General features: G+C 39.6%; 4 protein-coding genes and 1 long non-coding RNA gene across 44 annotated transcripts; 1 reads left to right on the top strand and 4 right to left on the bottom strand.

Annotated features, from left to right (window-relative positions):
* Positions 1-33,807: 33,807 nt before the first annotated feature.
* LOC110931677 lies at positions 33,808-34,650 on the bottom strand. Its single transcript, XM_022175061.1, has one exon. The coding sequence runs from the start codon at positions 34,648-34,650 to the stop codon at positions 33,808-33,810; it is 843 nt and encodes a 280-aa protein (XP_022030753.1).
* Positions 34,651-37,603: 2,953 nt separating this feature from the next.
* LOC110931675 (uncharacterized mitochondrial protein AtMg00810-like) lies at positions 37,604-38,878 on the bottom strand. The gene has a single exon (XM_022175060.1). The coding sequence runs from the start codon at positions 38,876-38,878 to the stop codon at positions 37,604-37,606; it is 1,275 nt and encodes a 424-aa protein (XP_022030752.1).
* Positions 38,879-41,057: 2,179 nt separating this feature from the next.
* LOC110929242 lies at positions 41,058-44,144 on the bottom strand. 3 transcript variants are annotated; one of them, XR_002586947.2, is made up of 5 exons: positions 43,893-44,144; positions 42,970-43,146; positions 42,690-42,885; positions 41,612-42,587; positions 41,058-41,414 (listed from the first exon to the last, which is right to left on the bottom strand). It is a non-coding gene; the product is annotated as an uncharacterized LOC110929242 (long non-coding RNA). The 3 variants fall into 3 exon arrangements; XR_002586946.2 differs by lacking the exon at positions 42,970-43,146 and having other exon boundaries at positions 43,893-44,141; XR_002586948.2 differs by lacking the exons at positions 42,690-42,885; positions 42,970-43,146 and having other exon boundaries at positions 41,061-41,414; positions 43,893-44,141.
* A 2,401-nt stretch (positions 44,145-46,545) lies between these two features.
* On the bottom strand, positions 46,546-49,879 carry LOC110929240 (putative beta-galactosidase). 18 transcript variants are annotated; one of them, XR_002586944.2, is made up of 8 exons: positions 49,320-49,867; positions 49,016-49,153; positions 48,857-48,937; positions 48,586-48,688; positions 48,421-48,487; positions 48,173-48,229; positions 47,368-47,567; positions 46,546-47,086 (listed from the first exon to the last, which is right to left on the bottom strand). XR_002586944.2 is itself a non-coding variant. In XM_022172380.2 (8 exons), the coding sequence occupies exons 1-6, from the start codon at positions 49,693-49,695 to the stop codon at positions 47,460-47,462; spliced, it is 459 nt and encodes a 152-aa protein (XP_022028072.1). In that variant the 5' UTR covers positions 49,696-49,878; the 3' UTR covers positions 46,548-47,086; positions 47,175-47,273; positions 47,368-47,459. The 18 variants fall into 18 exon arrangements, 5 of the variants coding, with proteins under 5 accessions (XP_022028073.1, XP_022028071.1, XP_022028075.1 ...); XR_002586940.2 differs by having other exon boundaries at positions 48,857-48,941; positions 49,320-49,866; XR_004888464.1 differs by lacking the exon at positions 48,586-48,688 and having other exon boundaries at positions 48,857-48,941; positions 49,016-49,091; positions 49,320-49,427; positions 49,626-49,866.
* A 2,541-nt stretch (positions 49,880-52,420) lies between these two features.
* Positions 52,421-61,650, top strand: LOC110929239. Of its 21 annotated transcripts, none has more exons than XM_035987513.1 (9): positions 52,421-52,675; positions 53,179-53,314; positions 53,452-58,289; positions 58,378-58,633; positions 58,707-59,961; positions 60,192-60,239; positions 60,331-60,394; positions 60,616-61,056; positions 61,233-61,650. In XM_035987513.1, exon 3 carries the CDS (start codon positions 55,082-55,084, stop codon positions 55,757-55,759), a length of 678 nt encoding a protein of 225 aa, XP_035843406.1. In that variant the 5' UTR covers positions 52,421-52,675; positions 53,179-53,314; positions 53,452-55,081; the 3' UTR covers positions 55,760-58,289; positions 58,378-58,633; positions 58,707-59,961; positions 60,192-60,239; positions 60,331-60,394; positions 60,616-61,056; positions 61,233-61,650. The 21 variants fall into 21 exon arrangements, 16 of the variants coding, with proteins under 16 accessions (XP_035843406.1, XP_035843403.1, XP_035843401.1 ...); XM_035987510.1 differs by having other exon boundaries at positions 53,452-57,809; positions 58,002-58,073; positions 58,262-58,289; ... (1 more) ...; positions 60,192-61,056; positions 61,233-61,546; XM_035987508.1 differs by having other exon boundaries at positions 53,452-57,809; positions 58,002-58,073; positions 58,262-58,289; positions 60,192-61,056; positions 61,233-61,546.
* The last annotated feature ends 9,984 nt before the right edge of the window (positions 61,651-71,634 follow it).

Raw genomic sequence — 71,634 nt, 5'->3', positions numbered from 1 at the left:
TTGCTTTTGAAGATCTTTGACGATATGCTGTAGATACCTGAACTATCATAACTCAAATGGTTCGTGAGAGGAGGATGAAGGATACAGGATCCTTATCCTTTGGTAAAAAGTAAGGAAATGTAATAGTTTTAAGATAAGGACATTACCAGAGTAAGGATCACTGATATCACTAGGATCCTATGAGGATACTTCAATGTAAGGATCACATGCTTGAAGGATCACGTTCACATAAAGTATTTCTTTAAGTGAACAGCATTCCAGGCTCTTGGTAACAAGTTTCCTTCCATGGTTAGCAATCTGTATGCCCCCTTTCCTGCTTCAGCCTCAATCAAGTAAGGGCCTTCCCACTTTGGTGCTAACTTCCCGTCAGCAGGATTAATAGTGTTTTGGAATGTTTTTCTCAACACCATATCTCCGACTTGGAACTTCCTTATCCTAACATTTTTGTTGTAAGCACCAGCCATTCTTTGTTGGTAGCTTGCCATCCTTATCCTAGCCAGATCCCTGATTTCCTCAATAGTATCCAGATCCTGAGCCAGGATTGTAGCATTCTCTTCAGGATCACGAGCACTTGTTCTAGCAGTTGGGATCACCATCTCTGTTGGGATCACTGCTTCTGCCCCAAATACTAAAGAAAAAGGTGTTTGACCAGTGGCATTCTTGGGAGTTGTCCTGTCAGCCCATAGCACATAAGGTAACTCCTCTGCCCATTTTCCCTTCTTGGATCCTAGCTTCTTCTTCAGATTGTTGATGATGATCTTGTTGGATGATTCTGCTTGGCCATTGGCTTGTGGATGAACTGGTGTTGAAGTTATCATCTTAATTCCCCAACTGTCATAAAAGTTAGTGGTTCTGCTTCCAATGAATTGGGAACCATTATCACATACAATTTCAGAGGGGATGCCAAATCTAGTTATAATGTTTCTTTTGATAAAGGATATAACTTCTTTTTCTCTGACTTGAGCAAAAGCTTCAACTTCTATCCACTTAGAGAAGTAGTCAGTCATGGCAAGCATAAATACTTTTCCACCAGGTGCTTTAGGGAGCTTGCCAACTATATCCATTCCCCATCTCATGAATGGCCAAGAGGATGGTATGGGGTGTAGCAATTCAGCTGGTTGATGAAGGATATTGCTGTGTCTTTGACAAGGATCACATTTCCTAGCATATTCTACAGCATCCCTTTTCATGGTTGGCCAGTAGTATCCTGTTCTAAGGATCCTTGAGAACAATGCCCTGCCCCAAGTGTGGTTTCCACAATCTCCTTCATGGAAGTCTCTCAACACTTCTTCAATTTCAGGATCCTCGATACATCTTAAATATGGTCCTGCAAGAGATCGTTTATATAGCACATTATTTAAGATTGTAAATTGAGATACCTTAATCCTGAAAGCTCTAGGATTTTCTCCCATCGGAATCTCCCCGTTTTGCAAGTATCTCATGATTGGTGAGATCCATGATCCTGCATGAGATTGATCTTCTTCACTAGGGATTACTGCAGTATCCTCTTCTATTTCCATGGACACCTGATTTTCAATAGTAGGAGCCAGGATATGGATGATAGGGATACTTATATCTTCTGGAATCTTTAAGGATGATCCTAGGTTGGCCAATGCATCAGCTTCCGTGTTATCCTCCCTTGGTACCTGTGTTAAGCTGAAAGAAACAAAAGAAAGTGCCAATTCTTTGACTATCTCTAAATATTTGGTTAGTTTTTCACCTTTAACAGCATAGGATCCATTAAAGTGATTGGTGATCAATAATGAGTCTACATATACTTTAAGATATTTCACCCCCATATCCTTAGCAATTTGCAAGTCAGCAATTAAGGCTTCATATTCAGCCTCATTGTTAGTTGCTTGGAACTCACAGGCTATGGAGTGGGGTATTATGTCCCCCTGTGGCGATTTTAGTAGCATCCCGAGCCCTGTGCCCTTGACATTTGAGGATCCATCGGTGTGTAGTATCCAAGGATCCTTGGTCTCATCCAGCTGCTGGACTTCCAATTCTGCTTCTTTTTGTAGATCACTACTGAAATCAGCCACAAAGTCAGCTAATGCTTGGGATTTAATGGCTGTTCTTGGCTCATATCTTATATCATGGGCACTAAGCTTTACTGCCCACTTAGCCATTCTTCCTGACATCTCTGGTTTCCTGAGGACATTCTTAATTGGAAAGTTAGTTCTAACAACAATAGTATGGGTTTCAAAATAATGCCTTAACTTCGTTGATGCCATGATTAATGCAAGAATAAGTTTTTCGAGGTGTGAGTACCTGGATTCGGCATCAAGTAAACTCTTACTTACATAGTAGATAGGATATTGTGTACCTTCATGATCCTTAACAAGGACAGCACTTACAGCGGTTGAGGATACCGCCAAATATAAGGATAACACATCTCCTTTTTCAGGCTTTGTTAATGCTGGTGCTGAGGACATATATTCTTTAAGGGCTTGTAAAGCATTCTCATGTTTCTCAGTCCATTCAAACTTCTTGTTCTTCCTTAGGATATCGTAAAATTCTTTACATTTTTCTGAGGATTTTGATATGAACCTGTTCAGAGCTGCTATCCTGCCTGTTAGCCTTTGCACATCCTTAGCGTTGGCAGGGGACTTGATGTTCACTAGTGCTTTAATTTGCTCCGGACTTGCTTCAATACCTCTCTGAGTTACCATATATCCTAGGAATTTGCCTGCCTTAACGCCAAAGTGGCATTTTGAAGGATTAAGCTTCATGTTATAATTATCAAGGATATCAAATGCTTCTTCCAGATCCCTTAGGTGATCCTCAGCTTTCTTTGATTTGACTACCATATCATCTATGTATACTTCCATAGTTTGTCCAATTTGATCTTTGAACATCATATTCACCAGCCTTTGATATGTTGCACCTGCATTTCTTAATCCAAAGGGCATGGCAATATAACAATACAAACCTGTTGGGGTCATAAAGGCTGTATCCTCTTGGTCAGATGGTTCCATCTGAATTTGTTGGAATCCAGATGATGCATCCATAAAGGTTAACAGTTCATGCCCCACTGTTGCATCCACCATGGAGTCAATGTGAGGTAATGGGAAAGGATCCTTGGGACATGCCTTATTCAGATCAGTGAAATCGACACATACCCTCCACTTTCCGTTTTTCTTTTGGACAACGACCACATTGGCTAACCATTTTGGATACTTTACCTCTCTGATCATACCTGCTCGAAGTAGTCTTTCTACTTCTTCTTGGATAATGGCATTCCTTTCTGGTGCAAACTTCCTCCTTTTTTGATGGATTGGTTTGATAGACCTGTCAATGCCGAGTTTGTGAGTAATAATATCCTTAGATATACCTGTCATATCTTCATGTTTCCAAGCAAAGGTAGATTTTCTTCTTTTGAGGAAGGATATTAAGTCTTCTTTCATCTTGCCAAGGATCCCTGATCCGATATAGATTTTTGATTCAGGATCACTAGGATCCGAGAGGATTTCGTCCACATCTTGTTCCCTTGCCTCCAAGATATTCCTCGGAGGATACTGTAATTGCTATTGCTCCCTTGGCTTCGAGGTTGGCTTCATGGATGAGGTATAAAAATCCTTAGCCTCCTGCTGATCACTGTCGATCTTGATTATTCCCCATGGGCTAGGGAGCTTCACACATTGATGGTAGGTGGATGGGACTGCTTTCATATCATGTATCCAAGGCCTGCCAAGGATAACATTGCAACAAGATAGACAGTCAATAACACAAAATTTCTGATAATTATGTAATCCTTCCACGTAGATTGGGAGTTTGATGTCCCCCAGAGTTTTCTTCGTTTCTCCACTGAATCCTACAAGCACGGAGGATCTTGGTGTGATGTCTGATTCTGGAATACCCATTTTCTTCAGAACATCAAGCTGGATAATGTTCACTGAGCTTCCTCCATTGATAAGGATCCTGCAGACAAAATGGTTAGAGATAAAGAGAGTAATAACCAAACTATCATGATGAGGATCCTGAATGTTAATGCGATCATCCTCATCAAACGTTATCATCTTCCCTTCTGAGACACTTGATGTTCTAATAGGTCTTTCTCCATTATCCATTTTTGACTCCTTTGCATGCCTTTTGGCCGCCGAGAAGGATGTACCACAGATGTCTGATCCTCCGGAAATAAAGTTGATCACTTGTGCATTTGCCGGAGGTGCTGGAGCCTTCTCAGGGATCCTTTCAGGATCCTGAGTCCTTTGCTTTTTTCTTCCCAATAATTCTTTTAGGTGCCCCTTGCTTAACAGATATCCAATCTCTTTTCTTAAAGCTATGCATTTTTCAGTTAGATGCCCGAAATCTTCATGATATGCACACCATTTTGATTTGTCTTTAGTCCCGGATGGTTTATCATTCTTCCTGGGCCACCTAGCTTTTTCTCCTAGATTCTGCATTGCAAGGATTAGTTCATGATTATCAACAGAAAAACAATATTCTGAGATTGGAGGATAATCTTCATCACCCTCTTCTTGGTCAACAGCATGCACATTCTGGTTGTCGTTTCTATGGTAGGATTTGAACTTATTGCTCTTGAAGGAGGATCCTTGCTTCTCCTATTTTGAGGATCCTACTTGTCTCTCCTGGATCCTCTTGTCATCCTCTAGCCGGATGAACCTGAGTGCCCGAGTTCTTACTTCATCTAGATTCCTGCATGGTGTCATAACAAGATCATCATAGAATAATGAATCCTTAAGCAGTCCCATTTTGAAGGCTTCAACAGCCGTAGCCATATCCAAGTTGGGAATGTCCAAGGATTCTTTACTAAATTTAGTTATATAATCCCTTAATGATTCATTATGACCTTGAGTTACCCTATATAAATCACTGGTTAATCTTTCAAATTTTCTACTACAAGAGAATTGGTTATTGAATAAATTAACTAAATTAGCAAATGAAGTAATAGAGTAAGGGGGAAGACTTAGCAGCCACTTAAGAGCTGATCCAGTAAGAGTAGATCCAAATCCTTTACATAGGCATGCTTCCTTCAACTTTTCTGGGATAGGATTGATCTCCATCCTCTCCCTGTATTGTGCTATGTGCTCCTCTGGATCCGTTGTACCATCATACAGCTTCATAGTAGGGATATGGAACCTTTTGGGTACCTCTGCATCACAAATTGGTGGTGCAAAGCGAGATACCTTGTGGCTTCCATCTGCAATCTCTGGGATAGGCTTGACTACCCCTGGAACACTTGAGATCATATCTTTTAGCTTCTGCAATTCCCTGGCCATAGCATGATTGACACCTGTATCCTGCATGAATCCATGGTTAGTGGTAAGATAATTATTTAAAGTGTTACCTCCCATTGAGTTCAAGTTAGTGAATCCATATTGCTGGGATTCGGGGATAACGGAGGGACCAGTGGAAGCAATGGTCTGCATTGGAATGAAGTCCCCTTGATGGACATCTAGACTTCCTGTTTGCAAACTTTTTAGGGATCCTGGCATCTGGAAGGATCCTGGTATCTGGGATGATCCTGGAACGAAGGAGGATCCTTGAACCTGGGATGATCCTGGAACAAAGGAGGATCCTTGACCCTGGGATGATCCTGGAACAAAGTAGGATCCTTGAAACTGCTGTGCTCCCGGATAGGCTCCCGAATTCATGAAGGATCCCATATGCTGGGGGTAGGATCCTGCCGGCTGAAAGTGTGAGCCTAATGCCTGAGTCATTGCTGTCGATCTGTGGTGCAATCCTCTTGATTCTCCCATAATTTGCACGTCTGGAATTCCCGATGGCTGAGAAGTGATCATTGGAGTATCAAAGCTCAAGGATTTGGGCATCAGTGGGGAATGATCCTCTGTCGTTTTCTTTTGTCTTTTGAGATCTCCAATTTCCCTGAGGATCCTTTCATTAGTTTCATCTTGCCGCTGCATACGATCCTTCATCTGCAAAATCAAAGTAAATACGTCACTAGTACTGGGAATATAAGAATTCATAGCAGAAGGAGATGGAGTTTTGGAGTTAGTAGAAGTTGGTCTCTTCTCAGCATTCTTCTGGGATCCTGCCGGTGGAGGAGGCAGAGTGTTCTGAGACGAGGTGACTGCAGACATCGCCGTGGACATGTTTTTCAATGATGAAGCCATGTAATTCTTTGAAATGATTTCGAACAGAAAGTTTTCTTATGAATGAAGCACCAATTGCCCCACGGTGGGCGCCAAACTGTTTTGGTCAAAAATCACACAAGGATAATGCAACCAAACTTTATGTAAATGGGGTATGATGCTTGGTTTGTAGAAAAAGTAAAGGATCACTTCAATGTGAAATATGCAAAGACACAATGATTTATACGAGGAAAAAGCCCTTGATCAATGTATGATCTCCGGCATAAAAAACCTCGGGTGATGGCAACTACCGATCACCAAACTTCAATATAAGAAAAATAGTTACAACTTTGGATGATAATGAGCTGAGTACAAGGATCGCTATGGTTTCGAGTGTCTAAGCGTGTGAGAGTTGTGTTGTGTGTTCTTCCGAATGAGGAAGAGTGTTATATATACAAGTGTAGGTGACCTATTTTAGGTAAAAAGACTAATAATCAGCTCATTACCCCTTTAGAAATAAAAGTAAATCTAGCCTAAATTATCGCCCTTAAATCATGCCATGTTTCCATATCCTTCACAACGTCCATCTCCGATTAAGCACATGCCATAGTTGTAAAGACGTGTCCTTTAATTGTGATGCTTAAGAGCGGATCCCGCTAGATGTCCTGCAAAACAACATTAAATTCAACGAAAGCAACTGTTAGCATGAGGATCCTATGATGGTCCGTGATCCTGATCCTGGAACTCTGCTGAGAATCACTATCTGTCAAAGAAACAAGGATCACTGGTTAGGATCACATGTGAGGATCATGTATTGTAAAAATCCAGCCCTAACAGTGTGCTAGTAATACTTTGTGAAAAATATGTTGGTTTGTTAGTTTGCAAAAACAGTTTCAGGATATAGTCCGAGGATATCAGACTATATCAATAATCAAACAATGAGCAAAAATGTAAAGGTTGACACGTGATGTACGAGGAAAGCCCTTGATCAATCTAGATCTCCGGCATAAAACCTCGGGAGCTGACAATCGTCGGCTGCCTTGTTCTTCTTATTGCTTGAATAACAGGATACAGTGCAGGATATGATACGGATCAACTAAGTGTTACAATGCGATTCGAGTACAAGTGTGAGTGTTTGTGAGTGGTTACAGGTGGTAGAAAGCAAGAGTGTACGAGAAATTGTGTGTGTCCTATTTGATCCGATCATTCCTTTATATAGTAAAAGAAATAACTAACTATGCTAAAAATCCGGGATATTATGCTAAAAATCCGGGATACTGAGATTATTTCCTTTCTGAACGTTGCAAGGCTGTTTCAACTCATTTTCCACGCGCATACCAACTATAACTCTGGGATTTAAGCTCTTATAACCGTTACAACATTAATAGCATTGACCAATCATCCATAACTCCCATAAAATACGCCTTTCTTCAATGCTGACCGTTACAAGAGCTATTCTTCCTCCATCAACGTCCTTATCCTGACCAATTTGAGCGGGTCTTCAGGATGACTTGGTCCTCATGAACGTTAGTCCCTTGTAACCAACGTTTACAAGCAAATTGTTAGTAAGAGTCAGGATACTGCCTCAGGATGTTACCAATATCCTGGTTCGGTATCCTGATCGTAATCAGCTATCATAAAATCAAGATATAGTATCAGGATATAGGCTCAGAATTTCACCCATAACAACAAGCATGAACACTTTTCCTCCTGGTGCTTTGGGAAGTTTGCCGACTATATCCATTCCCCATATCATGAATGGCCAAGAAGAGGATATAGGATGCAGGAGCTCTGCTGGTTGATGAAGGATATTGCTGTGTCTCTAACAAGCATCACATGTCTTGGCATAATCCACAGCATCCTTCTTCATAGTAGGCCAATAGTATCCTGTCCTAAGGATCCTTGAGAACAGTGCTCTGCCCCCAGTGTGGTTTCCACAATCTCCTTCATGAAAATCCTTTAGGACTTCTTGAATTTCAGCATCTTCAATGCACCTTAGATATGGACCTGCAAGAGATCGTTTATATAAGATGTTATTTAATATTGTAATTGAGATACCTTGACTTTGAAAGCTCTGGGGTTTTCTCCTGTAGGAATATCTCTATGTTGTATATATCTCATGATTGGAAGGATCCATGATCCTGAATGAGATTGTGCATCATCACTAGGTATGATTGCAGAATCCTCTCCTATCTCCATAGCTACGTGATCCTCAATAGCAGGAGCCAAGATATGGAAAATGGGAATTTTAATATCCTCTGGGATCTTCAAGGATGATCCAAGGTTGGCCAATGCGTCAGCTTCTGCATATTCTTCTCTGGGTACCTATGTCAAACTAAAGGAAACAAAAGAGAGTGCCAATTCCTTGACTATCTCTAAATATTTGATTAGTCTTTCACCTTTAACGGCATAAGATCCATTAAAGTGATTAGTAATTAACAATGAATCTACATGCACCTCAAGATACCTGATCCTCATGTGCTTGGCAATTTGTAAACCAGCTATCAAGGCTTCATACTCAGCCTCATTATTAGTAGTTTGAAACTCACAAGCTATTGAGTGGGGTATTATGTCCCCCTGTGGCAATTTTAGTAGTATTCCAAGTCCACTTCCCTTGACATTAGAGGCTCCATCTGTGAAGAGTATCCAAGGATCCTTGTTCTCTTCAAGCTGCTGAACTTCTAACTCAGCTTCCCTTTGTGGATCACGACTGAAATCTGCCACAAAGTCAGCCAAGGCTTGGGATTTAATGGCAGTTCTTGGTTCATATCTTATATCATAAGCACTAAGATTCACTGCCCATTTGGCCATCCTTCCTGACATTTCAGGTTTCCTGAGAACATTCTTAATTGGAAAGTTAGTCTTAACAATGATAGCATGAGTTTCAAAATAATGACGTAATTTAGTAGATGCCATAATTAAAGCAAGGATAAGTTTTTCTAAATGTGAATAACTGGATTCAGCATCAAGCAAACTTTTACTTACATAATATACAGGATGTTGTGTACCTTCGTGATCCTTAACAAGGACTGCACTTACTGCTTTAGAAGAGACTGCCAAATATAAGGATAATATATCTCCTTTCTCTGGTTTCATTAAGGCAGGAGCTGAGGATAGGTAATCCTTAAGGGCTTTGAGAGCATTCTCATGCTTTTTAGTCCATTCAAATTTCTTGTTCTTTCTCAGAATGTCATAAAATTCCTTGCACTTTTTTGATGACTTTGATATGAACCTGTTCAAGGCTGCGATCATCCCTATCAACCTCTGCACATCCTTGGCATTGGCAGGAGATTTAATATTCACAATTGCCTTAATTTGCTCTGTACTTGCCTCGATGCCTCTTTTTGTCACCATGTAGCCTAGGAACTTGCCTGCTTTAACACCAAAATGACACTTGGAAGGATTCAATTTCATATTGAATTTATCAAGGATATCAAATGCTTCCTCCAAGTCCGTATGGTGATCCTCAGCTCTCTTAGATTTAACCACCATGTCATCTATATAGACTTCCATAGTGTGTCCAATTTGTTCCTTAAACATCATATTGACTAGCCTTTGATAAGTAGTGTTTTGGTCAAAAATCACACAAGGATAATGCAACCAAACTTTAAGTAAACGGGGTATGATGCTTGGTTTGTAGAAAAAGTAAAGGATCACTTCAATGTGAAATATGCAAAGACACAATGATTTATACGAGGAAAAAGCCCTTGATCAATGTATGATCTCCGGCATAAAAAACCTCGGGTGATGGCAACTACCGATCACCAACTTCAATATCACAAAAATATGATTACAACTTTGGATGATAATGAGCTGAGTACAAGGATCACTGAGTGTCTAAGTGTTCGAGAGTTGTGTCGTATGTCGTGTGTGTTCTTCCGAATGAAGAAGAGTGGTACTTATACATGTGTGGGTGACCTATTTTAGGTAAAATGACTAGATATCAGCTCATTACCCCTTTAGAAATAAAGATAATCTAGCCTAAATCGCTGCCCATGAATTAAGCCATGTTTCCATATCCTGTGCAACGTCTATCTCTGATTTAGCTCTTGCCATATTTGTGAAGACGCGTCCTTGGATCATGATCTTTAGAGCATATCCTGCTAGATGTTCCTGCAAAACAATATTGTAGTAAGCGAAGGTGACCGTTAGTATAAGGATCACCATAACGTCCCATGATCCTGATCTTGAAGTCCGGCTGAGGATCACTGCCTGCCAAAGAAACAAGGATCACTGGTTAGGATCACGTATAAGGATCACTTATAGTAAAAATCCAGCCCTAACAATTGCCCCCAAAATATAAGGAGTTAATTGTAAATAGACGAGTTATATTTTGTTATGATCTTATCTCTAACGGGCAACTCCAAGAAACTAGCCGTTATGCTCGGACTAGCCGTTATGATCATTACGTCACAGATGTGACAATCCCTGCAAATCATCATTATAAATAGGAGATAGGGTCAGGATCAGTTTGTGTTTAAATTCAAGATACACTCTCCTTATATTCTGCACCGAAGGTTGTCCAGGTATCCTCTTCTTCTCTCTTTCCCTTCTTTCTTTTCTTTACTCTGTTTTTTCTACTCCGTCTCTGTTTCTATTCCGTCACAAAACATGTTGCTCCGGAATTCTCCACATAAGGATTCCAAGAAGGATAGTCCCTTAAAGAGTCAGGGGATTATCAAGGATTCTCTTACGGAGAGGTGTTGCTTTAGTGATGCTCACGTAGACAAGATTCGTCATTGCTTTCCGGCGAATGTTGTTTTTAAATCCTTTGATCCTACTGCTTTGAGCGACTTTGTCTCAGATGTCTGGGTAGCTTTTCCTGCTACTCCGTTTGCTATAGGTTACTCATATCCTTTTCCAGACTTTACCCAGTCTTTCTTTTCCTTAACCGGCATCTCTTACATCCAAGCTATGCCGATGATCTGGAGGGTTCTTTATACCTTCGAGAGGATCATTGAGCAGGAAGGAATTGATCTGGGGATGGCGGAGCTAGCTGAGCTCTATGATCTTACTACGTTTGGATCACATCGGTATCTGCTGAAATGGAAAGCTGGGGAGGATCACCCTATCTTGAAAGTTACCAAGAATGATACAAACTGGAAACGTCGGTTTTTCTTTGTTAAGAGGGATTCCATCCCGGATGGGAAGGATCTGCCCAAGGAATGGGCCACTCATGGTAGGGTAGAGGATCCTCGAAGGATCACTATCAGTCCTGTTCTCATATGATGAGGATCACTGATGTCTTTTTTCTTTTGTCTTTTTTTTATGCAGCTATCTCCGTTGCTCACTTAAAGTTGACCCCTGCTGCCAGAGAAAGAGTGTTGGCTTTTAAAAAGCTTGATCCTGAAGTCAGAAGCTTCCAAGTCACCATCCAAGATTCTCAAGAAGTATCCTCTGCATCTGCCACTATGTCAAGTAAGTATCCTTACAGAAAATAAATTATATGTAGGATTGTTTGATTAATAAAGCAACTTATCTTGTTTTTTTTTTTTTTTTTTGATTGTGTAGGTGCTGGAAAATCTGCCAGGTCCGTTAAATCAGCCTCCAAATTTGGGATCAGTGATCTTGCCAATGTCACGTCTTCAAAGAAGAAGGCTCCTGCTGCCAGTCCTTCAGTCTCAGCTCCCAAAGCGTCTATCCGCGGCAAGGGGAAGAAGAGGAAGACTACTGAAGATCTACAAGGATTTCCCCTCTTCCGTCAGCAATTCCTTGACTACGTGAATGAGGTAAGGATCACTGCCCCTGTAGGTTATCCGCCTATCATATCCTGTTTGTGTATCCTGCTTTACTTGAGGATCACCTGAGTCTGAGCTTGTCTTTATTCTCTTGTTTGCAGAAACTTGCTGAGATTGAAACTTATCTTGGCAATGTTGAGGACCAGGAGAGCCAGATTGCTGACCTTCAACAAATGGGCGTGCTTAAGGATCTCAAGATAGGAGATCTTGAGAAGGAACTCCGGGTCATGAAGGCTGAGGCTGCTCAGAGGTTGATTGATATGGATAACGAGAAGCAGGAGATCACCCAAGATGCTAAGGTCTCCGCGGCAATTGCTATGTATAAGATTCAACTTCAGATGGCCGAGGAGGCTCAGGATCCTACCTTTGACAAAGGCTCGTGGGATGTTGAAGGTTGGAAGGCAAGGCTGGCAGACCTGGAGGACGAGGATGAGGCTGAGGAGATCCCCATGCTGGAAGGTGGTGATGCTGAGAAGGATCAAGGTGGAGATGCTGGTGGTGATGAAGCAGCGAAGGTGTAGGCTGCATGATTGGGCGATGATGGATATTTCGAGACTAGGCCGGAGCCCAATTTTTTAGGATTGGTAGTGGTTTTTCGTGGTAGTGGTGTTTGTGAACAATTATGGTTTGTAATTTCTGAACAATAGTTTCTTAGGGTTAAGGATCCTGGATCCTTTGAACAATGGGTAGGATTGCAAAAGGTGGAGGGATCCTCTGTTTTGGGGATGAAACCTCTGTGATCCTGCCGCTTTTATTTTCTGCAAAATGCTAAGACCGCATAGACAATGGACACCCTTTGCCAACCCATGTGGACGGGCCACGTTTTGCTGGTAGAAATGTGGGTTGGCAATTTTGACAATCTTTTGGAAGGGTTAATGATCCTTTTGTTTAATAATATAACTTAACTTTTCTGGCTTATCTTGTGTTGTTATCCTTCAATGATCCTCTTATTTCTTAATTGTATTTGTTAAAATAACTTTTAGTTGAAAAAGTGTTTAATAAACTTAGGATATGATCCTAGATCAAATATCCTCATATTGAAAATTCTCAAAGTGTTTTAGTTCAAGGATCATAGGTTCGGTTGTCAAAGTATAAGGGTTGGTTAGGATAAAGAGTATAATCAAAAATAGTCAAGGATCATACCTGAGGATCCACGTTAGGATCCTAACCTTTAATCAAGACAATCATAGATAAGACTTTGATAGTTAATAAGGATTAAGGATCCTTAATTGTTTAACTTCGAAAACCTGAGAAAATGGAACATAACCTGGGACTAAGCCAATATAAAAGATAAGTTAGTAACTGGGGACAAGCCCAAAGGATATCTGAGAATGATCCCAGAGGATCACTGGGGACAAGCCCAAAGGATAACTGGGGACGATCCCGGAGGATCACTGGGGACAAGCCCATAGGATAACTGGGGACAAGCCCAAAGGATCGTATGTAAACTGGAGTATGGCCCTTTCTGGCAACTATCCAAACTTAGTGACATGAAAATGTCAAAACCTTAGCTAACGTGAAAACGTTAGAAACCTTAGGAACGGATGTATGGTGCGTCCACCATTATACGTAGGATCCCTAATATAGCCAGTACGATGAGGTTGTCAGCCCCGAAAGTGGGTACTGGTCCCAAAGACGTGAACTATACCAGGATCATCGTGCGCTGCTGGCGGAAACTGGGGATAATCCCAAGGATAACTGGGGTTGTACCCAAGGATCTTTGGTGCTTTTGGAGATCTTTGATGATTTGCTGAAGATACCTGAACTATCATAACTCAAATGGTTTGTGAGTAGAGGATGAAGGATACGTGATCCTTATCCTTTAGGCAAAAAGTAAGAAAATGCAATAGTTTTAGGATAAGCATATTACCAGAGTAAGGATCACCGATATCTCCAGGATCCTTCAAGGATACTTCAGTGTAAGGATCACATGCAGGAAGGATCATGTTCACATGAAATATTTTTTTAAGTGAACAGCATTCCAGGCTCTTGGTAACAAGTTCCCTTCCATGGTTAGCAACCTGTATGCCCCCTTTCCTGCTTCAGCTTCAATCAAGTAGGGACCTTCCCATTTTGGTGCTAGCTTCCCGTCAGCAGGATTGATAGTATTTTGAAATGCTTTTCTCAACACCATATCTCCGACTTGGAACTTCCTTATCCTGACATTCTTGTTGTAGGCACCAGCCATCTTTTGTTGGTAGCTTGCCATCCTTATCCTGGCTAGATCCCTGTTTTCCTCAATAGTATCTAAATCCTGAGCCAGGATTGTAGCATTTTCTTCAGGATCACGAGCACTTGTTCTAGCAGTTGGGATCACCATCTCTGTTGGGATCACTGCTTCTGCCCCAAATACTAAAGAGAAGGGTGTCTGACCGGTGGCATTCTTGGGGGTTGTCCTATCAGCCCATAGCACATAAGGTAACTCTTCTGCCCATTTCCCTTTCTTGGATCCTAGCTTCTTCTTCAGATTGTTGATGATGATCTTGTTGGATGATTCTGCTTGACCATTGGCTTGTGGGTGAACTGGTGTTGATGTGATCATCTTGATTCCCCAACTGTCACAAAAGTTAGTGGTTCTGCTTCCAATGAATTGGGAGCCATTATCACATACAATTTCAGAGGGAATGCCAAATCTAGTTATAATGTTTCTTTTAATGAAGGATATGACTTCCTTTTCTCTGACTTGAGCGAAGGCTTCAGCTTCTATCCACTTGGAAAAATAGTCAGTCATGGCAAGCATAAATACTTTTCCACCAGGTGCTTTAGGGAGCTTGCCAACTATATCCATTCCCCATCTCATGAATGGCCAAGAGGATGGTATGGGGTGTAGTAATTCAGCTGGTTGGTGAAGGATATTGCTATGTCTTTGGCAAGGATCACATCTCTTAGCATACTCTATGGCATCCCTTTTCATGGTTGGCCAGTAGTATCCTGTTCTAAGGATCCTTGAGAATAATGCCCTGCCCCCAGTGTGGTTTCCACAATCTCCTTCATGGAAGTCTCTCAACACTTCTTCAATTTCAGGATCCTCAATACATCTTAAATATGGTCCTGCAAGGGATCGTTTATATAGCATATTATTTAAGATTGTAAATTGAGATACCTTGATCCTGAAAGCTCTAGGATTTTCTCCCATTGGGATCTCTCCGTTTTGCAAGTATTTCATGATTGGTGAGATCCATGATCCTGAATAAGATTGGGCTTCTTCACTAGGGATCATTGCAGTATCCTCTTCTATTTCCATGGCCACCTGATTTTCAATAGCAGGAGCCAGGATATGGATGATAGGGATACTTATATCTTCTGGAATCTTCAAGGATGATCCTAGGTTGGCCAATGCATCAGCTTCCGTGTTATCCTCCCTTGGTACCTGTGTTAAGCTAAAAGAAACAAAAGAGAGTGCCAATTCTTTGACTATCTCTAAATATTTTGTTAGTTTTTCACCTTTAACAGCATAGGATCCGTTAAAGTGATTAGTGATCAATAATGAATCTACATATACTTTGAGATACTTTACCCCCATATCCTTAGCAATTTGTAAGCCAGCAATTAAGGCTTCATACTCAGCCTCATTGTTAGTTGCTTGGAACTCACAGGCTATGGAGTGGGGTATTATGTCCCCCTGTGGCGATTTTAGTAGGATCCCTAGCCCTGTGCCTTTGATATTTGAGGATCCGTCAGTGTGCAGGATCCAAGGATCCTTGGTCTCATCCAGCTGCTGGACCTCCAATTCTGCTTCCTTTTGTAGATCACTACTGAAATCAGCCACAAAATCTGCTAGTGCTTGAGATTTAATGGCTGTTCTCGGTTCGTATCTTATATCATGGGCACTAAGCTTCACTGCCCACTTAGCCATTCTCCCTGACATATCCGGTTTCCTGAGGACATTCTTGATTGGAAAATTAGTTTTAACAACAATAGTATGGGTTTCAAAATAATGCCTTAACTTAGTGGATGCCATGATTAATGCAAGGATGAGTTTTTCGAGGTGTGAGTACCTGGATTCGGCATCAAGTAGACTTTTACTTACATAGTAGATAGGATATTGTGTACCTTCGTGATCCTTAACAAGGACAGCACTTACAGCGGTTGAGGATACCGCCAGATATAAGGATAACACATCTCCTATTTCCGGTTTTGCTAATGCTGGTGCTGAGGACATATACTCTTTTAGGGCTTGTAAAGCATTCTCATGCTTCTCAGTCCATTCGAACTTCTTATTCTTCCTTAGGATATCGTAGAATTCTTTGCACTTTTCTGAGGATTTCGATATGAACCTGTTCAAAGCTGCTATCCTGCCTGTTAGTCTTTGAACATCCTTGGCATTGGCAGGAGATTTGATATTTATTAATGCTTTGATTTGTTCCGGGCTTGCTTCGATGCCCCTCTGGGTTACCATGTATCCTAAGAACTTTCCTGCCTTAACACCAAAATGGCATTTCGAAGGATTTAGTTTCATGTTGTAACTATCAAGGATATCGAATGCTTCTTCCAAGTCCCTTAGGTGATCCTCAGCTTTCTTTGACTTGACCACCATATCATCTATGTACACTTCCATAGTTTTTCCAATTTGATCTTTGAACATCATATTTACCAGCCTTTGATATGTTGCACCTGCATTTCTTAGTCCAAAAGGCATGGCGATATAACAATATAAACCGGTTGGGGTCATAAAGGCTGTATCCTCTTGGTCAGATGGTTCCATCTGGATTTGTTGGAATCCAGATGATGCATCCATAAAGGTTAACAGTTCATGCCCCGCTGTTGCATCCACCATGGAGTCAATGTGGGGTAATGGGAAAGGATCCTTGGGACATGCCTTATTCAAATCAGTGAAATCGACACATACCCTCCACTTTCCGTTTTTCTTTTGGACAACAACCACATTGGCTAACCATTTTGGATACTTTACCTCTCTGATCATACCTGCTCGAAGTAGTCTCTCTACTTCTTCTTGGATAATGGCATTCCTTTCTGGTGCAAACTTCCTCCTTTTTTGATGGATTGGCTTGATAGACCTGTCAATGCCAAGTTTGTGAGTAATAATATCCTTGGATATACCTGTCATATCTTCATGTTTCCATGCAAAGGTAGATTTTCTTCTTTTGAGGAAGGATATCATGTCTTCTTTCATCTTGCCAAGGATCCCTGATCCGATATAGATTTTTGATTCAGGATCACTAGGATCCAAGAGGATTTCATCTACATCTTGTTCCCTTGCCTCCAAGACATTCCTCGGAGGATACTGTAATTGCTATTGCTCCCTTGGCTTCGAGGTCGGCTTCATGGATGAGGTATAGCAATCCTTAGCCTCTTGCTGATCACTGTCGATCTTGATTATCCCCCATGGGCTAGGGAGCTTCACACATTGATGGTAGGTAGATGGAACTGCTTTCATGTCATGTATCCAAGGCCTGCCAAGGATAACGTTGCAACAAGATAAACAGTCAATAACACAAAATTTTTGGTAATTATGTAATCCTTCCACGTAGATTGGGAGTTTGATGTCCCGCAGAGTTTTCTTCGTTTCCCCACTGAATCCTACAAGCACGGAGGATCTTGGTGTGATGTCTGATTCTGGGATTCCCATCTTCTTCAAGACATCAAGCTGGATAATGTTCACTGAGCTCCCTCCGTCAATAAGGATCCTGCGGACAAAATGGTTAGAGATAAAGAGAGTGATAACTAAGCTATCATGGTGAGGATCCTGAACATTGACGCGATCATCCTCATCAAATGTTATCATCTTCCCTTCTAAGACACTTGAGGTTCTAATAGGCCTTTCTCCATTATCCATTTTTGATTCTTTTGTATGTCTTTTGGCCGCTGAGAAGGATGTACCACAAATGTCTGATCCTCCGGATATGAAGTTAATCACTTGTGCGTTTGCCGGAGGTGCTGGAGCCTTTTCAGGGATCCTTTCAGGATCCTGGGTCCTTTGCTTTTTTCTCCCAACAATTCTTTTAGATGCCCCTTGCTTAGCAGGTATCCGATTTCTTTTCGTAAGGCTATGCAATCTTCAGTTAGGTGCCCGAAATCCTCATGGTATGCACACCATTTGGACTTGTCTTTAGTCCCGGATGGTTTATCATTCTTCCTGGGCCACCTAGCCTTTTCACCTAGATTCTGCATTGCAAGGATTAGTTCATGATTATCAACGGAAAAACAATATTCTGAGATGGGAGGATATTCTTCATCATCCTCTTCTTGGTCGACAGCATGCACATTCTTGTTCTCGTTTCTATGGTAGGATTTGAACTTGTTGTTTTTGAAGGAGGATCCTTGCTTATCCTGTTTTGAGGATCCTACTTGTCTCTCCTGGATCCTTTTGTCATCCTCTAGCCGGATAAACCTGAGTGCTCGAGTTCTTACTTCATCTAAATTCCTGCATGGTGTCATAACAAGATCATCATAGAATAATGAATCCTTAAGCAGTCCCATTTTGAAGGCTTCAACAGCCGTAGCCATATCCAAGTTGGGAATGTCCAAGGATTCTTTACTAAATTTAGTTATATAATCCCTTAATGATTCATTATTATTTTGAGTTATCCTGTACAAATCACTAGTTAATTTTTCAAATTTTCTACTACAAGAGAATTGGTTATTGAATAAATTAACTAAATTAGCAAATGAAGTAATAGAGTAAGGGGGAAGACTTAGCAGCCACTTAAGAGCTGATCCAGTTAGAGTGGATCCAAATCCTTTACATAGGCATGCTTCCTTCAACTTTTCTGGGATAGGATTGATTTCCATCCTTTCCCTGTATTGTGCTATATGCTCCTCTGGATCCGTTGTGCCATCATACAGCTTCATGGTAGGGATATGGAACCTTTTGGGCACCTCTGCATCACAAATTGGTGGTGCAAAGCGAGATACCTTGTGGCTTCCATCTGCAATCTCTGGGATAGGCTTGACTACCCCTGGAACACTTGAGATCATGTCCTTTAGTTTCTGTAATTCCCTGGCCATAGCGTGATTGGTACCTGTATCCTGCATGAATCCATGGTTAGTGGTAGGATAATTATTTAAAGTGTTACCTCCCATTGGGTTCAAGTTAGGGAATCCATATTGCTGGGATTCTGGAACAACGGAGGGACCAGTGGAAGCAATGGTCTGCATTGGAATGAAGTCCCCTTGATGGACATCTAGACCCCCTGTTTGCAAACTTTTTAGGGATCCTGGCATCTGTAAGGATCCTGGTATCTGGGATGATCCTGGAACGAAGGAGGATCCTTGAACCTGGGATGATCCTGGAACAAAGGAGGATCCTTGGCCCTGGAATGATCCTGGAATAAAGTAGGATCCTTGAAACTGCTGTGCCCCCGGATAGGCTCCCGGATTCATGAAGGATCCCATGTACTGAGGATAGGATCCTATTGGCTGAAAATGTGAATCTGATGTCTGAGTCATTGCTGCCGAGTTGAGACGTGATCCTCTTGACTCCCCTATGATTTGCACGTCCGGGATCCCTGATGGCTGGGAAGTGATTATTGGAGTATCGAAGCTCAAGGATTTGGGCATCAGTGGAGAGTGATCCTCTGCTGCTTTCTTTTGTTTTTTGAGATCTCCAATTTCCCTGAGGATCCTTTCGTTAGTTTCATCTTGCCGCTGCATACGATCCTTCATCTGCAAAATTAAAGCAAATACATCACTAGTACTGGGAATAGAGGAATTCATAGCAGAAGAAGATAGAGGTTTAGAGAAAGTGGGAGTTGATCTCTTCTCAGTATTTTTCTGAGATCCTGCCGGTGGAGGAGGCAAGGTGATCTGTGATGAGGTGACCGCAGACATCGCCGTGGACGTGTTCTTCAATGATGAAGCCATGTAACTCTTTGAAATGATTTCGAACAAAAGATTTTCTTTACGAATGAAGCACCAATTGCCCCACGGTGGGCGCCAAACTGTTTTGGTCAAAAATCACACAAGGATAATGCAACCAAACTTTAAGTAAACGGGGTATGATGCTTGGTTTGTAGAAAAAGTAAAGGATCACTTCAATGTGAAATATGCAAAGACACAATGATTTATACGAGGAAAAAGCCCTTGATCAATGTATGATCTCCGGCATAAAAAACCTCGGGTGATGGCAACTACCGATCACCAACTTCAATATCACAAAAATATGATTACAACTTTGGATGATAATGAGCTGAGTACAAGGATCACTGAGTGTCTAAGTGTTCGAGAGTTGTGTCGTATGTCGTGTGTGTTCTTCCGAATGAAGAAGAGTGGTACTTATACATGTGTGGGTGACCTATTTTAGGTAAAATGACTAGATATCAGCTCATTACCCCTTTAGAAATAAAGATAATCTAGCCTAAATCGCTGCCCATGAATTAAGCCATGTTTCCATATCCTGTGCAACGTCTATCTCTGATTTAGCTCTTGCCATATTTGTGAAGACGCGTCCTTGGATCATGATCTTTAGAGCATATCCTGCTAGATGTTCCTGCAAAACAATATTGTAGTAAGCGAAGGTGACCGTTAGTATAAGGATCACCATAACGTCCCATGATCCTGATCTTGAAGTCCGGCTGAGGATCACTGCCTGCCAAAGAAACAAGGATCACTGGTTAGGATCACGTATAAGGATCACTTATAGTAAAAATCCAGCCCTAACAAGTAGCACCTGCATTTCTTAGTCCAAATGGCATAGCAATATAACAATAGATACCAGTTGAGGTCATAAAGGCTGTATCCTCTTGATCAGATGGTTCCATCTGAATTTGCTGAAATCTAGATGAAGCATCCATAAAAGTCAACAACTCATGACCCGCGGTAGCATCCACCATGGAGTCAATGTGGGGTAATGGGAAAGGATCCTTGGGACATGCCTTGTTTAAATCATTAAAATCGACACATACCTTCCACTTTCCGTTTTTCTTTTGAACAACAACCAGATTGGCTAGCCATCTTGGATACTTAACCTCTCTAATCATACCTGCTCTGAGCAGCTTGTCTACCTCCTCCTGGATAATGGCATTACTTTCAGGTGCAAACTTTCCCCTCTTTTGATGTATGGGTTTGAATGACCTGTCAATGCCAAGCTTATGAGTAATTATATCTTTAGAAATACCTGTCATGTCTTCATGCTTCCAGGAAAAGGTGGTTTTTCTCTTCTTGAGGAAGGATACTAAATCCTGTTCGATGTTGCTGAGGATCCCGGATCCTATGAAGACTTTGGATTCAGGATCCTGAGGATCCATAAGGATATCTTTCACATCTTGTTCTCTTGCCTCCAGGACATCTCTTGGAGGATGCTTTAATTGCTATTGCTCCCTGGGTCTTGAGGCTGGTTTCATCGATGAAGTGTAGCAATTCTTAGCTTCTTGTTGATCGCTCTCAATCTTCACCACACCCCACGGACTGGGAAGCTTCACACATTGATGATATGTAGATGGAACTGCTTTCATGTCATGTATCCATGGCCTGCCAAGGATAACATTGCAACAGGATAAGCAATCTATAATACAAAATTTCTGAAAAGAATTAAGTCCCTCTATGTAAATGGGAAGCTTAATGTCCCCCAATGTGTTCTTGGTTTCCCCACTGAATCCAACAAGAACCGAAGATCTTGGGATAATTTCTGATTCAGGGATGTTTATCTTCTTGAGGACATCAAGCTGAATGATGTTCATTGAGCTTCCTCCATCTATCAAGATCCAGCGAACAAAATGATTAGATATATACAAAGTATTAACAAGACCATCATGATGAGGATCCTGAACATCCACACGATCATCATCATCAAAAGTTATAACTTTTTCCTGTGTAACAGTAGAGGTTCGGATGGGTCTCTCTCCATTATCCATCTCGGTCTCCTTGGCATGCCTCTTGGCTGCTGAAAAGGAAGTGCCACATATGTCTGATCCACCGGATATGAAGTTGATAATTTGAGCATCAGCAGGAGGAGTAGGAGCTCTTTCTGGAAATTTTTTAGGATCCTGGATCCTTGACTTTTTTCTTCCCAACAGCTCCTTCAAGTGCCCTTTGCTTAACAAGTAACCAATCTCTTTTCTGAGTGCAATACATTCTTCAGTGAGATGACCGAAATCTTCATGATATGCACAACATTTGGATTTGTCTTTTGTTGCAGCTGGCTTATCACTTTTTCTGGGGCCATCTTGCTTTTTCACCTAGGTTCTACATTGCAAGGATTAGTTCATTGTTATCAACAGAAAAACAATATTCAGAAATGGGAGGATAATCCTCATCATCCTCTTCCTGTTCTATTGCATGCACGTTCTGGTTATCAGACTTGTTGTAAGACTTAGACTTGTTGTTCCTGAAGTAGGATCCTTGCTTTTCCTGCTTCGAGGATCCTGCCAGTCTTTCTTGGATCCTTTGATCATCCTCTAGTCGGATGAATCTAAGGGCTCTGGTTCTCACTTCATCAAGATTCCTACAAGGGGTCATAACAAGATCATCATAGAACAATGAATCCCTAAGTAAACCCATTTTGAAGGCTTCCACAGCCGTAGCAATATCCAAATTAGGAATATCTAAGGATTCTTTACTGAATTTAGTGATATAGTCTCTAAGTGATTCATTTTGATCTTGTGTTACCCTATATAGGTCACTAGTTAAACGTTCAAATTTTCAACTACATGAGAATTGGCTATTAAACAGATTAACTAGATTAGGAAATGAAGTAATAGAGTAAGGGGAAGACTTAGCAGCCATTTAAGAGCCGATCCTGTCAGTGTGGATCCGAAACCCTTGCATAGACATGCTTCTTTTCACCTCTCCGGGATGGGATTGATCTCCATCCTTTGGGCTACATGCTCTTCTGGATCCGTTGGGCCATCATATAGCTTCATGCTAGGTATTTGAAACCTCTTTGGAATTTCTGCATCACAAATAGGTGGTGTAAAACGAGATATCTTGTGGCTTCCATCTGGAATTTCAGGAATGGGTTTAACCACCCCTGGAACGCTGGATATCATATCCTTTAGTTTCTGTAGTTCCCTAGCCATAGCTTGGTTGATACCTGTATTCTGCATAAAGCCATGGTTAGCATTATAAGGATTATTCAAAGTGTTACCTCCTGAAGGATTCAAATTTGGAATTCCAGATGTGTGTCCATATTGGCGAGATTCTGGTATGATTGAGGGACCAGATGAAGTGATAGTTTGCATAGGTATGAAGTCTCCCAAATGAATCTCTGAACTTCTGGGTTCTGCACTTCTTAAGGATCCCTGATCCTGAGAGATGTTGGATCCTTGAGGCATCGAAGTTGGGGGTCTTGGAGGATAATCCATGGATCTATGAGCATGAGATAAGGATCCTTGACCCTGAGACGAGGATCCTTGAACCTGAAATAAGGATCCTGGATGCTGAGAGTAGGATCCTTGAATCGTCTGCGTCCCCATGTATCCTCCTGAGCTAGTGAAGGATCCCTGATGCTGGAAGGAGGATCCTAAAGGCTGAAAAGAGGATCCTGAAGGCTGAAAGTAGGATCCTTGAGCCTAAGTCATTGCCGATGATCCAGAACACATTCCTAATGATCCACCTTGGTATAGGACATCTGGAGCTGCAGATTGCTGGGCAGTTATAGCTGGAGTGTCGAAATTCAGTGATCTAGGCACCAATGGAGAGTGATCCTCTGCTGATCTCTTTAATTTCTTGATGTCGTCAATCTCTCGAAGGATCCTGTCATTGGTTTTGTCTTGCTGTTGCATGTAATCCCTCATCTGCAAAATCAAAGAATAAAGATCATTGTTAGAAGGGCCAGAAGTAACAGCAGAAGTTGGTGGTTTTGAGAAAATGAGGCTTTGTTTCTTCGCAGCATTCTCAGCATTCTTCTGGGATCTAAAAGGTTCTGGAGGCAAAGGTGGAATGCCCTGTGAAGAAGTGACTGCCGGCATGGAACTTGAAGTGTTCTTTGCTGAAGAAGCCATGTGGTTGAAGGTGATGAACCGAAATGATCACAATGAACAAAATTTCTCAGAAATGAAGCACCAATTGCCCCACGGTGGGCGCCAAACTGTTTTGGTCAAAAATCACACTAGGATAATACAACCAAATATGATTTTGTGAGGTGTGATGCTTGAATTAAATGACAAATGTATGAACAAAAATGAATGTGGGACATAAGGATTTATACGAGGAAAAAGCCCTTGATCAAGATATGATCTCCGACATAAAAAATCTCGGGTGATGGAAACTACCGATCACCAACTATATTAAACAAGTAAAGGTTACAAATCGGGATGATAACAAGCTTGTTACAAGGATCACTAGTGTGCAAAATGTATGTAATCGCCAATGAGTTGCAGAGAGCTTTCGAGAGTGTGTGTTGCTAATTGTTCTAACTATCAAGCTTGTTATCCCCTTTTAAAAATGGAAATAATCAAAATAACAAACAATCCGCAAATCATGCTAGCTTCCCACGACTTCTATAACGGTCATACAAGCCATGCACGTGCAGAATAATGGAGCATATTCCCCTAGAATCTCGGCAAGACAAAGTCCCATTCGAATACTCCTGTAAAACGAACTCAAACATAGTGGAAACAACCGTTCATGTTAAGATAATAATGAGGATCCTGGATCCTTAAACCTGCAACGTCTCCTGAGGATCCTTAATTCAAAAAGAACTGAGGATCCGTGATCCTGGCTGCACTTGAGGATCCGTGATCCATAGGTTTAGAAAATCCATCCCTAACACTACCACCACATACTTGACCCCTCTTGGGCCTTCCGGGAATGGCCTAATGATGTCGATGGCCCATTTCTGGAACGGCCAGTATGTAGACACTGGTATCATCGGGTGCTTGTGGCGGTGTGTCATGGGAGCATGGACTTGGCAGTTGTCACATTTCTTGATCTCTTCCGACGCTGTCCCATACATCCTAGGCCAATAGAATCCCGCATTCATTGCTTTTTGCCACCACTGTCCTTGGCCTAGAATGCATGCCGCAAATGCCTTCGTGTATTTCTTTAATCACATACTTAGCGTCGTCACTATCGACACATTTCAATGATGGGCCCAGGTATGACCTTCGGTAAAGTTCCCCGTCAATTAACTTGTATTGAAAAGCTTTGACTTTTATCTTTCGGGCTGCCCAGTCACCCTTAGGTAGTATTCAATCTTTGAGGAATCTTACAATCGGTGTCATCCACGTCTCCTAGGCGTTTTTTATCGCAGTTACTTCTTCTGTGCCGAGGGAGGGGGAGGTTAGGACCTCCACCTTGGCTTCTCTTGCTAGGTGGTCAAAAGCCACGGAAGCCAGCTTGCTAAGAGCATCAAATTTCCTGTTTCTCCCATGGGGGATGTATTCTAGTTTGAAGGTCTTGAAGGCCTTGGATGTTTCTTTCACTTTGGCCACATATTGGGCCATTATGTTGTCCTTAGCCTCGTACTCCCCGTGGTACTACTTGACCACTAGCTGTGAGTCAGTACTGGCTTCTACATGCCTTGCTTTCATCTTTTTGGCCAGCCTCAGCCCTGCCAAAAGGGCTTCGTATTCTGCTGTGTTGTTGGTATTCTCGAAGTCCAGTCTGATGGCATAGGTTAGCTCAACTCCTTCAGGGCTGATCAGCGTAATGCCCACTCCACTTCCTTCCTTGCTTGAGGCCCCATCTGTGAGTAGTTTCCATATTGCCTCATCCTCCTTCTCTTTTTCTTCCTTCTCCAGGGCCTCCCACTTTAGGAGCTCTTTCTCTTCATCATCCGGGACCTCCACCAAGAAGTCAGCCAATATTTGTGCCTTCATGGCAGTTCTGGCTTTGTATTCCAAGGAGTGCTCTCCCAACTCAACTGCCTATTTGACCAATCGGCCTGATAGTTCCGGTCTCCTGAGTACTTTTTGAAGTGGCTGATCCGTCATTAGGGTAACTTTATGTGCTTGGAAATATCTTCTAAGTCTTCGGGATGCAAAGACAAGAGCCAGAGCCAACTTCTCCAGGGGCATGTAGCGTTCCTCAGGACCTTTGAGGGTCCTGCTAATGAAGTATATGGGGATCTGTTTTTCCTCCCTCTCCACCATCATTACTGCACTTATGGTTGTCTTCGAGGCGGACAAATACAGGAGAAAGTCTTCCCCGGGAACCGGAGTGGCTAAGGTTGGGAGCTTACAGATGTAATCTTTCATTTCTCGGAAAGCTGCCTCAGCTTCGGGAGTCCATTTGAACTTGTCCGTCTGAAGACAGTCCTTCAGCACTTTCATGAAGGGGAGAGTCTTGTCAGCCACCTTTGACAGAAAACGGTTCAAGGCAATTAACCTCCCATTCAGTTGTTGAAAGTCTTTTAGGGACCGGGGGGATCGCATTTCGGCCACAGCTTGGGTCTTCTCCGGATTAACCTTGATCCCTCCCTTGGTGACCACTACTCCCAGGAATTTCCCCTCTTCTACCCCAAAGCAACATTTTCTCGTGTTCAGCTTCATATTTACGTCTTGCATGGTTCGTATGGTTTCAGCTATATCTTCTATCATGGCCATCTCCGTGAGGCTTTTTATGACAATGTCGTCGACATACACCTCCAAGTTCCATCCTCGTTGCTCCCTGAAGAGGGAGTTCATAAACCTTTGGTAAGTGGCCCCGGCATTTTTTAGCCCGAAGGGCATTTTGGTGTAGCAAAAGGTTCCCTCGTCTGTGATGAATGTGGTTTTCTCCTCGTCTTCTATTGACGCTTGTATCTGGTGATACCCTTTGTAAGCGTCCAGGAAGCACTTCATGTCACACCCCAACCAATGGCGGAATCATTGGGGCGCGGCACTGAGCGAAACAGATTGTCCAGAAGTTTCCATAACAACTACGATTACCAATGATTTAAGCATCACGTCCCATACCATGACATAACAAGTAGCATAGTTATTACAGACAAAATCAAGACAAATAGTTCTGTTCCGACAACTCAGATTTCAAATAAAAATAAATTGTCTTTGTTTCTAGACTCTTTCCTAGCCTCGATTTCATAGCAAGCCAAGCATTTTAACATCTTAAGCACCTGCCACATACGTTAACATAAAAGTCAATACACATAGTGTAAAGGTGAGCATACAAGTTTAATAGATATAATAGAGTTCAAAATTGTTTACGCATAACCAGCACGTACAATGTGTGAAATGAAACACGTAAGTTATCGACATGATCCTATCAATACCAATGACTGCGGGTTGACTGCCCAAGGCAGTTCGTAATACATATTCACCACTGTGAATCATGTGATTATTTGTCCTTAACAACCCCTGAGTGAACAGGTATTGAGTCCAAACTATAGTACTATCGGTTCCAAGGCAGGTAGACAGCAATCCATGTGTAAACATAACAAACAAGTAATCATTAAGTCTTGTATACATGCGGTAGCGGTTAGCGTTAAAGTATAGCATAGTGTGTTCGATGTGATTTAGAATAAGTAACGTATGTAACACCCAAAAGTGCATAAAGCAAAATGGGTTCGAGTATACTCACAGCGATGATGAATTGAAGGGAGCGCTAGAGTGAGTTTTACCTGATCAGAACGATAGCATAAACGATAAGCGGCGCGTAAAACGGTACAAAGTGAAAAGTGTAGGGTGGTAGTCCGATCGGATGGCCAGTCGATCGGGTGGCAATCCGTTCTTATGGTTATCCGATCGGATGGCCATTCGATTAGATTGTTACCTCGTCTGGTGAGGATGTGTTTGTGTATGATGGTTTGAACTTTGAAGTTTTCGTTGTAGCATTTTGAAAACAGGGAAGTATCTCTACCCTTCAGGTCGATCGATCGAACGGCGGTCCGATCGGGCGACGATCCGTTCGGCGAGGTATTTCTCAGAGAACAAGTTCACAGCAGAGTTGTCACTCAATCGGATAGTCTGCCGATCGGGTGGCAATCCGTTGAAACTGGTAATGCATTGAACATGTTGAAAATTGTTTAAGTGTTGAAGTCCAACATCACATGGTCGGATGGCAATCCGATCGGATGGCAATCCGATCGGACGGCAATCCGTTCGATGTTCAAAACCTCAATAGTTGAACTAAAAGTTAAGTGTGGGACCAAGGTGCAAGCTGATCGGGTGGCTGTCCGATCGGGTGGCAATCCGATCGGATGGCTGTCTGATCGGACGGCAATCCGTCCCAGTCAACCTGATCATCATTACACTTGGTTGTTTTGATAGTTTTGCGGTTTTCTCGAGATGGTACAATAACGTGCCAAACAACAGAAACCTCGTCCAGACTTAGTGACCCGATCGGACAGGAACCACCCTAGTCCGACCAGTTAACTGTCCGAGACGGTGTTTCATGTTTAACCCGAAATCAGTAATCTCTTGGATATAATCCAGATCTTGGGCCAACACATCACTAAGAAGGAGTAGAAGATCAGAACAAGCTCTGATTCTATCGGTCTTGAGTGCATTGAGTGTAAAAGAGTTGAAAGAAAGTTAGAAAACCATCTTTCAATCCTTGACACCTTGAATATGTTCAGATCTATGCAAGATCTTTGTTTACTCATGTGGAAATTGTTCAGATCTAAGTTGTTCTTGGTGGATTGAAGCCAAAACATGAAGTTCATAAGAACTCCATGATGACATCATCCTAGACCACCTTAAATCTAGAGATTTCACGGTTAAAAGTTAAGATTCAAAAGATAGAAAGGTGAACGAGTGTGTGTAGATCAAGAAAGTACAAGATTTCGGTGGAAAACTTACAAGAATCGCGAGAAATCGAGAGAAATGTGGGCTAAAGCGAGCTGGTCCAACAAAGGAGCTGTCACAACATAAATGATGTGACAGAGAGGTATTTATAGGGTTTCCCAAAAAGGAAAGTGGGGTAAGTGGTTGGTCGATCGAGTGGCAGCCCAATCGGGTGGCAGCTCGATCGTGTGGCAACTCGATCGGGTGGTAACTCGATCAGTTGGCCACTCGATCAGTTGGCCACTCGATCGGTTGGCCACTCGATTCGAGTGCTTGGCGCGACGAGTTTTGCTGTTTCGATTCGCGTGTTGAACGTTGCGATGCGATAGAGTTCCTCATTAATCCCAACTACTATATCTAACATACAATCATCCTAAATATCTTGCGTTTAATGTTTGCGATTCGATTGCGATTGCGTTGCGATTGCGTTTCGATTAATCACCACAACATAAACATATATAAACATGAACAAGTAATACATAAGTAGCACACACACGTAAAACAATATTCAGAACGCATAATTCGAGCTGCGAATGCGATTGCGATGCGATAAAGCGATAAAACATGCAATAAACATCGATTATAACAAGTACTCCACATAATACAACTAACGTAACAAAGTAAATAGACTATCTACAAGCCAAAGAAGTCAAAACAGCAGTTGAGCAAGGAGTGACAGATCATAATTAGTAATCTTTTCTTCCTTTGACTTTAATGTTGACTTTGACTTTCGAAACACGGGGTGTTACACTTCAAGGGGTACTGAGATAGGGAGTCCACCTGGACGTCTATCTCAGGGAGGGGGTAGCAGTCCTTGGGGCATGCTTTATTCAGGTCCTGGAAATCTATGCACATCCTCCATCCCCCATCTTTTTCCTTGACCATGACTGGGTTAGCAACCCAAGAAGGATACTTTACTTCTCTCACTATTCCCGCTCTGAGCAACTGCTTTCAGAACTAGGTATGGCCATTATGAGTTTACAGTCATGCCCATTGGACTAACAAATGCCCCAGCAGCATTCATGGACATGATGAATCGGATCTGTAAACCATACTTGGATAAATTTGTAATCGTTTTCATTGACGATATACTTATTTATTCCAAAAGTAAGGAAGAACATTGTGAACACCTACATGCACTCTTAACCTTGTTAAGAAAGGAAAAGCTTTACACCAAATTCTCGAAATGTGAATTTTGGTTGCAAGAAGTACAATTCTTAGGCCACATGGTGAATCACGAAGGAATTCACGTAGATCCTACTAAATAGAAGCAATCACCAAATGGAAGGTCCCACAAACGGCTATGCAAATTAGAAGTTTTCTAGGCTTAGCTGGGTACTATAGGCGATTTATTAAGGATTTGTCTAAGATAGCTGTCCCATTGACTAAGCTAACCTGTAAAGTCGTTAAGTTTGATTGGGAACATAAACAAGAAGAAACTTTTAAAATTTTAAAACATAGATTAACGAATGCTCCAATTTTAGCCTTACCCGAAGGAACAAAAGATTTTGAAGCATATTGTGATGCTTCAAAATTAGGATATGGATGTGTACTAATGCAACGCAAGAAGGTAATTGCGTATGCCTCCAGGAAATTAAAGAAACACAAGGAAAATTATACGACTCATGACTTGGAATTAGGAGCTATAATTTTTGCCCTTAAAATCTGGAGACATTATCTGTATGGAAGTAAGTTTACGGTTTATACAGATCATAAAAGTTTAAGGTACATATTTGGGCAAAAAGAGTTAAATATGAGACAAAGAAGATGGATGGAAATCCTAAGCGATTACGACTGTGATATCCAATATCACGAAGGAAAGGCAAACGTAGTTGCAGATGCCTTAAGTCGTAAATATCATGAAAAGCAAAAGCGAATCCGTGCTCTTAGATTAAATCTCCAAGTAGATTTAATGTAACAATTGAAGAAAATTCAGGAAACAGCAATCAAGGATGATGCTGAAGGAATGAAAGGTTATATAAAGGAACTAGAGCAAGGAAATGATGGAATTTGGAGATTCCACAAGAAACGAATTTGGGTACCAAAGCAGGGAGAATTAAGAAATAAAATTATAGAAGAAGCTCATAAATCTAGGTATACCGTACACCCAGGAAACAATAAGATGTACCAAGATTTAAGAAATAATTTCTGGTGGATAGGAATGAAAAAGGATATAGCTGAATACGTATCTAAATGTCTTACTTGTTCACAAGTTAAAGCAGAACATCAGAAACCTTCAGGATTATTACAACAATTAGAAATGCCTGTATGGAAATGGGAACTCATAACAATGGATTTTGTTACTAACTTACCCAAAACCAGAAAAGGTAATAATGCGATTTGGGTAATTATGGATCGATTAACCAAATCAGCTCATTTTCTACCAATAAAGGAAACCTTTAGCATGGAAAGATTAGCCAAATTGTATGTAGACAAAGTAGTATCCTTACATGGAGTTCCACTCTCCATTGTATCGGATAGGGATAGTCGTTTCACTTCCCATTTCTGGACTAGTTTCCAGGAAGCAATGGGAACCCGACTCAACTTAAGTACTGCATATCATCCTCAAACAGACGGACAAAGTGAAAGGACGATACAAACCCTAGAAGACATGCTCCGAGCATGTGTAATTGATTTTGGTGGTAATTGGGATAACCACTTACCCTTAATTGAATTCTCCTATAATAATAGTTATCATTCAAGCATAGAAGCTGCCCCATTCGAAGCACTGTATGGACGCAAGTGCAGAACTCCAGTTTGTTGGGCAGAAATAGGAGAAAGTCAATTATCAGGTCCAGAAATTGTACAAGAAACCACAGACAAGATAACTCAAATCAAGGAAAGACTGAAGACTGCTAGAGATCGTCAGAAAAGCTATGCAGACAATCGCCGCAAGCCACTAGAATTTCAAGTCGGAGACAAAGTACTTTTGAAAGTCTCTCCTTGGAAAGGAGTAGTACGATTCGGTAAGAAAGGAAAGCTGAGTCCAAGATACGTAGGACCATTTTCAGTAATGCAACGAATAGGACCAGTTGCTTATCGCTTACAACTACCAGAAGAACTAGCTGGAGTACATGATGTGTTTCATGTATCCAATCTCAAGAAATGTTTATCTAACGAATCCCTGGTAGTACCTCTTCAAGATGTGGAGGTAAATGAAAAGCTGAAATTTGTGGAGAATCCACTACAGATAGAAGATAGAAAAGTTAAGTTTCTCAAACATAAGCGACTAGTGCTAGTCAAGGTCAAATGGGATTCAAAGAGAGGACCAGAATACACTTGGGAGCTGGAATCAGAAATGAAGCGGAAATATCCTCATTTATTCCAGTAAATCTCGAGGACGTGATTTTTCTTAAGGTGGGGAGGATGTAACAACTCTCACTAAAATTAATATTTAGTGTGTTAATTATCTATTAAGGAAACCCTAATTGAGAAACCCAAGTAATTCCGCATAAACCCTAAAATTTTCATAACAATCGGAATCAGGATCAGGGCCCCTAAAACTCAAGGGGGATAAACCCTAATCTATATTTATCTTCAAAATTCGTTGTTGAAGCTGAAATTAATCATACAGACAACTCACCAAGGCTATCTAGGACACGAAACACCCTACCCTACTTTTATTACCCGTCGCGACATGCGACAAACGCACATGTTCCTGCCGCGACACGCGGGAGGTACAAAAATTCAGTATAAATAGAGGGCCTTGGGACTTGAAATTTTCTGTTACTTCGACGTCCAAATTCCCATCATACGCTGAGTTATAGCAAAAATACTACAAACACACACAATTCACGAATCACTGCTGCAACAAACAGGGTAATAACTCGATCGCTATTACGATTCAACGTCCGATCGATTGTAACTATCCAACGATTGTTTGAGTGCTGCTCAAATTGAGTTTATACTTTGTTATTCATCGTGATTTCGACTTGAATGTTTGAGTGATGTCCGAACTCGGGCTATACTCTGTCATTCGTTGTGAATCCGCTGAATTGTTAAGTATTGCACTTGTAAATCGTTGTGAGGGTTTAATCTCGTGAATTGACGTAACTGTTGTATTAGTTACTAACCCGTTTGTGTGTATGCATTGTTATTTAAATTAGGTTAATCAAGGCTAATCAATAGGCATATACTCTGCTCGTTAAATCTGCAATGTGAGTCATTCTCTTTTTATCAATTGTTTTACAAAACTCCAAATTATTTTCAAAGTTATAATTACAGGGATTAAGTCTATGTAATCACCAAATTACAGCCGGTATGTGGGGTTTTGTATACATTACTTATTTCCCGTCACCATTGGACAACGTGTTAGCCAAGGGGTGATCTGACCACAGTCACAGACACCATTTGGACAACGAGATAGCCAATGGGTAGTCGAGTGACAAATACTGTGGGTAGTTGGTTGATATCAGAAACATTGTAATCACCCTTAATACTTTGAATTATAACAAATGTGTTATTTTCAGTAAAATGAATGATTCACTCAGTATTTCCCTGCTGACAAAACCTTTTTCAAACATGTTTCAGGTGATCGATTGTGATCCAAGGAAAGTGCCGTGAAGCACTACAAGATTAGAGATGTGGCTCAATGTAAATTAATAAAAGAAACATATTTTGTAAAAATAAAGATTTCCCAGTGAAATCACTTTATTGTAAATTATAGGGTTTTACCCCTAAATTATATAAATGGGCAGTTTTAATATTAAACGATCCTATTTTAAAAAGACTTCCGCTGTCACTTAAATTAATACCACGGGATTTCCTGCCTCGCGGCTCTAGACCGGGTCAAACCGAGGCCGAGGGCCGTGACACCTGTGCTTGCAGATCACCAATCTCGAGTCTTCCTAGGATTGCATTGTATTTAGAGGGTGCTCGGACCACCATGAAAGTAAGGGTTATGGTCCGGACGCGGTCCCCTACCCCGACGGTAAATGGGAGCCTGATTTTTCCCAGGGGGTGTGATACACTATTGTTGAAACCCACAAGGAGGATTGAGTCCTCCTCAAGCTGGTCCCTCACATCCCTGTCAAACCTCAGGAAACAGTGCTCATATATTACCTCTATTCCACTTCCCTCGTCTACATGTATCCTGGCTACCTTGTGTCCAGCTATTATGGCTGAAATGTTGAGGGGAAGCCTTTGTACCTCATTTTCCTCCAGGTGTGGCATCAGGATGGGGGCTCTCATGCGGTCTGGGGAGCCCAGGACTCTAGCTTCTACACTCCTGGTGGTGTCAAACTCATCCCTTCGCCTGATCATGTCTACATCTGCCCTTCCAGGCTCCCTTATATCCTTTCCCTTACGATCCCCTCCCCCTTCTTTAATTTCATTGACCAAGTGAGCCAATTTACTCGTTTTTACTACGGCTTCTATTTCCCTTTTTAGTTACATACAATCATCGGTTTTATGGCCGAAACCCCTGTGGAAGTCATAGTATTCGTTCGGTTGTGCCTTTGGTCCCGGCTTTATGGGTGGTGGCCTTGGAAAAGAATTCTTCACCCTCTCAGTAGCCAGTATTTCACTTGGGGTTTTAGTGAGAGGAGTGAAGCTATCAGAGTAAGGGAGTGACCCCCTACCCCGGGGTCTGTACGGGGAGTACATGGGTCTTGTCCTGTCATGCAACATTTTGTCAAAAGCCGGTTTTCGTGAGTAGGGCGTACCTTTTTCTGGAGGTTTTGGAGCTGGGTTGTTTCTCCGGGCCAGGGTGTCCATCTCCTTAGCCTTGCTAACTGTGTCCTTGCCCCTGACGAATGCCCTGACCCTATCCATGAGATTGTCGAATGAGTGTGGGAACTCTTCCCCTAGTTTTTCGCACATTTGTGCATGCTTCAGCCCATTGATGAAGCTGATGATTTTCATGACCTCCGGGACGTCTTTGATATTCATACTTTCCTTTATGAACCTTTCCATGTATTGATCTATCCGTTCATTATCCCTTTGCCTTATATGCATGATTTCGTTTGGGTTTTTGATTACCTTTCTTTGTTGACCAAAATGCCTGAGGAACTTCTCACTTAGCTCCTCGTAGCTGTCAATTCCCCCAGGAGGGAGGCTGTCGAACCAGAGCTTGGCTCCCTCTGTTAAGGTTTGTACGGACATATGGCACCAAACAGGCATGGGCCATCGCCCCAGTTGTCCTGCCCCCTTGAAAGCATGGAGGTGATCCTCCGGGTCTCTCGTCCCGTCATACCTATCGAAGTTCGGTGGTAGCTTAATCTTGGGGGGCATGGGTGCCTCAGCGATTCTTTTGGTGAATTTCGAGATCTCGGCTAAATCTCGAGGGAGGTAGGGTTAATCCAGACTGTCATCATTCTGACTCTCCTTTCCCTTTTCTTTTCCTTTCTGCCTCTTCCCTGTGATAAGGTCCTCTCTTTCCTCTAATGACATCTGCCTGAGGGCTGTCATGAAAGTTTCTAGATGGTCGGTGCCATCATTCTTGCTTTGTGGATCTACTCCTTCCTGGTTGGGTGGTGTGTCAAAGGACAGTCTAGCCCTGAGGCTATCAAGTCTCTCTTGTCTTTCTAGGTCCTCGAGGTGCTTCTTCAGCTTCTCCCTATGCATGGCAACGAACTCTGGGGTGATGGCTTCTTCCTTTTCCAGGGTTTTTACCTGCTTCTCATTTTCTTCCTCGTGAGTGATATATTCTACCGTGACTCTGTCATGGTCGTCTTGTACCGTTTGGATGGTTCGTGCACTTGGTGGTGTTGCCATGTTGTTTCTCTTTGATTGGGTTATTACAACTCCAGTGTTCTTAGAGTGAGAAAATTAGCTAGACTGAATCGTCCCACGGATGGTGCCAATGTCGAATCCCCAAATCCCTGGATGACGTTCAAAGGGTTTTCTCTAACGTCGTTATATCCCAGTCCTTGCTCACTACAAAAAAGGAAATCGTTAGCCTCGTCACGGAGGGCCCCGGGGGGGGGGATCCGTTACCAAGCTCCGGCGTGAGAATAAGTAAGCTTGTCGGAGGGTAAGAGAGCAATTTATTCCGGTGAGTGTGATCACCGGAACAATCTCTATGGTGTGAATCTGATATAAATGTGTTTGTTTAATGTAAGATAATTATGGTCGGAATAAATGTGAGAGCAATAAGTGAGATACCTTGAACTTGTCTGTTAGACCCTTATCTTACCTTCCTTATATAACCGAGAGCCCTTATCTCTCCTATGGATGGTATCAAGACGATCCAACGGATTTGGGGGACTCAGACACGTGTCTGAGCCCCAACGGTAGGATTATGCCTTCATTTAATGATACCGGCTTGGACGTACAGTGCCAGCTGGAGATCCTTTTCTTGTCATTCATTTAATGCTTCTTGTTCACTGTGAATATCTCTTTTTCCCGCTCGTTTCATGAGAAAGTCCCTTAATGGGCAAGTATCAGTATTTGGGCCTTATTTGATGGGCCTACATGATAGTAGCCCAAGACGGGTAAATTAGGCGACCTATTGGCCCGTCGTCATTTTTGAAAGACATACAACACTCATATACGTGGTTGCAAGATCTGTCGCAAAATGGATTGCAAATAGAGGTCTTTGCCAGTGGCATATTCAGACACATTGATTATAATACCATTTTCGACCGAGTTAGGGCCGAAAACACGGTTTAGCAGTGAAAGATTTTCTGTCATATAATATTGCATGCAAAATCTATGGAAGTATAAAAGGGGTCTGGGCGTTCCCGGGATGAGCTCCCGGGTTCAGCGGGTTTCAGGGGAACACCACCGCTACCCACTCGGTCACGGCATGATAGGGTTGTTTCTGGGTTCACGAACTAGCTACGACTTAAGATATATGGTTGTTATCAAACAGAGGGTTCAAGTTTTTTATACATGTCTTCTCCTACTCTCATACAACATTTACATTTCTTTTTTTTTATAAAAAATAAAGAGTTTAAGGGGTTTTTTTTTTTGTAATCTTTAATGAAAACGCATTTTTTTTAGTTTATATGTTTTTCATATTTATGTATTTAAAATGTTTTTAGTTTTTAATTATTTTAAAGGTGGCAAGATTTTATTAAATTAAAAAACAAAACCTAGCAAGATGCTAGACGAGGGAATAAAAAAAGAAAATTACCTAATGGGATTCATGGGCCACTTGTTCTAATTCTTCTTCCATTTTTTCTTCTATTCGAGATCCACAAGAAAGAGTAGTTTTCGCACAATAGGAGGTATTTGGATTTTTTATGTTGGAGAAAGTTTAGGGAGGAAATAAAGTTTATCTTTTCAATTTGAAAAGAAATAAAATTTTTCTATTCTCTACGTCTCCATCTCTTCTTCTTTTGCTTTCTCCCTTTAAAAAAAATCTACGTCTCCATCTCCTCTTCTCTTGCTTTCTCCTTTTAAAAAAAATCTCTGAAACACAATATCTCTTTTCTTTCCTTTCAAATCTCTTCTCTTCTCTTAAAAATAAAACTCTGGAAATCACACACCATTATCTTTTTTTTTCTTTTGGTCAATCATTATTTTCGATCCACTCCATCACTGACTTAGGAGTTTGACAAGTGAAATTAATTTGAAGCCACCCTGCAATTAGAGTCCATAAACGATCGGTCAAGTTACAATTGCCAAATAAATGATCATTTGACTCTGAAACATCTATTACAAGACACAATATATAAACAATACATATACACTTTGAGGATTAGGATCAAATACAAAGGATCCTAATTGTAAGAAGTGTAAGAAGGATTTATAGAGTGACAAGTGTCCAATAACCTAAAAAAACCCACTACACAAAAAAACCCCACTACAAAAAAAAAAAAAAAACCCTTAAACATCCACCACCACCAAAAACCTAAACCCTCCCCCCCCCCAACATCACCCACCCTAATTTTTTTTTTGGCCGAGGGGGTGGGGGTTTAGGTTTTTGGGTGGGGGTGGGGGTGGGTGTTTAGTTTTTTTTTTTTAGGTTTTTGGGGGGTGGGGGTGGGGGGGTTAGGTTTTTGGGGGGTGGGGGGTTAGGTTTTTGGGTGGTGGTGTGGTGGGGTGGGGGTGGGTGTTTAGGTTTTTGGTGGTGATGTAGTGTGTTTAGTTTTAGGTCATTGGACACTTGTCACTCTATAAATTCTTCTTACACTTCTTACAATTAGAAGCCTTTGTAGAATAACTTGACCCTACACTTTGATACCTAAAGAATCACATATGTACACTATAAATTACTTTCATACAAGGTGAATATATATCATCTAACATCCCCCTGCAAGCTGAACGGTGGAGGACCGATGCGAAGCATGTGACGAAAAATATTAAACTGAGAACTCGGAAGACTTTTTGTAAATATGTCAGCCACCTGAAGCTTGGTCGTAACAAATTTAGTAGCCAATTTACCAGCAGTGACTAATTCACGCAAGAAGTGATAATCAAGATCTATATGTTTGGCCCGCTTATGAGCAACAAGATTCTGAGTGAGGAAGATAGCACTTTGATTATCACAAAGAATAATTGGTCTTTCAGGAGGGAGCGCATGAAGTTCTTGTAAAAGATGAGTTATCCAAACAATTTCGGCAGCAGTGTTGGCCATAGTACGGTATTCAGATTCACAACTAGACCTGGCAACCGTTGGTTGCTTTTTAGCACTCCAAGAGATTAGATTGCCCCCTAAAAATATAGAATAACCATAAGTAGAGCGACGAGTCTCTAAGCACCGAGCCCAGTCAGCATCAGAGTAGCCAAGCAGCGACGTGAAAGTGGGACGACTATAATGTAATCCAAAAGCAAGAGTGCCCTTGAGATAGCGTAAAATCCATTTGACTTCTTGAAAATGATCAGTAGTTGGAGCATGTAAAAACTGACTGACTTGATTGACAGCGTAGGAAATATCAGGTCTTGGTCTTGTGATCGTTAAATACTGGAGAGCACCTACAATGGATCTGTAAAAGGTAGCATCTAGAAATACTGTACCTGTGGAGATAAAAGAAATATTGGCGCTCAAAGGCGTTGGAGCAGGTTTAGCATCCAACATCTTTGCACGCGTCAGAATGTCAAAAGTATATTTTGACTGATTCAAGAAAATACAATTTTGAGTGTAGGTAACCTCCAATCCCAGAAAGTAATTGAGTTTCCCAAGATCTTTGATGGCAAATTCCTTATTGAGACATGAGATGAATGTTTTTATAGTCGATTGGTCATTGCCCGTAAGAATAAGATCATCAACATATACAAGCAGATACATAGTACATGATTTTTGTTTGTAGATGAACAAAGATGGGTCAGCGCGACTGCATGAAAAACCTTTGTTAAGGAGAAACAAGCTCAAACGGTGAAACCAAGCCCTAGGAGCTTGCTTTAAACCATAAATAGCCTTGTTTAATTTACAAACATGAGATGGAAATTGCGGATTGATAAAACCCTTTGGTTGTTCCATAAAAACACTCTCGGAGAGATGGCCATGCAAGAAAGCGTTATTAACATCTAATTGATGAAGATGCCAATTGTGGATAACGCTTAGAGCTAACATTGTACGGACAGTAGTCGCTTTGACAACAGGACTAAATGTGTGAAAGTAGTCAAGACCTGGAACTTGACTAAAACCCTGAGCAACAAGACGAGCTTTCTGACGCTCAATAGATCCATCAGAGCGAAATTTGGTTCAAAAAATCCACTTAGAGCCCACGACATTTGCATTAGTAGGACGAGGGACAAGAGACCAAGTATTATTTTTATTTAAGGCATGGAATTTTTCTTCCATGGCATGTACCCATTTGATGTCTCCGGAAGCACTATGAAAGGTGGTAGGATCACTTACGGCAAACAAAGCATGATGGAGAGGAAGAGATTTCGTATGAGCCAAATCCACACGATACCGAAGTTTAAAGATACCCACCTTGGCGCGCGTTATCATAGGATGTGAAGGTAGAGGTGGTGGAATAGGTATAGTTGAGCTAACCGAATTTTGAAGTGTTCGAGGAGAGCAAGGAGGTGTGTCAGTAGGAGAGGTGGATGATGATGATATATTATCGGCTGAGTGTGTAGGAAAAGGATGCGAAGGTGTGTCAATGGGCTGAGATTCATTGGTTTGGATCGGAATAAAGGAGGCTACTGTTGGGCCGGGTTGGATGACTGTAGATGGGCCAACGGCACTAGAATCCGGAGCAATATATGGGTCTAAGGGAGTTGTGTGTGGGTCGGTTGGAGAAGTTGTTGAGGGACCGGATGGAGTAAGAGTGGAGCTGAGTGGAGGGGCTATAGTTTGGCCAGATGGGATAACGGAAGTGTAGCTATGAGTAGCATTGGTTTTTGGTTCATTTATAGTATGTTGAGCTGTAGAAAAAGGAATCAGTATGAGAGAATTGACTGAGTGTGAGCTTGAGTTGTTATTTGGTTGATTTTCATCAGTAGGTATGTTAGAGGTTGTGGGTGAAGGAATTATAAGAGGAAACACATCCAAAAAAGATGTGACTTCGAGTAGATTAATCGGAGTGGAAGCGCTAGAAGAATGATCAAAAGGAAAATGTTTTTCATCAAAGCGAGCGTGTCTAGAAATGTAAACATGTGACGTGCATGGATCAAGGCACTTGTATCCTTTGTACTTGGAGCAATATTTAAGAAAGACACATGGAATGCTTCTAGGAAATAATTTATGCGGAGCATAATCCCGAAGACAAGGAAAAACACGACACCCAAATGGTCGAAAAAAAAAAGCATAATTAGGTTTTTGACCATACAAGAGTTCAAACGGGGACTTGGTTTATAGATAGGGCTGCAAACGAGCCGAGTCGAGCCGAGCTAGACCCAGCTCGAGCTCGGCTCGAACTCGATTCGAGCTAGCTCGGCTCGAGCTCGAATTTCAAATCGAGCTATGATTTGAGGCTCGAGTTCGCCTCGATTAGAATTCAAGCTAGCTCGGCTCGGCTCGATCTAGCTCGAACTAACAAAGAACCACAAAATTTACTACTTAAAAAGCCCTTAAAAATGAATTTATTCATGGACTAAGGGTCATAATTGCCATTTAATTTAACCATATGGCTAAATATGCAAGTATATAAATAGTTAATTCACTTTGTACATTGTCTTTACCTTCTTTTATAGTGGAGATACTCCCTTAGTTTTTTTGTTTTCTAAGCGATGTGGGACAAAAAAATGAAGAATGTAAACCTTATCGAGCCAGTTCACGAGCCGAGCCAGGCTAAGCTCGAGCTCGGCTCGTTTACAAATCGAGCTGAGCCGAGCTAGCTCGTTTACAACCGAGCCAATTTCGAGCCGAGCTTTCTTCGAGCTTTTTTCGAGCGAGCTGCGAGCCACGAGTTTTTTGAATACCCCTATTTATAGAAGAGTCGTCGGTAAACGGTTAATTATAAAAACTGCCGATGAAAAGGCATCAACCCAATATTTGGTGGGTATGTAAGCATGGAACAACATGGCCAAGCCTGTTTCAACAATATGATGTCGATGCTTTTGTTCAACTCGCCCGTTTTTTGCGGAGTATAAGGACACGATATGCGATGGAAAATGCCATTTTGTTCTCGAACCCGTTTATTTGTGAATTCGGTTCCACCATCACTTTGAAAGATTTTAATTTTTGTTGAAAATTGTGTTTGAACAAACGGGACAAATATAGATAAGGCATCAAAAAATTCAGATTAGCACGTAACGGATATAACTAAGTAAATCGCGAATAGTCATCAACAAAGGCAACATAATATAGAAAATTATCAACCGATTTTATTTGGGAAGGCCCCCATAAGTCACAATGTATTATTTCGAGAGGCAAAGATGCACGTTTCATTAGACAAAAAAGGTTGCCATTTAGCGTTGGCAATTTCACACGGGGAACAAAGACCCGGTTTAGGTAATACCGAAGTAAAAGATAAGTAACCATTGTTTTTTAACGTATAAATAATATCAAAATGAACATGTCCAAGTCGAGGGTGCCATAACTAAAAAGAAGCTTCCGGACAAGATGAAGTAGTGAGTAAAGCTTCATGAGTTTGGCGAAGAACATATAGACCGTCTTCACGGCACCCCCGGGCTAGGGTTTGCTTGGTTTGGCGATCCTGGATATAAAAATAAGGATGAGAAAAAACAACATCAACGGGATTGTCTTTAGTCAATTTCCCAATAGATAGTAAATTTTTGGTAAGATTTAGAACTACCAAAACATAATTAAGGGCAAGAGTTCCCAAAATTTTTGTTTGACCAACATGAGTTATAGGAAGGGATTTACCATCGCCAAAATAAACGCGTTGATTACCTTGAGTTGGAGTGGAGTTCTGAAGAGTAGAGTTGTTGGGAAGCATGTGAGTGGTGGCTCCAGTGTCAGATGTCCAATCAGGAATTGAGTTTACGTGACATTGAGCATGAAAGGCTTGTGCCAGTTGATCCGGAGATGGAGAGGCAGATGTAGCAAAGGAAGCTAGTTGGAAACATTGTGAAGCATAGTGTCCGGATTTGCGACAAAGTTGGCATGTAGGAGGTCTATTTTGGCGCCCAAAAAACGATTTTGTCCCCTGTTGTTAGAGAAATGTGGCCTGTTGGGCCTATATTGGGCCGAGTTGTTCATGGAAGCCCGATTTGGTTATAATTGGAATTAAAATTTTTGGGCTTTTGAAAATTACTCTATGCCACAAAAGCAACAGTAGGCATTCATGGGTTCCATGCAAGTTTTTTTATGAACAACTCGTGACTCTCTGCACTTGCTAAAAGATTAGAAAAGCTGGGAATGGGACGTACCGATCGAGTGGTTGTAGAGAAGCTTTCAAAGGTGGGTCCTAGACCGCACAGAAACCAATGAACTTGATCCATAGCATCAACATGATGACCAACAACACTAAGTTGATCACAAATAGCTTTGAAAGCTCAACCAAATTCAGCCACAGATTTGTCTCCATTCTTAAGTGCTCGGAGATTATCATGTAAATTTTGAATTCTTTCAACCGATGTATTGCAAAACGTCGCTTCAAGTGCAGCCCAAATATCACGAGCGGAGGTGAGACCGACCGTGACAGCAAGAGCCTCTTCGGTTAACGAGGCATTGAGTAGAATAATCGCTTGTTGTTCATCCCTTGCCCAAGTAGCAAAATCTGGGTTTTGAACCTCTTTGTCATTGGTTTTGATAGTGAGAGATGGTGGTGAAAGAGAACCTCAACATGAGGTAACAAAACATGATAAGTGAACCGAAAGAAAATCAACATGTGTTTTGAAATCACTACGAGCGTGACACTGAACCGCTGACAAAAATAAAAAGAAAATGTTGAAAATAACACAATAAAAAATAACCGAAAGAAAATCAACCAAAAAAGTTGTATGGTAATAATGTTGTTCGGATGAACCTGTGGTCAGAGATGAGTAAATAGTACCGGGTAGCGGTACCGAATTTCCCGAAACGAAAGATCCTAACTACCAATTCGTTACCGACTTTTGGCGTTCCTGGTACCGGTTCACTACCGGTTTTTACCCTCATATACAGGTACTATAACTGATATTTTCGGTACCAGTACTGATTTGGCACCGAGCTCATCCCTTCTCCTAAAATTAAAAAAAGAAATCATTAAAAATCTAAGAGAATCAATAAAAAGAAGTTGTACGGTAACGTTGTTGTTCGTACGATACCCGTGATCAGGGATGAGCGAATGGTACCGGGTAGCAGTACTGAATTTCACGAACTATATGATTTTCAAACTCAACCCGATACTAACCTTTGGTGTTTTCTGTACCAAACACGTGCCGGTTTTTACCTTCATGTATTGATGACGAACCGGACCGTACTGGAATTTTCAATACCAATACCTATTGACACGTAGCTTATCCAACTTAAAAAGTAAAGAAAATATAATATATTAAAAACAGTAAAACACTATTAATTAGATTGTGTTTTTAATATGTATATAATATTAAAATAGAAAAACTATTAAAAAGACTCCATATGTTAAAGTACTATTTATTACATTTTATTTTTAATATGTATATAATATGTATATAATGAATCAAACCCTATTACAAGACACAATATATAAACAATACATTTACACTTTGATACCTAAAGAATCACATATGTTCACTATAAATTACTTTCATACAAGGTGAATATATATTAGAGTAAACTTCCGTTTTGCTCCCTGTGGTTTGGTCATTTTAACGGTTTTGCTCCAATAGTTTAAAAATAGCCATTTTCCTCCCTGATTTTTCTAACTTATCTTTATTTTGCCCCCAGCCTCTAACTCTATCAGGGAGGAACCTGGCGACAAAACGGAAAGATTGGGGAGCAAACTGGTGACAAACTCGAAAGATCAGGGAGGAAAATGACTATTTTTAAACTATTGGAGCAAAACAGTTAAAATGACCAAACCACATGGAGCAAAACGGATGTTTACTCTATATATTATCTAACAGTTAAACGGATGTTTTACTTGTAGGAAGCCGATTTTTTAGCACTCTCCAAGCATAACTGTTAACTTTTCTCGGAATTGTATTAAAGAAAATAGTAGGGGTCGAATTAGATGGAGCTAGTTGTTCATCAAGAATAATTTAGATACCTTTAACCAAGCACGAATCCATACCATTGTACTTCCATGTCCCATGGTCAGCCTCATCTACCAAAATCCGTTGTTCGAAAATTGCAACCAGCGATGTAAGTTCAGTCTCTTCCATCCACCTCAAACAGGCCTTCTCCACGTCCATGACAACAACTTCCTAGAAGCAACCAAACATTCTTATCGGTCTCCAAAGCATACAACCGAGGAAAGCACTACTCGGCTAAGGGGGTTATTAATTAAGTTTGTTATATATTTAAAGGGTTGAAGAGGTTCAACCATTCAAGTGATAGGTGACCCATATAGAAAGCGTTGAAAGAGATTAAAATAACGTGACACAATGTGATTTACGAGTTTCAAGGATTGAACCCTTGAACACCCTTTGCTAAAGGGTATTTGGAATAAATTTTTTTTTTTTGAACGGCCAACAAACTCAATCCCAAGCACTTTCAGGGCACCCACTGGACAAACGGAGTACTCCGAGAGTAACCCGAGTCCACCACCAATTCGGGGGAAAACCCGGTAACCCACCCGCCCGTAGGCACGACAGTGAAATTACCGGTAAAACCCATTTGGCTCAAGGATCCAACCCAGATTTCCCTGGGTCTCCTATCATTGCCCACCAGTGCCTCACTCTGCACCAAGTGGGAGTCGAACCCGCATCTCACAAGAGAAATGCAAGTCCTCCACCACTTGATCTAGAGATCATTGGCGGTATTTGGAATAAATGGTATTGTTATTTATTAATAACACCTAAACAACACAATTTTTTGGAAAGGTGATATACATATATGCTACTTTTTTATCATCGTAGATACTATGTAGATACTATTTTCTGACACCATATTCATATATTTTATAAACTAGTCTAAGTACCCGTGTGCTACACGGGTGGCCTCATAATAAAATATATTATTTAATAATGTTGTCATAAACTTTTTTCATTGAATTAAATATTTTATTACTAAGGTAGATGTTAAATTACAATGAACTGAAAAAAATAAATACGAAAAATCACAAGTCATTAAAGATTTCTTTTTAAACCATATTTGTTATTTTATCTGTAGCTTTGCCGTCTTTATCTAACATTAGTAATAGTCTAAGTACTCATATGTTACACGAGCTATTCAAAGTAAATTATTGTATTAACAGTGACTTTTTAATGAATGAAACGTTCCATTACTTATATAAATATTAAATTACAATGACTTGAAGAAAATGAATACGAAAATATCTCAGTCCCATGCTCGTCGCGTATCAGGTTTACTCGTCGGGCTCGAGTAATTTTGTTATCCCTAGAATTCTTAGTCAAGGCAAAGAGCGCCAAAATACCATTTATCATCCTGAAAAGCCATGCTAAAGGTTGCATTCACTTTGACATACAAAAATAGAGCACATATACATTACTGATATCGATGGGGTTTAACATGTTTGTAATTCATATAGGCATGGTTCAACTCTCATGAAAGGAATTCTAAAAAAATCTCTTATCTTTTTTTTTTTTTTAATTGAAACTCTATTTAATTTCAAATTCTATTTAAATGTTATCAATTAGTAACATATTAACGTTAAAAGGCATCCCTGATGACTTTTAAAGTCAGACTAATATTATATCAAATATGAAAAGAATTCCATAACTCCAAAGAGTTATTAGGTTCTATTCCTGAGTCCTCACTTCCTAAGATAACATGATGAGTTAAGTAATTTGGTTCAGCAGTAACAACTTCCAATGCCTCCCCTAACTCTCTAGTTTTTACATTAACAGGGTCCAGGTGTTATGAAACGAATAAAAATGAATTTAAATATAAAAGATACAACCATCCCTTCTACAAATAAGTATTCAATGTAAAAAAACCTCTCAAACATATGAATGATGTCATTTATATACAGAAACTTGTAGTTTTCCGAAACAACGACAAATGATAGGTCGATCACGAATAAGGGTATGTAAAAATAGTCCAAACAAACAAAATAGTAAAACCAAACAGAAAGTGGTAATATTCGGTTCTATCATCAGTCATTCTTTAAGATACCAATTTATGGTTTGGTTCTCAGTTCTAAAATATTCATAAAAAGTGGTTCTGCTTCAGTTTCCTAAGGCTTAAAACTGGATATGTATCAAATATAAATTGTTAAAATATCCTTTTTGAAAATAAAATAATAAAACAAAATAGAAATAAAACCTTGGTGTGTTGATCTCACTAACCTCTAATAGTAGCCCATATTTTGTGCAGAAGTGAATCTTCCTATCTTCATTACATGTTTGACCCATTTAAGCCCTTTAAGATATAAAAAATTATCTGACCCATTATAGATCAAGCACCAGCTTCCAGGTATAGATGCAATCCATTAACCCCTTTGAAAACATAAATGAAACTTCTATCACAAGCAAATTAAGATTTCTTTAGATACAAAAGAGAATGAAAAGATTTTGACCTCTGATGGTCATCATGATCAAAATCATAGCCAAGATCCTCAAACATACATAATCAAAACAACAAAACATTATGTTAAGACCAAAAAAAATATTTACATGTGATAGACCCATGTATTACACGGGTTAAATTTGCAAGACATATTGGCAGATTAATTACTTCCGAAGAGCCCCAACACATCCAAGAAACCATACATACGCAAGATATACCACCACATCAAATAATCATAAGAAATGGGATATTCACATATAATCTCATTCACAAAAATCTTATACAGATACATCAAAGTATCAGAGATATTGTATATCAATTTTGTGGTCAACCCGCTAGCTACATGTTATGACTATAATATTCGGCCAAACCACTAACTATAGTTTTGGGAAACGACAAATCAAACCGGCCAGATTGGATGATCAGCCGAACCAACTTGCTTCGGTTGAGAATTTCAGTTGGTTTCAACAGTTTCCGAACACCAGATAAATGTTTATCCGTTTCATAGTGTATAAAATAATATTAATTACTTGTAATAATTTGTTTTGGTTTCACTATATACAACTTTATATCTACACGATCCATGACATCGAATTGGCAGCAAGTGGATGAATAGTGAATACACACCCTTTCATCTGCAATAATATGTATTTTTCCCAGTTCATTAGCAGCAGTTGTATCAACATCAGCTAAGAATCCTGTAACGGTTCTAGCCGACATGAATCCTCTTGATAGAGCAAGATCCCTAGTGAATTGTAATGTGGTCCTTACCTGCAATGCAATTTTGAGGAAATAAAATCAACATATAGATAAAAATATGATATTTTTTCATTTCGTAGTGATAAAAAAAGTCAATTACTTATAAGGCCAGGGGGTGTGGCTTAACGCTAGCGCCCCGGGGCGCCATTGTCCACACCGCCGCAATTAAAGGGGGGGGGGGGGGTCATGGCCCTTCCGCCTGCATGTTAACCAGCAAAATTGAGGGGCCCACCTCTTTTCAACTAATAATATCTTTTTTTTAATTTTGTTTAATAGGGGGCTTTAAAGCATACCGTGAAAGTTAACGATAAAGCCACTCGCTTACGTGGTGCATACGTGGCTCTGATGTGGCACTAAAAAGCCCCTAAACCAATCCCAAATGATGTTAACTTCTTCGACTTGTTCGAGTGTGCAAAAACTCCATGGGCCTAAAGCAATCCCAAATGATGTTAAGTCTTTTGGGTTCTGAATGATGCAAGCTTTGTTCAAGAACCTACATACAGAACTAAAGTTAATATCTTTTTCAAAAATTATATAATTTTAATTATTAGAAGTTTCAACCCATACCAAAGAATGACCAGTTTTGACCTAAATCCAGTTTAAACTGTTAACCAACAACCTCGAGCCGCCCATATTCACCATCTTAATTGTAATCAAATTATTATTAATATGACCATAATCTAAAGAAAAATTTTCATAGTTGTAAATAATAGAGGCGAGGGTTCGACCCGTTCCAAAGAATGACCCGTGTTGACTTGAATCCAGTTTCAACAGTTACCCAACACACTTGACCAGCACATTTTAACACCTTAATTGTAATCGAATTATGATTAGAGTGACCAAAGTCTATAAAAAACCTTGAATAATTGTAAATATTAAAGGTTTCAATCCGTACTAAAAAATGACCCGTTTTGACCTTTGACCTAGATCCATTTTAAACTATTAACCAACACACTCAACCTGCCCATTTTAACACCTTAATTGTAATCAAATTATGATTAAAATGACCAAAATTCAAATAAAAACTTGCATAATTGTATGTATAGCAAGCAACACCTTGGCAACTGTATGTATAGCAAGCAACAAATCAACCATTACCATTCCTAAAATCAGCTCCAGTAACCCTTCTAACAGCACCAGCAGCAGCACTTGCTCCTGCTCAATGGATTAAACTGGTCATAAACATGTTGACGGGTTGAGCTTAATAAACATATATTTTTATTTTAAACGTGTTGATGGTCATCTTGTTTGATTAAACGGGTTAAATAGGTGAACCCGAACACCACCAGTATGTTAAACAAACGATTTATATGCAATTAAACAGAGGATTTCGGTAAACGACATACCTTGAAAGGTTCATTATCAGTTTTGAAGCTGATTCCAGGAACATACTTCAGCCAAACAGGCAAACCCCTACATAAACATCAAAATAATTATTAAATTTAAATACATCAAAATCATTATTAAATTTAAAAACATAAAAAATTGCAAGTGGTTCTTGATAAAATTACCCAAAATTCCACTCTGCATAAACAAATGGCCCAATCCTTAGATGCATATACATCCCAACTACTTTACAAACTTTACCAAATCATATCTTCCTTCAAAATTATACTACAAAAAAATAATAATAAAAAAGAATTCTCCCAAAATTTCCATTATTTGAGTTTCTTAACGAGTATTTAAGTATTTGATTTTATTGTTTAATACATCATCCTCTTCCCTCCCATGCTTTTGTATGTTAAATCTATATGATCTACTCATAAATCAACAAAAACCCACCTCAATTATCAAATTAGGCACATAAATTTTCAATCTTTATCCTCTCGGAACCGGTTAAAAGATCACAAACCAACAAACACACTATCTGCATAATAATAAAACTGCTCATACCCAAAAAATAATAAAAAATCAATATAACAAACAATAATATGGGGATACCTAAACGCCATAGATTTTGATGCGAACAACTGATGATCAATGAGCGGAACCCTGGCTGTCATTGCTGGAGAAGAACCTGTTCTTGCATCCCACAGAATAGGACAAGAATCATCATGAATACTACAAAATTCTTGTGCACTGCACCAAGGTCAACAAAAGTCAAACCAGCTTCTAGATAGTCAGATCTATCATAATTCAAACCGTATGTAGACATTGAGTATTTAGGGTTTTTGGGACAAAAAAGGATTAACAAGATTCGAATTACATAACAAAAAAAATCAAAGATCAAGAGGGAAGAACATACCTGTGATTAAGATTGATGAATCCCCTTCATCTCCGACCACTGTCAAATCAACAAACAACAACACACCTTCATCAGATTCAGCCGCCACACAAACACACCTTCATTCTTCTTCAATCAAATCAACAAACAACAACCGCAATCAAAAATAACCACCGTTTGTAAACATTGACCATTTAGGGTTTTCACAATAAAAAACAAAAAACAGGATTGTTATGACTGGCATCACATAACAAAAACATCAAAAATCGGAAGGGATAAACATATCTATGTTCTTGATTGATGAATATGAGAGTGAAGAACACGAACTTGCACTTGTTGATCTAGGGTTTTGAGAGAGAAACTGAAAGCAGAGGCGCCTAGTATTTTCTTCAACCATTCAATTGCTCGACGACAGAAGAAAACTGACCTTGTTGCTTGAACCGCAGACAAATGGTTTTAGGGTTTCTTTGAAGTGATTTTGGAAAGAAGAGAGAATTAGGGAAAACAGCTATTGATTGAGAAACAGGTGAACAAATTAGCGCTCGTGAAAGTGAATAAGAGAGGAGAGAAAGGAAAATGCGGCCCAAAAAACAATTATCTGGCCAAAGAGCATTGCCACATCAAGGTCAAAAAGTCAACATTATTTTTCTTTAGTATAAGAGATAGATCTAGAGGCCGGCTTCTGTATAAGACAGAGTCTTGTACGAAGCATACATGAGTATGTGAGCCATTGATCTTTCAAGATTAATGGCTAAAAGTAATCCAGTGGCATTTTTGTAAATATGAGATTCAAACAGTTGAATAAACAAATAGCAAAAAGGTATTCTGGTCATTTCCCACTTGAACTCTTTTCCTCCTTAATTTTCAAATGCCTATAACTTTTTCATACGTTAGTATTTTTTTTTTAAATTACACCATATTAACGGACATTTCATCCTCTTTAATTCGAACAGTCTATTGCTATAGTTTTCTTAAATTTTTTTACATGATTTTGAATACCTATTACGTGATTTTGAAAACCCAGCATGACTACGTGATTTCATTATATTATGTCAAACCTCACTAAGTGATTACGTAGTTCTGTAACAATAGCTGACTACGTATTATTACGTGACTACGTGATTTTGAATACTCATTTTGTGATTACTTGATTTCATTATAGTATTTTATATGATACCACACTGAGTGATTACGTAATTACGTAAAACAAAAACATGTAATTCATATTATTTCATATGAATACCAAATATTTCAGGTCCAATCACGTATTAAGGATAAATTATATACAAAACAATGACCAAATCAACCTATAATAACCACATAATGTCGTATATTAGAGATTTAATCACATAATAAAAACATAAACAATCAAGTTCTTATTATTGAATGTGTAGTTACATAATAAGCATAATTGTAATAAAATCAGTTATAACAAATCATGTTGAATGTATAGTCATGTAATGAATTTATACTGAATGTATAATCACGTAATGGTTTGTGTTGAATGTGTATTCAAAATCACGTAATCACGTAATGAACTAACGGATATTCAAAATCCTGTAATTTTTTTTAAGAAAACTATAGCAATGGGGTGCTTGAATTAAAGAGAATGAAATGCTCGTTAATATGGTATAATTTTTTTTTTAAAAAAAATATTAACGTGTGAAAGAGTTATAGTTATTTGAAAATCAAGAGGGAAAGTTGTTTATGTGAGAAATGACTAAATTACCCTTCAAGGCAAGGACACTTAGACTATCTCCAATGCATCCTTTAAAGGATGCCCTTGAAGGCCCTTACAAGCCCTTACCCATTGTAAAATTCTATCCCTAGAAGCCCTTAGCAAGTATGCCCTTCCACAAGGGTTTTGCTTTTCCTGGTTTTTGCGTTTGGGTGGGTCCAAAGTAAAAGAAAAAAATGTTTTATTTAAAAATTGTGTGTATTGAATAAGTAATGAGGTGGAAATTAAGAAGAGTAAGAATATTTGTAGGGTTGGAGATGAAATAAGAGTTTTTAAGGATTTATAAGGATATGACGTGACAGCTGAGGGCGCCTAAAAACGCACGTAGCATTGGAGATAGTCTTATCCTCCTCCCATGATCACATACACGTCGTACAAATCTTATGTCTTGTATATGATCCGTTACCGATAAATCTAAATCCATATAACCCACAACTCTATTATCTCGATATATTAAACTTCTTACAGGTCTTGGAAACTAATCAAACATCTATAATCTATTCGGGTTAGGATAAAAAGAAAACTTATATGAGTTTTGATGACATACTTATGTCATCAGCTTTTTACAGTTGCTGTAAGGGGACGAAAAACACCACTTCGAAAAAAATTAATTTTTTTATGGCAATCTTTTCTAACATTTTAAACATGAGGGCAAAACTCGTACAGGAAGACCCAGTTCTCTAAGTTCTCACAATTAGAAAGAGTTTTCCTTTGATCTTGATCCTCGTATATATTATGTCATTTATAAGAAAAAAATGGATAAAAAATATATAAGCGTACCATGACGTTTACATAGCAGAAATTCGAAAACTTCTCTACATAAATTTAAATGCAAGTTTTATTTTCATATGTATTAATGTTTATAAGACCATGGGGTGCGGGGGTCGTCTCATCCCCGTCTCGGCTCGTCCCCCACGTCGCACACCGCCTCCTTGGGGCTCGTCACGTCGCAAACGGAGGCAGGAAGACGGAAACGACGAGGCTTTTGATTGGCTGATGGTTGATAGTGGGTCACCACATAGAGAGAGATAGAGAGAGTTTTTTTAATTATTTAATTAAATCAAACAAAATAATAATAAAAAAAGGAGGGAGGACTATCCTCCACACCCTTGTAGTCCCCAAGGGTAGGGGCGGACTTATGTACAAAGTACGGGTTCCCGGGAACCCATTCGGTTTTTAATTTTTAGTGTAAATATATATAAGAAGCTGAAAAGAAACCCATAAGTATATTATAAAAGGAACCCATAAACATAAAAAGCCTTGGTTCCACTGGTTATGTCTGCGTTTTTCTTCCTAACCCACTCGAGTTCGAATCCCGTAACTGCTGTTTTTTGTCCTTTTTTTTAATTTCTCTTTTAATTATTTTTCCTTTAATGTAATAAAACCCATTTAGGGTTATATCACAAAAACAAGCAACGAAGCACGCAGCAGCTCCACCTCCTCAGTCACCAGCGCCGGCTGCCGCTGCTCCGCCTCCGCCCTCCGGCTGCTCCGTTTGCTCGAAGCAATTTGGTGTAACAATGAGATCAAACATTGTTTTTGAGGCAAAACATCAAACACCTTGCTTGCTTCAGTTAGTTACAAAGCAATCCGATTTCGATTTTATTCACTTTTCTTTGGATATGACTCATATGCAGAAGTATGATTCTTTCTCTCTTCGCCATTTAAATGGGTTCCATCCGTTTCTTGATTGAACGACTGCATGATTGGCTTTCATTGTACATGTTGATTGATTTTTTTTATTTTATTTTTTTTATTTTAGGCTTATAAAGACAAGATTAACTGGTGTTCTATTTTGTTGGAAATCAAAAGCAAGAATTTAGATGAAAGAGAATTAACACAAAGAATATAATGCACTTTGTATCATCAATCATTGAATACAAACAGATACTATCAGCTCCACATCAATGATTACAGCTTTTGATTAGTGATTACATCAGTGATTAGTGATTAACTGATTACAATTTATAATCTGTTGATTACATAAAAATTGGGTTTGAAATTGGATTTTTAAGTTAATATTGCTGCTGAAAGTTTCAGCTTTTGATGTTTTATTGCTGCCGAAACAGTTCGATTAAGTTAATATTGCTGCTGAAAGTTAATATTGATGTTTTAAAAGACGAAACACTTTGCATCTTGTAGATATATCAAAGCACCATTGGCTCTTGTTCATGATGAAATCGGAGGAATAACATGGGGGAATTCAACAATTGTTGATTGAATTGTGTGCACTTTTTGTTGCTCCATCATAAATTTACATCTTGTAGATGCATATTAGGTGATCCCTCTTCTGTGATGTAATCTCATTTGGTTTAAAATATGATTGATTATATGTGAATTTAGTTTTTTGTCTGAGACATCTAGAGCAATTTTACATTATAAAGTGGTTGTTGATGATGATGGTGTTGGTGACAGAGGGTGCAAAAGCAGCTTGTGCTTTGATATATTTCGAGTCCTCCCTGTATTCACTCGACGGTTTTAAGCATCAAAGTAGGCGATATTTGAGGTAAAGTTTCTTTCAATTTTTAACTCGTTACTTATGATTTGTGGTTTTCGTAGGATAGTTATTTGATTTGATATGAGCTTTGGCTCTTTAGCAAATTTAGTTTTATGAAACCTGAATTTTGGACTAATGCTAATAGAAATTTGATATGAAATTTATATCTTTCGTATGTTCCGTGACCCGACCCGACCTTACCCGGCCCGAAAATTATAACGAATGTCATAAAAATTTGACCACCCAAAAAAGTGAACCCATAGGAAAAAAATCCTGGATCCGCCACTGCCCAAGGGGATGGTCCTCCACCCATGGTGAGGTGACGCTTACGTGGCGGGTAGTCCCTTTGGGGATGAAGCAAACCACACCCTATGGTGTAAATGTTATCATTGCATAACTTAACAGAAAAATCACATTTACTAAGACTGGAGGGTATGGAGAGCCTCATCCTCAAGGGGATGGGCCGCCACGTAAGCGGGCCCTAAAGGGGATGGACCAAGGGGGTGTGGGATGAACCCCTTTATATATATATATATATATATATATGTATGTATAGGTGTGTGTGAGGGAGAGAGGCGTCGACACCGGTTTGTGGAGGACGAAGAAGCCGGGCTTGGCCCGGCGCCTGAGTAGAGAGGTGGGGAAGACGGGGCGGCGAGTAAGGGACGGGCATAAGGACGGCCCCCGTACCCTCCAGTCTAAGCGTAGAAAAATATGTAACCAAAGGTGCCCGCCAACATAGAATATAGTGCCGTTGAAAGTATCCTCTGAATGACTCAAAGGCTATAGTGCCGTTGAAAGTATCCTCTGACTGTCTCAAAGTCTATTGGTCAATTATTATGATTATTGATTAACACAAAAACCTAACATTTTATAAAAATTCTTTTGAAAGTAATAACTTTGTATAGAGTTGTTTCTTTTTAGAAATAAAAAAGCGTTCTACAAATAGCTCATAAAAAAAATAATAAGGCGGGGTATTGCGGTCTCAAACCACTAGGGGCTTTATTACGCCACGTTAGGCGACACATAAACGGGGAGCTTTATCGTTAACTTGCATGGTGTAGAAAAATGCGTACTATAAAGCCTTTTTTAACTATAATAAAAAAAAGAGAAAGAAAATAAACTCAAATATGATTGGTTCAAGCAATGGGCCCATCCCCTTCTTTCAATTCACGCCCGCTATGGCTTTGGCGGAGGCCAAGGATAGCGCCCCCCTTGGCGGAGGCAAGATGTTGTAGGGTGCCAAAATGGCTTAGGCGGCAGGGGATGTGAGACATGCCGAGTGGTCTAATTATATTGAGCGTAACGTTCCGTTTATTGAAACAACATATAGTAGTTCTCTCATAATCTTAATATCATCTATAATAAAAATTAAAAATATAATCCGGACAACTGTCCATGTTAATTACGCCAACAATTTGTCCAATTATGCCTTAGGACTTGGTGACTTGGTCCGTTCCCACCACGAGCCTAATATATTGTGCACCACTTCTCACCGGCCTTTTATATAAACCCAACCACACATCCAACTTGAACTCAAACCACAAAATGGCTCAAAAGATCTACTTTCTCTCACTCCTTGCAATCCTAGCAGCCTTACAACTGGCTACGGCCGTGGACTACACAGTCACCAACCGGGCTGCAGCTACCCCTGGTGGTGTCAAGTTCAACAATAACATCGGGGTCACATACACCAAACAAACTTTAGCCTCAGCAACAAGCTTTATATGGAACACATTCCAACAAAACACACAAAGTGACAGAAAGAATGTAGCAAGCGTAAATGTGTTCATTGATGACATGGATGGTGTTGCATATACCTCCAACAACGAGATTCATGTCAGTGCACGATACATTCAGGGGTACTCTGGTGATGTCAAGACTGAGATCACCGGAGTACTTTATCATGAGATGACACATGTTTGGCAGTGGAACGGTAATCGTCAAGCTCCAGGTGGATTGATTGAAGGAATTGCGGATTATGTGAGGTTAAAGGCTGGGTACGCACCTAGCCATTGGGTTCGGCCCGGACAGGGAAATCGATGGGACCAAGGGTACGATGTGACGGCTCGATTCCTCGACTATTGTAATGGTCTTAGAGGTGGGTTTGTTGCCCAACTTAATAAGAAGATGAGGAATGGTTATAACAATAGCTTTTTTGTTGAGTTGTTAGGAAAGACGGTTGATCAACTATGGGCCGAATACAAAGCTAAATATAAAGCTTAAGCTAATTAAGAGTATCAATGTTTAGCTTCAAGATAATGTCTTGAACTTTTATTTACATATTCCTAAATAAAATAATGGACCTTTATGTTTCGTAAAAAGCTTTGATGAACATATATTTAAACCATATCAAACAAGTTATATATGATGCCTTGTGTTTATTTAATAAGTAAGAACTGTATAAAGCATAGTAGAAACTATTGGTTTTAGATCACACCAAAGTCATAAAATTGTCGAGTTTTAGTTACTTCTAAAAGCATATTAGGTAAAGTTAATTACATCTTTTTCATGCGTTTACTAAAGTGAAGTGTGTAGGAGAGACATTGTGTACACTTTGTGCATAATGACTATTTCACATGACTTAAAAATAATGTTCATCTATACTATACTAGTCTAAGAACCCGCGAATTTCGCGGGTGGCTTAACACAAACATTTTATTATTTAATAGTGTTACATAAACTATTAAAAGATTATTTTTTTATTTCTTGTTTGTAATTTCTTTTTTATTCTAGTTTTATGGTAATTTTTGTCTTAATTGTTTTTTTTAATTGTATTTTTTTGTTATAAATTTATTATGTTTATAATCTAATAAACAAAATTAAATTAAATTAACTGATTTATTAATTATGACATGAGTTTTATCCCACAATGAGCCCCTTGTGCAATTGGCGTTAATATGGCGTGCTAAAGCCCATAGGGGCTTTATTCCACACCACCCATCCTAAATGAAAGACGCTACTGAATGGCACAACAGTTGACAAATGTAGCGGCAATTAACTAACTAAAAATAGTTATCTACAGTTGAACTAATAAATTATATTACCAAACAGTGTTGACATAGTCTTTGGAATGAAAGACACGTCCCACTACTTATGTTAATATAAAATCACAATAAAGAGTAAAGAAAGAACAGCAAAACATCACAAGTCGTTAAAGATTTCTTTATACACCACATTTGTAATCGCGTATTTCATATACGTGTCAACTTCGATAAGTTCATCATGAGTAAACGGGCCGATATGTTATATATGTGTAGCTTCTTGCTAATTTGAATAAAATTAAAGAACAAAAACTACATATGCAATATTGGAAAGAGACTTATTCCATTAATAATCAGAATGTGTCCTCTATCCCAAAAATCATGTATACTTTGAACTTTTTGGGTCAAACTTCTTACCTATTCTGATCTAAGAGAATCTGGATTTCTTCATGAAACTAAAATTAGAGATTTAGATTTTGTAGTGCTTACTCATGTATAATTCAACCTAGAGTATATCCATTAAAAAAATAACCACATGTTTTTTTATTAGTGAGACAACTTTTCAGAGATTGTTTGAAAACTAAAGTAATTAACTTTCTTAGCTACTCAAATCTATATATCTAATAAAGCAAACCATTGGGGGACACATGTCACCCAATGGTTGATGCCACCTAATCAGCCATGTCATCATCCACTTGGCACATCTCATAGTTGAGGATTAGTGAGGCTTCTTATGTAAGTTTCTATTACACCGTAACCTTCATTCTAACATTTACCCCTAATTATCATTCTCTCTCTCTCTCTCTCTCTCAATCTTCACTGACAATCTAAACCCAAACCCTAGATCAAAATTCGTCCGCCTCTTTATCTTTCTCAATCGTCTGCGAACAATCTTCAATCTATCTTCAAATCGCAATCCTCACCTGTTTTATAATTCCATCGTAAGTTTTCTTCACCATCGCCATCATCCTACGTTTTTTTCATTCATAGATGATATAGATCTGAGAGTCGGTTGATTCGTAAAATTAGGTTTTTCGTGTGTTGAATATACGAACTGGTGAAACATTTCAGGCTTAATGATGGTAAGTCATCTGGAATTCAAAAAAATGTTGCTTTAAAGATTTTTTGTGTGAATCAAAATTGCTCTCAAAATATGTTTGTATTTATATTAATAGATATTTTATGGACATGGTTGAACGAATGCTGCAACTTAATGGAAAAGTGTGATAAAAGTCGTCTATACTGGCAGTGAGTATGTGGAGCATGTTGGTGTTGGTGATTATATTTTAAAGGTTTGTGATGTTATGATGAGTTATTCTTTCTGTTTGGGGTTTCAAGGGATTGGATTTTGAAAAAGCTTCACATATTCATGAAAGACATGTTGTGAATTGGCTATTGGCTGCTGGTTGTCATCCGTTTGGACCATATTCTAATGTTTATCAAGTCACTGGACTGTTTCACTAAACTGTTTCTAATGTATATAGGCACTACGGAGGTGACAAGGAGCTTAAATTACTGTCTAAATTGGTCAGCAATGTTTTGTATAATCTGCCCTGGTACTTGAAGTATAAATTGGTCCAATTAGTCAATTTATATGAAATTGTTGTGATTAGTTGTAGATACCTTATAAATGTTGTTGTTTGTAACACTTTTTATGAGTTTATGTTGTCATAAGTTACTACTGAACGTTACTTTGATGTTTATTTTGTGTTTCCGTTTGCTAATTTGATTGTGGTATCACCAGATTTATTTGGAGTCTCGAATGAAGAAAGGTAATTGTATCTCCACACATTACTTTTATAGCACCTATCACTTTCCTGTTGAAATTGGATATTAGACCTGATGTTTTCATTGTTTCAGATGTGCAGGTTTAAAAGATTTAGGGTTTGGTGAGGCATAACCGACGTTAATGGCTCTTCTTAGGAAAAACAACGTTTTTGAAGATCGGGTGGCCAGAGTCAACGCATTTGACTCACATGTTTTCGTTTTGAAGTGATGTATTCAATTATACGCATATAAGGTCACACTAGAAGATGGAACTCATTCAAATGAATAGACAATCTGAATGGGATTACATCCACCAGGCCTTTCAGCTGCTAATGCATTCGTATCCGAGGTATATTAATGTATTAATTGTGGGTATTTGCTTATTTTTTTCATTTCCCTAACCCTAATTTTGTTTTCTTTAGGAAGACTGGCGCATTTCGCCACCGTGTCATATCTCGGAATTATCTTGCAATACACATATCTTAGTATCCGGTGTCTCTTTCGCGGTTAGCTTCGCTCTCAAACTAAACAAGCCTAATTCATGCTTATATACTATCCATGTTTTTCTGATGTGTATGATTTATTATGTATCCGAACCAAACTACCGCTATATGCCACAACCATCATAGCTCAAGTTCAAAACACCACCGATCTGCGTAAAGATCTCTCTCCCTGTATAGTTTAATTATTCTCCTTATATGTGTGCAATTGTAAATAAAAATATTCGATCCTCATTTTGAAACCTTAGTTTATGAAGATCGTGAATCGAGTTTGTTTAATCGAGCTCCATCTTCACTTTTGTTTAGTCAAAGGTCAATAATTGCAGTCGGTACAACTACAATTGCATCCGAATTCTTATTTAGTTGGTTTTCTTATTTGGATAGTAATTTCTTTTGATATTTTTTTTAACACATAGGACATGCACCCATCAAAGGGCATCCTACCCTTATAAAGTACCTAATATATAGAAATAATTGCATATGACACCTGGTTATTCATTTGTTGAGTTTGACGATCACATGCTTGCGCTAGATGCTATTCGAGCCTTGGAGAGTATGTTCATTGTTTACGTAGATGTACCAATGTATGATCACCATGTTGGGTTATATCGTTGGGTTTCTCTTAGAGTTTTATGATGAATTTTTATTGTGATTTTAATTTATATTTTATTGATTGCGGCTTTGTGTTTTTATATATTTTCATCACTCATGTTTAACAAATAATATCACAAGTGTATTTCAATATGTGCAGGGAAAAACATGTGGCGTGTAGATCTCTTTCACAGCTCAGGTGGGCGTGGTGGTGATCGGGTGGTCATGGTAGTGGTGATCACCTGAAATGTTATCAGTGTGGTGAGCATGGTCAGTTTGCTCACGAATTCCGCAACCATGGTGGTTCATGTGGTGAGCCTGGTCACTTTCTCAGTCATCAAACTAAATAAAAAAAGTTTGATGGCAGTTTTTGAAACAAAAGAAGATTACACTAACTCTTGATTAGAAGTCATTGATGTTGGGTTCTGAGATAGGTAAATTTATATTTAACTGATTATATATTATCTTTTTAGTGTTTTTTTTTTTTTTTTTGCAGTCTAGAAGCTTCTATCTACCAGAATCAACTTGACTGTTTTATAAAAGCAAATATGGACATATATCGGATGCGATGGAAGTTGTTTTGAAGGTATCTTATTCCTAATTTGTACATTGTGTATTGGTTATGTTAGATATTTAGATTAGAGCACTTTATGTTGTGGTAAATTGGATTAGAGGAGGTAGTTTTTTTGTTGTCAATAGTAGAGGCTAGAGAACGATTTATATTGTTTTTTTTATGACAGGCATTCATATCATTCATTTTGGTCAAGGACTTATTATATAATATCTTATGGTGGATTAAATGTATTATGTTCGCAGGAAAACCAATGTATATGTACAGTATGGGAGGGGGATGGCTGCACACAGGTTAGCTATTCTACCTTACTCATTGACTTATTTAGAATCTGCTATAATTGGTTGTGCAGTTTTACCGCTTATGGTGCCATGGCCCATGCAGCCCAGGTTCATCCTAGCGATGTTATTGTAATGCTCGGTCCGAAAATGCAATTGCAAAGATCAAAGTACATATACCCATTTCTTATTTTACTTTACTTTTTGTTATGTCACTATGTTTCTTCTTTAATTCAACTTGGATTTTGTACCCGGTTGTTAAGTTTGATTTATGAGTTATTATCAAAGCCCTAATCAAGGGTTTGCATAATATCCTCTTTTTTCTAGATTTTATGTTTTCTTTCTCTGAATCTAACGATAGGTTATCACAATATTTATATGTTATTTGAAGCCAACAACTTAAATTTTTGTCATTGATGCTTCAATTGTGGTTATTAACCATTGGGCTGGACCAGGTGCGTTTCTCATCGATTTGATCTTATTTTAGTTCCATTTTATTGATTTATTGTGATTTTAACTTTGGGTGTGATGTTTTCATTTGATTTGATTTCAACAGGGATTGTTCTCTCCATTGATCACTGCTTTATTCTTACCATAAATTTAAACGACCTTTGATCAACTTTAGATATATTGACGATGGTAGCAGCGAACTTTATTTAGTTTTTTGTTGTAATTAACTTTAGATATATTGACGATGGAACAAGTGGTTTGTGCAAAAGTTCGCGAGGGTGATAAACGAACTGTACGGGTTAAAGAAGGTAATCCCAGTGGTTGCCATGTAGTTATCGTTTATGATCTGGTGCAATCTGGACGTACTTTAATCGAATGTCAGGTACTTTTTCAACATGATGTATGCTTACTTATTTGTTTTACTATGTGTCTGATGCAAGTTGTGTTTTACCTTATCACTTTGGTTAACAGGGTATTTGTGGATTCGAGTGAGTTTACATGTACGGGTCCAAAAAACGAAAAATAGTAATAATAACAATAATAATGCTTTTGTTGCAGAAAGTTTTGGCAGCTCATGGTGCAACCAAGGTCAGTGCATATGTCACTCATGCAGTGTTTCCGAAGAACTCTTGGAAGAAATTTGTTCACAAAAACGGTGGTAAGCCTCTCTCTTTAATGCTCTTTGTGTCTTTCTATTTTACATTACTCATGCAGTGTTTTCGAAGAACTCTTGGAACATTTTTGGTAACTCGAAGGATATGCATCTTTAAAGGGACTCGACTATTTTTAAATTGTGTATCCACTGTATCACTAATTTATGTAACATGAGACTTTGTATTTTATTTTATTTATACACTTGATATTTATCTTAATAGTTTTCTGTTTTTTTCTTCCAATGTATGCGTTTGTACAAAATATTATATTTCAAAGTAAATAATATGGTTTTGGATGAAGCCGCGCATCGCGCGGGCATTAACCTAGTAATCTATATCTCTAATAAAGCAAACCATTGGGGGACACATGTCACCCTATGGTTGATGCCATATAAGCAGCCACATAAGCATACATGTGGCATAGGTTATAAGGGAGGACATATGGCATAGCTCTAAGTGTCTGATTGAATTTGGCTTCTCACATGCGCTATACTCTCTCTCTCTCTCTCTCTCTCTCTCTCTCTCTCTCTCATTCTTCAATTGTCTTCTAAACCAAACCCTAGAATAAAATTACTCTGCCTCTTTATCTCTTCTCATAGAGTTTCTTCCAATTTGAAGGAGCAGAGCAACATCTACCAACACATATTAACTATTAAAAGGTTGGAGAAGAGCAACTGCTACCAACAAACGTCTGGAAACCCCAATTCCTTCCCAGTAAGTAATTAATTCAATTGAAATCGCCGATAATCTCTTTCAAAAACATGAATTTCTCAATCTCTCCTCAGCCGTTTCTCTAATTCCATTCGGTAGCATTTCAAATCCAAAACAAATTTTGAATCAACACACACAATAATGGAGTTAAAGAACGGTGATGAGAGTATTCGGCATTAAAATGACAAAGAATTGTCTTCTTCTCTTCACGATGCCTCTGATCGGGTAATCGCTATATGTTTCTTCTTGAATTCGATGTGTTTTTTGTTACCAAGTGGTTTAGTTTGATGAATTTTTTATTTAGAGGTTCTTATTATGATTAGAAATTGTTAGGGTTTCTATAGTTTTAAATTTTTAACAATTGTGAAGATTCTGATGTATTTGTAATGCTCAATTAATTTGCTAGAATTCAATAAAGATCACCAAGTGTTCGATGAAATGACCAAATGAAGAAGACATCAAGCACATGGTTTTAGAGGACTTGCTCAGCAATGGTGCTTTAATCATTGAAGGCTCTAAAAATGAAGATGAAGACATTAATTTCGTTGACCATGATGATAATTCGGAAGGTTATTTTCTTCTTTTTTTCAGTTGTTTGATATGAAGCATTAGGAATTTTTTATACAAGTTTTTGATATTCATCATAAATGGAACCAGCTGGTTAGTGTTCTTTTATACACCAATGAATTCAAAAATCATATAATAGATTTACAAAGCTCCTATCAGGTTTAGTTATGAAGTTATAATCAGTTCACCTGAGTTGATAGAGTCGTTAATTGAGTTCAATTTTGTGTTGTTGTAAATTAGCTAGGATTGTTGTATATGTTTTCTAGGTTGCTAACTTCACTTGGCCTGATCTAGATAGCTCTCTTCAAGCGTCAACGTGCTACATATTCGAAACTCTTTGAACTAAAGGAGCGAAAGGAACGATGTGGCTATCAACTAGAGGTGCCGCCCTATCTACTCCCGTTGATGCCAGATATGATGATGGGGAAGAAGAAAGGGAGGTGAGGCACACACAAAAATCATCTACAAATGACTTGCCGTCCAAGATAAGTAGATTTACCACATATAAGTATGTTGTTTTTCTTCTAAAAACCTCAAATTGTTTTGCTGGAAGATGAAATGATTCGTTTGCTTAGCTTCGTATATGTTGGTAGAAAACTCGAATTGATTGAATGTTAAGTTGTTCTTGAATTAATTTTGTTGGGATTGAACCCTACCAGAGGAACAGATAATGAAAGCCAAAACCGGATCACAACAGTGGACTCATATTAAACAGCTGCTTACACTTGGGCTGATGGATCTTAAGTACTGCTCACTATAACAACTGATGAACCAAACACTGATGAGATTCTAAAGACTGCTGAAGACAAACACTGTTGCTCTATCTACTACTGTTTCCTAAGTACTGCTGAAGACACAAGCACTGTCCATTCAAAGACTGATCACCTTTGAAGAAAGCACTGAAGCTCAATGATGCGTGCGTAGTGTAATATATTTTTAGATGTATATTTAAGCCTTTTTTACACTTTTAGCCAAGTTTTAAATTTATAAAACACGATATTCACTAACACTAAACACACATATGGGCAAGTGCACCCATCGTGGACGTAGTATAGTGTTGGTAAGATACCGAGGTCGTCCAAGGACACAAGAGCTTTTAGTACCGGTTTATCCTCAACGTCTAATCAAATAAAAAATGTTAGAAAAGATTTTTAAACTAAGAAAATGAAAACTAACTAAATGCTGAAAAATAAAATAAAAATAAAAACAGATAGACAAGGTGAATCACTTGGATCCGACTCGTGTATTAGTACAACCTTTGATTATTTTCGCACTTTTGCACTTGTTTAAGAGATTATCTTAGTTTTTATAGTAGGCCCCTCTTTTGAAGGCGACGTTACCCTCAACCCAGTAGTTTGAGTCAGCAAGGATACAATCCTAAAGGGTCGGATTATTGAAAGATAATGAATTAAGTTATTAATGCAAATTATGGTAGGCCCCTCTTTTGGAGGTGACGTTACCCTCGACTAAGTAGTCTGAGTCAGTAGGGATACAGTCCTAAATAGCCGGGTTATAGTATTAATAGTAGTTAACTTATGAGGGGGTCAAAGAGTTTGGATCCCCGCCATCCAATACCTATGGGTATTGAAGGAGATCCTACTAAATTTGGCCCAGGTCCCTTGCAGGACCTCTAAACGCTGAACAAGGGCAAGACCCTTACCAAACCATTCCCTTAACCCCCGACCAGGTAGCCAACATACCTCCATATAGACCATGGAGATATGAATGGTGAAAATCTTTTATTTTATATAGTCAGTAAAATAATGCCAAGACACCACGGACAAACGATATGGAAAGATCACCTTCAACATAAGCAACTAGTTATTAAAGTCATTAATACAAAACCAAATAAAAAGTGCAAAAGATTAAAAATAAAAAGTATTATACTAAACACTTGTCTTCACCAAGTGATGTAAGAGACTTAGGCAAACATGGCCTTGATTGTCAAGAACTCTTACGATCAATCTTGGATCCCGAGACGACTCACACACTCTATGATGGACAATGGATGATGGTGGTGGATGATGGTGTTATGGTGGTGGTGGGTGGTGGATGAAGTGTGAGAGAGGTAGTGTGCCAAGGGATGAGTTGCAATGAAACCAAGCACTCCTATTTATAGGCTGAACAGAAGGCTGGGCATGGCCCCGTGTCCGCTGGGCATGGCCCCGTGCCTGTCTGACACTCTCTCTCTTCATTAATTGTAATTCGCAATTACAATTAATGCGCCTGCTGTACTTTCGCCACGCCCCCGTGTTCACTAGGCACGGCCCCGTGGTGGGCAATAGAAGTTTCTATAGGTTTGTCTTTTCTGCTGCTTCTTGGGCACGGCCCCGTGCTGGCTGAGCATGGGGCGTGTTCAGTCTTCTGCCTTCTCTATTTGGCTTGGGAGGATGCTGTTGAGAGGTCGGGCAATCCACTTATGTTCCTTTTCTTGTATTTATGTTAGATTTAGCTGTCTTTTTGCTTCTTTTGTGAATTTGAGCTCATTTAATCCTGAAAATACAAAAGGAAGACAAAAACACTCTTTTTTCCAACATTAGTACTTAAAAAGGGTTAGTTTTATGCCTCATTTGATGTAATTTATATGTTGCATTTTACATACATCAAATACCCCCACACTTGAATTTTTGCTTGTCCTCAAGCAAAACTCTTTAATATGTGGCTTACACTCCCAAATGGAATGGGTAGAAGAGAAGGTTTTGGCTTGTCATAGAGTGTCGAGGAATCCAAGATCTTTTTGGGTTTTATTTTTATTTATTTACAATCCTATTCGTTATGATTTATTTAGAACGTTTCATAGGATAAATTACTTATTTGGGCATAGCATGCCTTTTTTAAAATTCCATTTATATACAAGTTCACATACCTCACGGGAGATCACTCAACACTCGGCCGAAGGTGTATTTTTAGTGAATCACTCGAGAGCGGCGTGGAACTTATCCCTGCCATAGGCTTGCCAAGCAATCAATCCTCCTCCTTTTTAACTTGTTACCTTTGTAAATATCAAGAGGACTTTTTGGGTAAAGGCTTAGGCTAAAGGTGGGTAGTTGTGTTAGTGGTTAGTAGAAAAGGGCGAAAACCGTAAAAAGCGTCGGTTTTCGTAAAACACTTTGTTTTTTTTTTAATGAAGCATTTTTCAAACAAGGTTTCTTTTGATGAGCTTGTTTGTTTATTGCTAACTTCATCCCTTTTTTTGTGTGTGTCACAAGAAAACCGAGCTTTGTTACTAAAATAAAGGGTTTAAAATGAAAATGGTTTTGGTGGGTAAAGGGTGTTTGTTTTGGGGAAAGAAACGAAAAGGTTTAGGCTCAAAGGGGCTAACTAGGGGATTTTGGGTAGGTGGTAAAAGAAAAAAAAATAATGGTGTTGAAAGAAAAATGGTTAGTCCAAATGCCTCCATCATTTACTTACTCGGGTTTAAGTTGGTAAGGACCGGGAATGTATCGTCATGGCAAGTTCTAGAATCGTAAGAAACCAAGCGGCTATTCACACAAGAAACGAAAAATGAGCATTTAGTTTAAAGATGTATATTTGTATGCTCAATAAAGGCTCAAAACTCACTTTTGTGGGAATGGGTTTTTATGTGATTAAGTATATATAATCAAATTTTAACTAAGCTTGTCATGCCGTTTCATAATTTTCTTATGTTGGTTCTTTTTATCACGATGCTATCGGTTGTAAATTTGTAAAAATATAACCTTTATTAATCTTAGAAATCCAAACTTAAACTTTAGACAAGTAAAAAAAATGAAAAAAATTTTTTTGAAAAAAATTTGGGGTGAATAGCGGTTCCAATAGAGTTTTGTGTAAGGCTTGTTATTAGGACTTGCAAAATTTCAAGGTTTTAGCATCCCCCGCACTTAAATTACACATTGTCCTCAATGTGTCCCAAAAATAAATTTTTAGGTTGATTAAATGTATAACATGGTGTTTAAAAGCAAAAATTTATGTTACTGGCAGTCTGGACACGGCCCCGTGGGGACCGGACACGGCCCCGTGGGGACCGGACACGGCCCCGTGGGGACCGGACACGGCCCCGTGTTCAGGTGCCAGTAACGATAATTAAGAAAAAAAAACAGAAGCCTGGACACGGGGGCGTGTCTGGTGAACACGGCCCGTGTCCAGTTACCTGAACTGGGCATTTTTCTGCAGGGGGTTCAGCACGGGGCCGTGTTGGCTGGGCACGGCCCGTGTTGAACCTACTGTAACGGAGAAATTGTCGACGTGTGGCCTTGTTCTTGTGCATGGGGCTATGTTTCTCATTTCCCTTATCATCCTTTACCACCATGAGTGTGTTTTATTCCTGCAAATTAAAACTAAAAGATTAGACTAAACTAAGGATGGTTCCGCGGAAGGCCTCCGTGGTGCGCCACGTTTATAAGGGTCCTTGGCTAGACCCAAAGTGAGGTTATATAATTCCTGAGTGGGATGTTTTGCATCCCATGTTGCACCGTCGGAGAGCAGCATCCAAACTCGAATCAATAACCTTCATGTAGTTGACCGGATCATCGTCCTCTATTCTCTTCCCAACCCCGAACTTTACTTCATCATCTCCGTACCTTAAGGTGAGCGTTCCGTCATTCATGTCTACCACTGCTTGTGCGGTGGCTAGAAATGGTCTCCCTAGTATGAGGGGGACTTCGGTGTCTTCTTCCATGTCAAGTATAACAAAGTCGGTCGGGTAGACAAATTTGTTTACCTTTACTAGGACATTTTCGATGACACCTTGTGGGAATTTGACGGACCGATCAGCAAGTTGTATGCTCATTTTTGTAGGACTCGTTGTTCCTAGGTCGAGTCTTTTGAACATTGATGAGGGCATGAGGTTAACGCTAGCCCCAAGGTCGGCTAGTGCATTACGAACGGGGGAGTCCCCGATCGAGCAAGGAATTGTGAAGCTTCAGGGATCGATTTTCTTTTGGGGGAGTTTGTTGAGTACGAGGGCGGAGCATTCTTCGCCTAAGTTAACTAATTGCAACGTTTCAATTTTCCTTTTATGAGTGAGGAAGTCCCTCATGAACTTAGAATATTTAGACATTTGGGTTAGGACATCAATAAAAGGAATGTTGACATGCAATTGTTTTAGTAGATTTTCGAGTTTTGCGAATTGCTCATTGGTCTTTTGACGAATTAACCTACCGGGGTACAGAACTCGAGGAGCTTTGGTAGGCTCTGATGATGGAGGGGAGTCCTTTTCTTGCTGAGGTGGTGGTATAGTCTCCTCTGTCGGCGGTGGCGCTTCCGCAGGCCCCACGGTGCGGTTTTGTAACGTGATGAGATGAACTTGCGCTTTTGGGTTTGTTTCGGTATTGCTTGGTAATGCGCCTGGTGGTCTCTCGGAAAAATTTTGGGCTAGTTGACTTAATTGTTTTTCTATGTTTTGAATACTAGCTTGTTCATTTCTAAAATTTGATTCTAATTGTAGAAATCTTTCCGAGTTTTTCTTTTCAGTGTCGGAGATGAGGCGAGATACAGTATCTTCAAGCCTTTCCCGTCCACCTTGTTGTTGAGTGAAATTTTGTGACTCATTTCTTGGTTGTTGAAAGTTTGTTCGTTGGTTTTGTTGGTTACTACTATTGCCGGGTTCTCTCCAACCAAGGTTAGGATGATTCCGCCATCCTTGGTTGTAAGTGCCCGTTGGAGGACCCGACGGCCTAGGTCTATTGTCAATGTAGCTTACCGACTCTTGTTGATCGTCCGTTTCTTTCATACAACTCCAATTTTCATGTGGCCCACCACACCCTTCACAAGCCATAACCGAGACCGTTTTTGCCATTTCCAATTTTTTTATTTTTGAAGAAAGGGCCTCGATTTGGGCTTGTAAAGAAGTGTTTTCATCAACCTTATGGGCGCCCGGGGGCAATAGATTTATTGCCTCGGGGAGTGTGCCACTGGAAATCGGTTTGAGCAATTTCCTCAATTTGGTTATATATTTCATGCGGGCGGCGATTACCTAAAAGTCCCCCGGAGCTAGAGTCAAGTGTCTGCCTTGTGTGTGGCAACAACCCATTATAGAAAGTGGATACTTGTTGCCATATCGCAAGGCCGTGATGTGAACACTTTCGCAATAGCTCCTTGAACCTTTCCCAAGTTTCATATAAGGATTCCCCGTCCTCTTGTGAATACGTATTAATTTCAGTCATTAATTTAGCCGTTTTAGCGGGAGGGAAATACTTATATAGAAATTTTTGGGCTAGTTCATCCCAGGTGTTTACCGATCCAGCTGGGAGGGCGTTAAGCCAAGCTTTTGCTCGGTCTTTTAGTGAGAAAGGAAACATTCGAAGGCGGATGGCGTCATTTGATGCTACATTGATCCGAAAGGTATCACATATTTCTAGGAAATTAGTAATATGTAGATGGGGATCCTCGTCCGCAAGCCCATGGAAGGTTGCGGAGTTTTGGAGCATTTGTATCAAATGCGACCGAAGTTCGAAGTTATTGGCTTCCACATTCGGTGCATTGATAGCGGCGCCGAGGTTACCTACGGTGGGTCATAGATAATCCATGAGAGTACGTTGATCCACCATTGGAAGTGGATTTCCCGAAACCTTCTCTTGGTTTTTGGCTTTTAGTCTTTTTCTGAGAAAGCGTTCGGGTTCTTCTAGAGGTTCTTTTATGTCCTTATTAGAACTGGAGCTCATACACTACGTAGGGGTGGCATCTGGTTCCAAGTCCTGCAATAAAAACAAAAAAGAATGCTGGTCAGAAGGTTCACCACGGCCCCGTGCTCAGTGAACACGGCCCGTGGTCGGAGTTACAGTGATTGTTTTCCAGATCCCAGTTACTGGAGAGTTGGACACAGCCCCGTGTTGCACCGACACGGCCCCGTGGTCAGCCTTCTGTAACTTGGAAAACTAAAAACTGCCAGTAACAACGCTGGGCACGCCCCGTGGCCGACCAGGCACGGCCCGTGCTGAGCTCTGCAGAAGCTGAAAAACTAAGAAAATCCTAAAAAATTAAGAAGAAAAGTAAAAAATATGATTAGGCCGTTGATTCCTAACTTTCTTAAAATCCTTGTGTCCCCGGCAACGGCGCCAAAAACTTGATGCGTGCGTAGTGTAATATATTTTTAGATGTATATTTATGCCCTTTTTACACTTTTAGCCAAGTTTTAAATTTATAAAACACGATATTCACTAACACTAAACACACATATGGGCAAGTGTACCCATCGTGGACGTAGTATAGTGTTGGTAAGATACCGAGGTCGTCCAAGGACACAAGAGCTTTTAGTACCGGTTTATCCTCAACGTCTAATCAAATCAAAAATGTTAGAAAAGATTTTTAAACTAATAAAATGAAAACTAACTAAATGCTGAAAAATAAAATAAAAATAAAAACAGATAGACAAGATGAATCACTTGGATCCGACTCGTGTATTAGTACAACCTTTGATTATTTTCGCACTTTTGCACTTGTTTAAGAGATTATCTTAGTTATTGTAGTAGGCCCCTCTTTTGAAGGCGACGTTACCCTCAACCCAGTAGTTTGAGTCAGCAAGGATACAATCCTAAAGGGTCGGATTATTGAAAGATAATGAATTAAGTTATTAATGCAAATTATGGTAGGCCCCTCTTTTGGAGGTGACGTTACCCTCGACTAAGTAGTCTGAGTCAGCAGGGATACAGTCCTAAATAGTCGGGTTATAGTATTAATAGTAGTCAACTTATGAGGCGGTCAAAGAGTTTGGATCCCCGCCATCCAATACCTATGGGTATTGAAGGAGATCCTACTAAATTTGACCCAGGTCCCTTGCAGGACCTCTAAACGCTGAACAAGACCCTTACCAAACCGTTCCCTTAACCCCCGACCAGGTAGCCAACATACCTCCATATAGACCGTGGAGATATGAATGGTGAAAATCTTTTATTTTATATAGACAGTAAAATAATGCCAAGACACCACGGACAAACGATAAGGAAAGATCACCTTCAACATAAGCAACTAGTTATTAAAGTCATTAATACAAAACCAAATAAAAAGTGCAAAAGATTAAAAATAAAAAGTATTATACTAAACACTTGTCTTAACCAAGTGATGTAAGAGACTTAGGCAAACATGGCCTTGATTGTCAAGAACTCTTAGATCAATCTTGGATCCCGAGACGACTCACACACTCTATGATGGACAATGGATGATGGTGGTGGATGATGGTGTTATGGTGGTGGTGGGTGGTGGATGAAGTGTGAGAGAGGTGGTGTGCCAAGGGATGAGTTGCAATGAAACCAAGCACTCCTATTTATAGGCTGAACAGAAGGCTGGGCACGGCCCCGTGCCTGTCTGACACTCTCTCTCTTCATTAATTGTAATTCGCAATTACAATTAATGCGCCTGCTGTACTTTCTCCACGCCCTCGTGTTTACTGGGCACGGACCCGTGGTGGGCAATAGAAGCTTCTATAGGTTTGTCTTTTCTGCTGCTTCTTGGGTACGGCCCCGTGCTGGCTGAGCACGGGGCGTGTTCAGTCTTCTGCCTTCTCTATTTTGCTTGGGAGGATGCTGTTGAGGGGTCGGGCAATCCACTTATGTTCCTTTTCTTGTATTTATGTTAGATTTAGCTGTCTTTTTGCTTCTTTTGTGAATTTGAGCTCATTTAATCCTGAAAATACAAAAGGAAGACAAAAACACTCTTTTTCCAACATTAGTACTTAAAAAGGGTTAGTTTTATGCCTCATTTGATGTAATTTATATGTTTCATTTTACACACATCACTCAACATCAGTGCTCAGGCTACAACAGTGGAACAGTTGTTATCTCTTGTTTTGTATTGTACTAATAATCAGATGTTACACATCAGTAGTTTTTTGAGAACAGTGTTTATAGGTTGTTAGTTTGTTAGATGTCACTATCATGGTGACGTCAGCTAAGATGCTTCAGTGGTTTGGTTTGCCTATAAATGGAGCAGTACCCTGTACTGTTACATTTGATTGACTGAGTGGATTCTTCTTCTTCAGTCCAATCCTTTCATCTTGTGCAACCAACCTTGGGGTATCAGGCTGAGGGGGAGCTTAGTTCTGTAAACATGCTGTA

Source organism: Helianthus annuus, chromosome 3, assembly GCF_002127325.2.
Source record: "Helianthus annuus cultivar XRQ/B chromosome 3, HanXRQr2.0-SUNRISE, whole genome shotgun sequence".
Classification (NCBI taxonomy): Eukaryota; Viridiplantae; Streptophyta; class Magnoliopsida; order Asterales; family Asteraceae; genus Helianthus; species Helianthus annuus.
This window is presented reverse-complemented; position numbering and strand designations above follow the sequence as displayed.

Excerpts from the sequence above, each read along its gene's own strand:
- LOC110931677 (XM_022175061.1), bottom strand. The coding sequence starts at position 34,650 with ATGCCCCCCAAGATTAAGCTACCACCGAACTTCGATAGGTATGACGGG.
- LOC110929240 (XM_022172381.2), bottom strand. The coding sequence starts at position 49,695 with ATGGTTGAAGAAAATACTAGGCGCCTCTGCTTTCAGTTTCTCTCTCAA. Across the intron at positions 49,359-49,625 it reads CCCTAGATCAACAAGTGCAA|TGGTCGGAGATGAAGGGGAT; the intron begins GTTCGTGTTCTT and ends TTGATTTGACAG. Across the intron at positions 48,230-48,420 it reads CTGATAATGAACCTTTCAAG|GAGCAAGTGCTGCTGCTGGT; the intron begins GTATGTCGTTTA and ends TCCATTGAGCAG.
- LOC110931675 (XM_022175060.1), bottom strand. The coding sequence starts at position 38,878 with ATGTTAGCTCTAAGCGTTATCCACAATTGGCATCTTCATCAATTAGAT.
- LOC110929239 (XM_035987513.1), top strand. The coding sequence starts at position 55,082 with ATGGCTCAAAAGATCTACTTTCTCTCACTCCTTGCAATCCTAGCAGCC.